General features: G+C 32.3%; 2 protein-coding genes and 5 pseudogenes across 16 annotated transcripts in view; 3 read left to right on the forward strand and 4 right to left on the reverse strand.

Annotated features, from left to right (window-relative positions):
• Window positions 1-8,878, reverse strand: part of LOC111316678 (pentatricopeptide repeat-containing protein At3g28660 pseudogene) — a 10,702-nt pseudogene extending 1,824 nt beyond the window's left edge. For 2 of the 9 annotated variants that reach the window (XR_016333250.1, XR_016333248.1), the window contains exon 1: window positions 1-1,481. This exon is cut by the window's left edge and continues 354 nt beyond it. The product of XR_016333250.1 is annotated as a pentatricopeptide repeat-containing protein At3g28660 pseudogene, transcript variant X2 (transcript). Of the gene's footprint in view, window positions 1,482-6,849; window positions 6,984-7,921; window positions 8,254-8,316 lie in introns of those variants that run through there. The other 7 variants (XR_016333255.1, XR_016333256.1, XR_016333253.1 and 4 more) reach the window with 7 other exon arrangements.
• LOC111316278 (uncharacterized) lies at window positions 3,512-7,114 on the forward strand (annotated as a pseudogene). Its single transcript, XR_016333247.1, has 2 exons — window positions 3,512-6,552; window positions 6,635-7,114. The product of XR_016333247.1 is annotated as an uncharacterized LOC111316278 (transcript).
• A 3,839-nt stretch (window positions 8,879-12,717) lies between the features above and the next one.
• Window positions 12,718-20,259, reverse strand: LOC149511839 (putative pentatricopeptide repeat-containing protein At3g28640; annotated as a pseudogene).
• A 13,732-nt stretch (window positions 20,260-33,991) lies between these two features.
• Window positions 33,992-38,202, forward strand: LOC111315964 (uncharacterized). The gene is made up of 2 exons (XM_022917985.2): window positions 33,992-37,488; window positions 37,576-38,202. Exons 1-2 carry the CDS (start codon window positions 34,368-34,370, stop codon window positions 37,947-37,949), a joined length of 3,495 nt encoding a protein of 1,164 aa, XP_022773720.2. The 5' UTR covers window positions 33,992-34,367; the 3' UTR covers window positions 37,950-38,202.
• Window positions 38,203-42,311: 4,109 nt separating this feature from the next.
• LOC149511840 (pentatricopeptide repeat-containing protein At3g28660 pseudogene) lies at window positions 42,312-45,621 on the reverse strand (annotated as a pseudogene). Of its 3 annotated transcripts, none has more exons than XR_016333393.1 (3): window positions 43,762-45,621; window positions 43,448-43,576; window positions 42,312-42,908 (listed from the first exon to the last, which is right to left on the reverse strand). The product of XR_016333393.1 is annotated as a pentatricopeptide repeat-containing protein At3g28660 pseudogene, transcript variant X1 (transcript). The 3 variants fall into 3 exon arrangements; XR_016333394.1 differs by having other exon boundaries at window positions 43,448-43,585; XR_016333395.1 differs by lacking the exon at window positions 43,448-43,576.
• A 1,775-nt stretch (window positions 45,622-47,396) lies between these two features.
• On the forward strand, window positions 47,397-51,003 carry LOC111316680 (uncharacterized). Its single transcript, XM_022918743.2, has 2 exons — window positions 47,397-50,458; window positions 50,547-51,003. The coding sequence occupies exons 1-2, from the start codon at window positions 47,722-47,724 to the stop codon at window positions 50,918-50,920; spliced, it is 3,111 nt and encodes a 1,036-aa protein (XP_022774478.2). The 5' UTR covers window positions 47,397-47,721; the 3' UTR covers window positions 50,921-51,003.
• Window positions 51,004-55,218: 4,215 nt separating this feature from the next.
• Window positions 55,219-58,319, reverse strand: LOC111315963 (homeobox-leucine zipper protein ATHB-20-like; annotated as a pseudogene). Its single transcript, XR_016333183.1, has 3 exons — window positions 57,890-58,319; window positions 57,378-57,754; window positions 55,219-56,495 (listed from the first exon to the last, which is right to left on the reverse strand). The product of XR_016333183.1 is annotated as a homeobox-leucine zipper protein ATHB-20-like (transcript).
• Window positions 58,320-60,948: the final 2,629 nt, after the last annotated feature.

Here is a 60,948-nt window from a genome sequence, read left to right on the forward strand (position 1 = left end):
ATCAATCTCTATCATACTGCATCCTGGTGCTTTCTTGAGCCCTCTATCACCAATCATCCTACGGACCCTATGACCATCTTCACTTTTCTGAGCACCAAAGTAAATGTTGGATAACTGCACAAGAGCTGCGTCTTCTTCATCCACATCACAATCTTCCAGCTCTAGAAGCTCTTTAACAGCAAGCTCGGCAAGCTCAACATTGTTATGAATCCGAAAACTATTCAACAAAGCACCCCACACCGAAGCAAGTGGTTTCATAGGCATTCTTCTTATGAGCTTTAGAGCTTCATCAAATTTACCTACCCTGCAAAGCGAGTCCACCACACAACCATAATGTTCATGTTTAGGAACAATCCTATATTGACCTTCCATGTTATTCAACAAAAGTAAACCTTCCTCAACCAACCCTGCATGCGTGCACGCGGTTAAAACCCCTAGAAGAACAACCCCATCAGGCCTAATTCCATCAGTTTGCATCCTTCCCAAACAATGAATAGCTTTCCTTGCATGACCATGAACAGCAAAACCTCCAATCATAGCTGCCCATGAAAATACATTCCTCTTACTCATCCCTTCAAAAACTTCCACGGCCAAGTCTAAACATCCACACTTTGCATACATATCAACAAGTGCTGTTCCAATAAACACATCAAGTTCCAAATAATTTTCCCTTTTTTTCACATACTCGTGTATCCATTTCCCTTCCCAAAGACTCCCACTTTGTGCACAAGCTGTCAAAGCTGTAGTCAAACAAAACTCATCAGGCTCGACTCCAAAAACCAACATTTCCTTAAACACACTCAAAGCTTGAGCCCCTAAACGACACCGTATTAACCCACTCATAAGCACATTCCACTTAACAACATCAACATAAGCAATTTCATCAAACACTTTCCTAGCATCATCCCACAGCCTGGCTTCAACATAAAGCCTTATAACCCCAGTTTGAACGTAAGAATCTGATGAAAACATTCCATTTTTAAATACCCAGTTCTGGATTTGCATTCCTGAAAGCAAAGAACTAGTTTTTGCACAAGCAACAAGAACAAAGTTAAAGGTTTGGCAATTGGGTGTTATAGTTTCTTCCTTTAAGAGGAGGTTGAAGTAATGGAATGAAGTTTGAGGGTGGGGGCTTTTAGAGTGGGCTTTAATGAGAATGTTGTAGATAAATAAGTTGGAATTTTGGAGTTGGTTGAAGAGGAGGGAAGAGTAGTGGAGGTTAGTTGAAACAGAGGTAAGGGAGGTTATTAGTTTGGTGATGATATAGAGGTTTTCATGGAGGCCTTGGGTGACTAGAAGCGCGTGGATTGGTTTGAGTTGAGTTGTTTTGGTGCAGTGTCGTAAGAGGGTTAAGCACCGGCTCCGGGCTAGAGTGGTGGTGCCGTGGTGATGGCTCATTGTTGTGGCGGTGGCTCATGAGTCGTGAGAAAGAGGAAAGTGGAATCGAGGGGATTTTGAATTTTGAGGAGTTGGATGACCGCGTGACTCCCACTACATTTTTAAATGAAGTCTAAAATGGTACACTGAAAGTTTGAAACAATTTTAGTAAAAAATATTTTTTATATGTAATAGTGTAAATATTAAAATATTAAAAATGATTAATCTAAATATTATTATTAAAATTTAATTATCATTTTACACGAATTATCAATTACCAATCAATTATATATAATATTTATTGTAGGATACATACTTAACTCATAAAGTAAATTTACGTGTAGTAGGATACAATTTGTATCTATATTATTGAGATATAAGATATTTTTTAATTGTAATTATTTATTAAATAATTTTATTTTTTAAATTTTAAAAATATTGTAAATCTCAAAAAATTATATTTATCCAAATATTTTTTATATTAAATAATTATAATCTTTACCTCATTTAAATGAAATGCGGTTGTTGGGATCATTTCAATGAAAAAAAATAAAATCTCATTTAAAATTAATAATTTTTTATATAAAACATGTATATATTTTTTTCTTATATTTAAATTATGTAAGTACATTGTAAAACAATTTTGAAGTTTTAGATTTTATTTATTTATTTATTATTATTATTGTTATTGTTATTATTATGTAAAGCATAGATATATTTACATATTATGCTCTTCTTAATAGATTTGTAATATATGTTTTCAATATTTTTCATTTTAAATTAATCGATTTTGAATAATTATCAATAAAACTAAATGCATGTATGAAATATGTGTATTTTTATAATTTCATCATGTATCGTAAATATATAACCAACTTTCATTTTAAATTACTGTTTAGTATAATTAACACAAAAATATTATTTCTAAATTTAAAATCACATATATATCTCTTTTTTTTTTTTTTAATTTTTAGATACCTTATTGTTAGTTTCTTTTTAAATTCAAAAAACAAATGTCACTTTGATCCTATTAAAAATATAAATTACACCATTTTTTCCCAGTATTTAATTTTCCTTTAAGATTTATATTGCTTTTGTGATTTTGTTGTTTATTTTATTTAAATAATTTCTTTTTAGATAATTTCTTTTTTTACATTAATTTTTTTTCATCACACATTTCTTAATTAAAATTTTTTTTAGTATTTTGATCAAAATCATAATTTAGTAAAAATATATCAATACTTCTTTTATTAATTAATATTTATGTTCTCTTAAAAAATCAATATTATATTTATATTTAATTCTTTTTTATTTTTTGAATCATATCTAATATCTCCTTTTGTTTCACATTTGTTTTATGTACCATTTTGATCAAGATAATAATATTAAAGTTTAATTTTCTTATGACATGTTAATTAAATATATATTATATTTTATATATGGCATAAAATTTTAAAGATTTAGATATAATCCTCGGAAAATATAAATTTTACAGTGTAAATACATATTTAAATAAATAAAACAATCCATGCATATCACAAACTAGTTATTAATTAAATTATTTTCTCCTTTAATCAATCAATTAATTAAAGAACTCCATATTGATTAATTATTATCATATGGAATATTTAGGCTCCATACAAATTAATCAATTATTTTACTCTAATAAAAGCTTGGAAAAGAAACTCATATTGGAAAGAAAAAATCTCACATTGAAGATTTTTACATTGAATTTTCTCTACCAATTAATTAATCAATTATTTAGGCTTGTATTTCAACTTCATGTCGTTTAAATTGATCAAACTTTCTTGACCACGGCATCCAAGCATGTAATTCAGATCTTGAAGGTCTGGCATTGGTAATTTCAATTAATTACGGACTTTGGTTTTTATGAATTCTGATTTGGTTTTTTTTTCTTCAAAATAATGTGAAAATTGTACCATGTTATCCATGAATAATAATCAACGCAACATTCTAAATTACTTGTATTTCATCTTAAAGCTATAGAAGACAATTATCCGAGGTATGTATGTGTCCACAAATTCTTCGAAAACAAGGATGTTTCCTATTATCCATGAATAACAATCCAGTCATCAATGTGAATTATTTATATTTCGTCTTCATTTCCATGAAGAAGAACAAGTTCTACAGGCAAGGCTACATCATTATCATTTATTACTTTATCAGAAGCTTCAAGGAAGAAAAACAGAACACCGACTTCTCATTTTCTAACAGTGATTAAAAGATAATCAATTTTTTCACTTACTTTTTCTAACAACTAATGGTGAACACATTGTTCATGTACACGTTTTCTTCACTTCAAAAGACGAAGAAAAGTCAATGCATAGGCAATGACCAAGACTTAAAAGCATACTTTTGCAGGCTTCTTTAAATAACTTAAGTTTAGGGTTAATGGCTTCAATCCTGAGCTGAATAGCTATGGCATCCCATTTTATCACTTCTATAGCAATATTATTTTTACTCTCTATAAATGTGAAGAGCAACGAAATTTCGGATTCGGAGCCTCTGCAGGCGGCAGAGGCAAAAGCATTGATGGAGACTGGGTGGTGGAGTAACAATAGCAAAAAAGATGCTGACCATTGTAGATGGCCTGGTGTCAGATGCGACGCAGTTGGAAGTGTCACCCAGATTGATCTCAGTGACCATGGTCTCAATGGGAGTATACCACCTCAGATAGGTGCCCTTTCAAAACTCAAATATCTCGACCTGTCCTGGAATAGTCTTAGAGGTGAGTTACCCCCTTCATTTAGAAACCTTACTCAGCTATTGGTGCTTGACATTTCTTATAATGAGATTCATTCCGTGTCCCTGGCGATAGAGAACATGAAGAATCTTGTTTCTCTAAATTTGACTAGAAACCTCATCGAGGATATGCCTTCAGCTATAGGTTTTTTGACCAATCTCACCCACTTGAATATGGGCTCCAATACATTATACAGCTTCCCCCTCCAAGTACTGAATCTGGAAAAGTTGATGACTCTCCAACTCAGTCACTGCCTGCTCAGTGGTCCTATCCCATCAAATATTGCCAAGCTAGAGAGTTTGGTTACTCTTGATCTATCAAGCAACATGCTTGTTGGTCCACTCCCTTCTTCTGTTAGCAATTTAACCAATCTGACAGTGTTGAACCTTCAAAGAAACCAACTCAATGGATCCATTCCAAAAGAAATTGGAAGACTAACCAATTTGGTTACTCTAGATCTCTCCAACAATATGCTTTTGGGTCCCATCCCTTCCTCTTTGGGTCGATTAACAAAATTAGTATCTCTGGACTTGGGGCATAACCAAATTAATGGTTTCATCCCTCAGGAAATTGGAAATATGAAGAATCTCAGTTTCCTTGAGTTGAGTTGGAACACAATTCTTGGTCCATTACCTCCAAATTTGGGTGATTTATCCAATTTGGAAGATCTCCACCTTTGGAGAAATCAAATAAATGGTTCAATTCCATCAGAAATAAAAAATCTTAACAACTTGGGATACTTGGATCTTGGTGCCAATAATTTCAGTGGTCAAATCCCTCCATTTTTAGGTCTGTTACCCAGTTTGACTACTTTGTACCTAGATTCAAATCTTTTTGAGGGTTTCATCCCATCAGATATTGGAAAATTAAAGAATCTAACTTTGCTGTACCTGTCTTATAACAAACTCACTGGTCCAATCCCTTCATCCCTGTGTCATTTGACTAATTTGGTAGATTTATCCCTTTCTAGAAATATTTTACATGGTTCCATCCCTTCTGAAATTGGAAATATGAAGAATCTAGAGTATTTAGCTCTCGCTTCTAACAACATTTCCAATTCTATCCCTTCATCTCTACTTCATTTAACCAATTTGTTCTATCTATCCCTTGGTTCAAATCTTTTTGAAGGTCCCATACCCCATGAAATTGGGAGTTTGAAAGCTTTGAGTTACTTGGATCTCTCCCAAAACAGATTGAGTGGACCTATTCCAACTCAAATTGGTAATTGCTCAAATTTCAAAGATTAAATTTAGCAAACAATCATTTGACTGGAAGGATTCCCCTGCAAATTTGTAACCTATCACTACTAGACACCCTTGATCTAAGCCACAACAACATTTCTGGAGAGATACCTTCTCAACTCACTAACCTTTCTAGTCTCACAAAGATTAATCTTAGCCACAACTTTATTGGAGGAGCTATACCTTCTCACTTTGAGATGTTAACTCAATTAAGCTTCTTAGATCTCAGTCAAAACAATCTCACAGGCATGATTCCCAACTTTCCATTTTATTTGGAGAAACTCAATTTGTCATTTAACTCATTGATGGGTCCAATACCACGTGGGATGTTTCATCTTCCACCAGAGTCATTTGCAGGCAATAAGGATTTATGTGGTGCCATTACAGGCTTCCCACCTTGCCCTTCATCTTCATCTCCAACTGTGAAAGGGAAAAGAAACAGCAAAGTGATGCATAATCTAAAAATCATTATTATCGTTCCAACTTTATTTCTTGTCTCAACTTTGGCATTGGTGTTGTTGGTCATTTTCCGACATAGGGCTAAAAGTTTCAAACCTGATCCAAGTGCAACAAAAAATGGAGATATATTCTCAGTGTGGAACTATGATGGAAGAATTGCGTATGAAGACATCATTAAATCAACCGAGGATTTTGACATCAAATATTGCATTGGAACTGGAGACTATGGCAGTGTATACAAAGCATGTTTACCTAGTGGTAGAGTGGTTGCTTTGAAAAAGCTTCACCGTTTTGAAGCTGAGAAGCCAGCATTCAGCAAGAGTTTTGCAAATGAGGTGAAGTTGCTGACAGAAATACGACATAGAAATATTGTGAAGCTTCATGGGTTTTGCCTACACAAGCAATGCATGTTTTTGATTTATGAATACATGGAAAGAGGAAGCTTGTTTTGTGTTCTAAGCAATGATGATGAAGCTGTGGAGTTGGATTGGATTAAAAGAGTTAATGTCATCAAATGTGTAGCACATGCTCTAGCTTACTTGCATCATGATTGCTCACCACCAATAGTTCATCGAGACATATCAAGCAACAATGTTCTCTTGGACTCAAATTTGGAGGCTGTCGTTTCTGACTTTGGAAATGCTAGACTCTTGGATCCTGATTCATCAAATCAGAGCATACTTGCAGGCACTTATGGCTACATAGCTCCAGGTTCATATTTAATCCTTCTTTTCTTTCACTTAACTACATGTTGAAGTCAGAACCTCAATTTTTATGCATTTATTTTTTGCAGAGTTTGCATATGCAATTGTTGTAAGTGAAAAATCCGATGTTTATAGCTTTGGTGTACTGACATTGGAAATACTAATGGGAAAGCATCCTGGGGAGCTCTTGACATCACTATCATCGGCTTCTTCCCAAAACATGATGCTTAGGGATATATTAGATCCTCGCCTATCACCTCCAACAAATAAAAGGATCACCCTGGATATTATTCTTGCTTCTAGTCTTGCTTTTGCATGCTTAAGTCTCAACCCAAAGTCGCGGCCAACAATGAAAATTGTGTCTCAAGAGTTTCTTGCTTACCGAAGACAATTATTCTCGAAGCCCGTCCGAGAAGTCTTGTTGTCAGAACTTTTGAACTGTAAAATGTATATGGAAGATTAAAGAGAAAAACAGTTCAAACTATTTTTTTTCCTGCCAATCTATGCAAGTGTCCTATTGTTTCATAGAATTTAGATTTCATTTATAACATATGATCTTTTTGCTGTCATTAGCTTGCCCGCTATTTTTCATGTTAAAGGTTGATCCCAGTGGACATGAATTATCAATGTGATTGGTGTTGTATGCCAAATTTATCCACACTAGCATTGTGCCCAGGCTAAGCTGCTGGTACATTTTTCTTGTTTAAACAGTAAAAACAAATATGACAGCTCCGCCAAGAAGATAAAATATATTGTTATAGGAAAAACAAAAATAATAATAATATTTGTGCAAAGTTTTCGAGAAAAAAAAAAGATGTACTTGGATTTCCATAAACAAAAAGCTAGAGCTAGAAATATCTCTATGTTTCAGTACATAAAAAGTGCAAGCCAAATCCAGTACAGAAACTCACATGAACAAAAAGTTAGAAATATCCCTAATTGCGTTTCAATATAGAAAAGGTATAAATCAATTCTAGTATAAAAACTCCTTCCATTTATTTTTCACCAATCACCATTAATCCAACATGATTTTAAATTAAACATGTAAAACAATCATGAAAAAATTGATAACAAAATCTAATTAGTAGTTTCAAACTACAAACGTAGTTGTCTAATAATGGTTATATATTCGCTACTTCAGTAAATACAAAGCATGGAATAAAATTTTTCTAATAATGAGGGCTTATTTGGAAATTACACCTAAATTTTTCGGTTTCATTTTTCCTTTCCTCCGTTTTTGAAGAGCAGAACGGGCCTCAGTTGCATATTCAGTTAATAGAAAACCCACAACCATAGGTTATTTAAGAGCTCGGCAAGTTCACAGAAAAATGTCAATATATGTCAAATTATCTTCAAAGGAGTTCAATCATATTTACCTGTCATTAACATACTGGAGAGCTGCATAACCATCGGTTCCTGTCAGACGAGTAGATACATGAGTCCTATCTCCCTCTTGATCATCTTTGGCAAGTCCAAAGTCAGAAAGTTTAGCATTGTAATCCTGGAGAATATTTCAAAACATTTCATTAAAGGGAGGTTACAAGTTAAATAACACAATTATTTTTACTATACTAGTACCCTGCTCCATGTTTTCCAACAGAGCCAAGGGCATAAAACCAATAATCTCCGTTCTGAACTTAGCTCGATTTGATTCATGTAGCTATTTCTTAAAGTGTTATCCAGCACATCTGGGTTCAAATCTCAGTACCTACAACATTTCCTCTTAATATATGGTCTGCTATGTAACAAAAAAAAAAAAAAAAAAACCTACCAACCAGGTCTCCCCTTCTAGGGAAATACAGAATTCTACCAGTTTCCTCTCATTAATTTCATCAAAATCTTACAAGCAGTAAGCTCAATCTGTTTGACATTAGATACTTCTTTTTTTTCCCCCATGAGAATTGGCTGCACTATCATGTTACATACAAAAACAAGAACAAAATGAAACCAAACTAAGCATAACAACGAAGATAAGGCAAATCTGTAGAGTTTCATAACTAACCCGGTTAGCCTAAAACAGTTGATAAATATGACAGAACACATTTACTGATGATTTAGTAACCAAAATTTATTCTGATACTGATCAGAAGAAGCCTATTTCTGCTGAGAAGAACGTATGCTTCTCGCTTTCTGTCAATGTGCAGAACAAACTTGTAGGCTCCATTGATCAGGAATCGTATCTGTCTACTCGTATTGTTTTGAACTATGTTTTTGGTGCCAATTCTGAGTTGCAGAATGCAAATGTTTGCATCTTCAAAATTTTTTTTTGTCGAATCCAAACATAGATGAAAATTCGTAATAGTAGTAATCAAGTCCACGTATTGAAGATAAGATTTTAATTTCATTAAAATTAATTTCACTATTTATTAAATAAATCTTAAATGATATTTCCTTTTTGAAAAAAGCTTAAAGCAATTGATCTTGGGTGTTGAATGAAATTACATCCACGTTGCTTGTCTATTCCTTATTTTATTAAGTTGTACTGATAAGATTCGTATGGAAGTGCATAATTTAAAAAATTCTTAGGCTACAAAATCATTTTACATTCATATATTAAATTTAAATTTAATTAAATTATACAATTATTTTTAAAAAATTACATCTAATAAATTTAAATTTTAAATATTAAAATTTATAATTTTTTAAATTGATTAACATCGAAATTTGACATTCTCGTCAAATCTAATACAAAACAATAATATTCATCAAATCACATCAAATATTAAAAAATTTTTAAAAAAATCACACACAAATTACGAGATCATATTATATATTAAAATTTTAAAAATAACTCTTATCTTATAACATTTAATTCATATAAAATTTTAAAATTAACTTTAATAACGTAACACGTAATTTTTTTAAATTGATAATCACTTTAATATTAATTATAAAAATTTATATCTAATTTATAAATTATTATTTATTTTAATTAAAAAATTTTATTATTTATTTTATTAAAAATTTTTCATAAATTTAAGTTTAAAATTTTATTTATATATGGTAACAAATTTTTAAAATTTTTATCAGATGTCATACTTATTATCCTGATAAAATTCGATGGTAGTTCTCGATACGGACCAGCAACTGCACAAGCTCACTGGATAAGAATCCGTCGTACGATTCTAAGCAGGTTAGACGATAGAATAATGTGTGGATTTGCAATGTGCGTGAAAACACTGTGGCCAAAGTATATGGATCCATATTGTCTAAAAGGTGTCACAATCTAGATATTACTTAAATAATTTTTCTACTTTAATCAATCAATTAATTAAAAAAACTCCATATTGATTAATTATTATCATATGGAATATTTAGGCTTCATACAAAATAATAAATTATTTTCCTCTTTTACTCTAATAAAAGCTTGGCAGAAAAAAAAATTCATATCGAAGATTTTAACATTGAACTTTCTCCAATAATTAATTAATCAATTATTTAGGCTTGAAATTCAACTTCATGTCATGTGTAAATTAATGAAACTTTCTCTATCACCGCATCCAAGCATGTAATTCAGATCTTGAAGGTCTAACACTGGTAATTCCAGTTACCAACGGATTTTGGTTTTTACAAATTCTGATTTGGTATTTTTTTTTCCTTTAAATTTATGTGAAAATTGTATCATGTTATATCCATCAATAATAATCAACACATCATTGTTAAATTATTTGTATTTCGTCTTAATGCTATAAGGTCTTCGCTTGAGAAGACAATTATCTAGATATTGACAGGTATGCATGTGCCCACAAATTCTTCGAAAACATGGGTGTTTCATGTTATCCATGAATAACAATCCAGTAATCAATGTGAATTATTTGTATTTCGTCTTCATTTCCACGAAGAAGAACAAGATCTATAGGCAAGGCTACATCATTATCATTTATTACTTTATCAGAAGCTTCAAGGAAGAAAAACAGAACACCGACTTCTCATTTTCTAACAGTGATCAATCAATTTTTTCACTTCATTTTCAACCAATTAATGATGAACACATTGTTCATGTACACGTTTTCTTCACTTCAGAAGACGAAGAAAAGTGAACACATTTCCATGTAAACGTTTTCTTCACTTCAAAAGCCGAAGAAAATTCAATACATAGGCAACGACCAAAGACTTAGAATATACGTTTGGCAGACTCCTTTAAATACCTTATGTTTAGTAAAAAAAAAAAAAAAAGAAAAGAAAAGAGGATAAAAGCAAAAATTACTTTTTTATATATTTTTGATAAAAAAGAAAAAAAAAAGCCAATGAGTGAATTTACATATTTCTCTTTCCTCAAAATTTAATTTGTCTAAAGATGAAAGAAAAATGCTCATTCAACTAAGATTGACAATTTAATTTATTTACAACTTACTCCTTTCATTTTTTACCTCTAATTTTCATCTTTTATACCAAACACAATAAAAGAAATTAACTTTTCTTTTTTTCCTCATAATTTTCCCTTCCTTCCATTTTTCTCCCATCCTACTAAATATAGTGTATAAGAAAAACAAAAGAACCAAGTAAAAGGAATTCATCATAAGCTTAAAGAGAAAAAAAAAAAAGCAAAAGAATTATAATATTTTTTATCCAAAATTTTCTTTTCATTAAATATTTTTTGGTATCAAAACTTGTGAGTCTCTTCGATGCAAAGTTAAATAGCCTTTAGTATTGAACTGGAAAGTTTAACTGATTTGTACGACAATTTCAATGCCTTAACTTCTTTTACTATTCTCTAACTATAATTATCTTTGCAAAAAAAAATAAAATAAAAATAACTTCAACATTGTGCAGGAATCCATCCTATAAGAAAAGTGTCTTTTCAATTTTTAATTTTATCAAATTCATGGGGATGTCAGTGTTAAAATACAAATTGGCATCCATAACTTTCTTTTTTGATCGAATTGACATGAAATCAAAAAGCTAGATGAGGAATTACCAATTCTAAAAGATCTCACAGTAGACTATAATATTGGCCAAATTAGAATCCTCAATCATTCATGAAAAGGATAAAATCATTGACTCCCAAAATGAAGTTTCCCTTACTCTTTTTCTTTTGCCTCACTAAAAGCAAGTAAAGCATCTTGGGAAAGTCATGCAGACTACTTGGGAAAGGGCCATTTATGCACTTATTTTTGGTAAAAAGTAGGATTTTCACTCCAGCATTGTGAGAACTTATAAAAGCTCAAAGGATTTTCACTCAAGATCTGTTATATTAACCACAGGTAAACAAATAGAAAGATGCGTCTATGACACAACAGAAGAATGGTAAAAAGAAGGGAAATGGAGAACGAACTTGTTACTTTCCATTGGTATGAGCATTATTTTTATGGAAAGGCCAAAGGTTTACCAGACTCTCGAGCACTGATGCACTTTTGGAGGAGGGAAGTCATCTGCTGGCATTACAAATGGGTCAACCGTCTTTTCCATTTTCTCTAATGTCAGATAGGGTCCCACTTCTTGCAGCCTTTCGGGACCAAAACTCGCAGCGTATGCTCCTGGAACAGTGAAGCAGCCTTGATGTTGTCCATCTGTCAGAGGAAAACAGGATAAAAGAAATTGCTCAAACCAGTTGTTCAAGTCTTCAATAAACTTATACTAACTAAATCTTAAGATTCATTCATGATAATTGCATCAAGACATATTTGCAATTGCAACAAATTCAATTTGGAACAAATCAACGCTGATAACATGATATATATATCTGACCACGATGCATGAACCAATTTTTTGCCCAGGATCAAAAATACCTGAAGAATGGATCTAAATCACATATTCAAACAACAATCAGGTTCAATCTAAACCCATTATCAGCTCCCTATCAAGAGAATCATAAAAGAATTAATAAAGCTCATCGCATTGTTTTCGTTTCATCCACCCAACAAGAAGCACAAAAAATGGGTAACAACCAAAAAAGTTGACAAATATTTAATATTTCAGGTTTGCATTATGAAGTTTGATATTAACTTCAAATTTTAATATGAGGGCATTATTTATATCTATTTTGATTAGATCTTAGATCATGTGGTTAGTAACATATTCCTTGGAGAAGCACATGCTGGAAGATGACTTCATAGGATTCTGTTTCAGTTTGTTCTCCAAGTTTTGCTGTCATTTGTAACTCAGGTAATTACTGGCAATGCCAAAATTTTTTAATGAAGATATCAGAGCACACTACAGGTCCTTACCTGCAATTTCTGATAAGAATCAAGTATGGCCACAGCATCGCCCTATTTATGGGGTAAGAAAGAAAACATTGAACAAATAGCTTGGGAAAGTGGTACTCCAAAATAAATCAGTGCAAAAATGTTAGAAATCGAACAAGAAATTAATTGTTAAAAGAAAATGCTAGTGATGTTCCATTGTTCTATACATATGAGCAAGAAATGGTTACTTTCTCATTTGCAGAAATATAAATTTCCACAGCTGGCTCCCTTTGTAGTAAAGAATGACCGTTACCATCTTGGTAAAATTCAATGGTAGTTCATGATATGGATCAGCAACTACTCAAACTCACTGGATAAGAATCTGCAGTAGAATTCTTAGAAGGTTACACTGATAGAGAATATTGAGTGGATTAGCAATGTGAAAACACTGCTACCAAGGTATATGATCCATAATGTCTACAAGGTGTCAGGGTCCCCAGGGAAGAGTAGCTTCAGTAAAGCATGTATTTGAGAATGGAGTGGATGCGATATGTCACCAGAGACAAATTCGGTTGTCCTACCATCAACCTCTATCATACTGCATCCTGGTGCTTTCTTGAGCCCTCTATCACCAATCATCCTACGGACTCTATGACCATCTTCACTTTTCTGAGCACCAAAGTAAATGTTGGATAACTGCACAAGAGCTGCATCTTCTTCATTCCCATCACAATCTTCCAGCTCTAGAAGCTCTTTAACAGCAAGCTAGGCAAGCTCAACATTGTTATGAATCCGACAACTATTCAACAAAGCACCCCACACCGAAACAAGTGGTTTCATAGGCATTCTTCTTATGAGCCTTAGAGCTTCATCAAATTTACCTACCCTGCAATGCGAGTCCACCACACAACTATAATGTTCATGTTTAGGTACAATCCTATATTGACCTTCCATGTTATTCAACAAAAATAAACCTTCCTCAACCAACCCTGCATGCGTGCACGCGGTTAAAACCCCAAGAAGAACAACCCCATCAGGCCTAATTCCATCAGTTTGCATCCTTCCCAAACAATGAATAGCTTTCCTTGCATGACCATGAACAGCAAAACCTCCAATCATAACTGCCCATGAAAATACATTCCTCTTACTCATCCCTTCAAAAACTTCCACGGCCAAGTCTAAACATCCACACTTTGCATGCATATCAACAAGTGCTGTTCCAATAAACACATCAAGTTCCAAATAATTTTCCATTTTTTTCACATACTCGTGAATCCATTTCCCTTCCCAAAGACTCCCACTTTGTTCACAAGCTGTCAAAGCTGTAGTCAAACAAAACTCATCAGGCTCGACTCCAAAAACCAACATTTCCTTAAACAGACTCAAAGCTTGAGCCCCTAAACGACACCGTATTAGCCCACTCATTAGCACATTCCACTTGACAACATCAACATAAGCAATTTCATCAAACACTTTCCTAGCATCGTCCCACAGTGTCACGGACTAGGCTTTCTCTCAACAAGCAATAGATCGTGCGGTACTTGAATGGACGCTCCCACCCAAGTCAGCCATCAATAGTCGATATCTGAACAAATAACCATAAGCCACAGTTAGTCCCAAGCATACGCAATAAGACACATTCATATCAAGATCAATCTCAAGCACACACAAGAAGGCATATTCACATCGACAAAAAAAAAAACACATCAAGGCAACATTCGGGACATTCGAATCGGAGGTGAATTTTATTATAATCGAAGATAGTACATCAGGACTTCCTACCATCGTCAGGGCCAGGGGGGCAGCCCTTGGCGGATGGCCTAGGCCCATATCGCAATCGGTGAGACAACCCAACAGTATGCTGCCCGCTCACCCCCTAAAGAACCTTAGATATGTTAGAGCTATGCTACCATTAACCATTACAATGTTTGAAATGGGGATACTTTTCCTAGTACAAGAGATCTACCCAGTCATGGCCCTATACATGGGTGGCTCATGACAACCTAAGCCCGGTCATGGCCCTATACAAGGTTGGCTCATGACATCCTCCCCTACCTATTCTATCGACGTCCTCGTTGACTTGCTGGCTTGAAATTCTTCAATCTTCCTCTTGAATCTTCGAAAGTCGTGTTCCCTTTCCCAGTTGGTTTTTTCTAGTCCTAATCCCTCCCACTTCACTAAGTATTTTATGAACTAGTCTTCGAGATACCTTGGTTTCCCCATCGGTTAAGATCTCTTCGACTCGATGCTCTGAGGGTGGCTTCATGGTGATGATGGCTCTGGTTGGCTCCCTTCGGCTAGCATTTGTAGGATCTGTATGGAAAGGTTTCAGGTTACTCACATGAAATACTAGGTGCACCTTCATCCACTTTGGTGGGTCGATTTTGTACGAAGCATTCCCCACCTTGGAAAAAATCTTCACTGGACTCTCATATTTGTGCACTAATCTACGATATCTCTTTTTTAAGAACCTGGTTTGTTTAGAGACTAATCGAACAAGAACCAAATCGCCAATATAGGAATTGTTGCGCCCTACAACCTTTGTCCGCCCATTTTTTTATTCGCATCGATGCTTTCTATAGGTAGGCTTATGCAATCTCAGTGTTTTGTTTCCACTCCTTACCGAGGTTAAAAGCTCTCGAATTTTTCCTTCCATATTGCTCCAAGAAAGTATCGGGTAGCCTTGGTAATTATTCGATGACCACCTCAAATGGGCTCTTGTTAGTGGAAAAGCTTTTGTTAGAATTAAAGCAAAGCTGAGCAACGTCCAATAACGAAGGCCAGTTCTTTTGATTGGCTTGAACAAAGTGTCTTAAGTATTCCTCTAGTAATCCATTGAACCGTTCCGTTTGACCATCGATTTGAAGGTGGTAGCTTAATAAGATGTTAAGTTGAGATCCCAATATCTTGAAAAGTTCTCTCCAGAAGGACCTCGTGAATCTCAGATCTTTATCGCTTACAATGTTTTGAGAAAGGCCCCAGTATTTGACCACATGTTTAAATAGTAGTCAAGCTGTGTCTTCTGCAGTATAATACTTGTGAGTGGGAATGAATGAGGCGTACTTAGAGAAACGTTCAATCACTACCAAAATAGTTCCAAGATCACCAACCTTGGGAAGGCTTGAAATAAAATCAAGATAGATACTTTCCCACGGTCTAGCGGGCACCGGTAGTGGTTTAAGCATGCCTGTAGATTTCTTCTTTTCAACTTTATCTTGTTGGCAAATGAGGCAAGTCTTTGTATAGTCCATCACGTCTTATCGTATGTGAGGTCAATAGTATCCCTGTTTCAATAAAGCCAAAATATGTTGCTAGCCTGGATGTCCGACCCATGATGTGTCATGACATTCCCTCATCAGCATCTGTCTCAGACCTCCTACTCTTGGCACAAACAATCGAGGCCCTTTGGTCTACAAGACCCTATTTTCTTGCTAGAAGTACTTGGACTTTCCTTTTTCAACTAGCTTCAGGATGGCACTGGCCTGCGGGTCTTTCCCTAAATGATCTTCAATTAACTTGCAAATATTTGTCGTGACTCTGCTAGCCACTATTAGGATAATTCTTCTAAGGGCTGCTAATTCTATTCATCTGCTCAATGCATCGGCCACTTGATTGGTCTTTCTAACGGTGTGCTTAAAATAAAAGTTGAGCTCCGCTAAAAATTCTTACCATCTAGCTTGTTTCGCTGTAAGCTTTGGTTGGGTGAAAAAATGGCTAACGATCGCATTGTCGGTCTTCATGACAAAGTGTGAACCCAACAAATAATGTCGCCAAGCCTTTAGGCAGTGAACCATTGCCAAGATTCTTTTTTCTGGGTCGTATATTTTTTTTCAGCTTCGCTTAGCTTTCTACTTTCAAATGCTATTGGGTGACGTTGTTGTAAAAGCACTCTCCCAATAGCGAAATCAGATGCATCCGTCTGAACTTCGAAAGGCTTTTCAATATCAAGGAGAGCTAAGATAGGATCCGTCATAATAGTATCCTTCAATCCATCAAAGGCTTCTTGGCACTCACTTATCCAATACCATTTATGCTTTTTTTTTAATAGCTCCGTGAGGGTCGTGGTCTTGCGAGAGTACCTTTCTACAAACTTTTTATAATAGTTGGTTAGTCTAAAAAATGAGTGAAGTTCACTAACATTCTTCGGTGTTGTCCACTCCTTATGGCCCTAACCTTTTTCATGTCCATTCAAATGTGGCCATGTTCGATAATGTGACCGAAAAAATAGATTTGGGTATGAGCAAATGCACATTTCTCCCTTTTCACATATAACTGGCAGTCTTATAATCTTCAAAGCACTTGGCGCAAGTGTTCTTGATGTTCTTTCAGAGTAGAGCTATATACCACTATGTCATCTAAATAGATGACTACAAATTTGTCTAGATAGTCATGGAACACCTGATTCATCAATGTACAAAATGTGGCAGGAGTATTAGTCAGTCCAAAGGGCATAACAAGAAATTCAAATGCACCATACCGTGTTACATAAGTGATTTTTGGCTCATCTCTCTCGATGATTCTGACCTGATGGTAGCCAGATCTCAAGTCTAATTTGGAAAAATACTTGGCCCGGCTTAGTTGATCAAACAAATTTACTATAAGAGGGATGGGATATTTGTTTCTCATATGACTTTGTTCAGGGCCCTGTAGTCACATATAATCGTAAACTTCCATCATGCTTCTTCTGAAATAGCACTGACACTCCAAAAAGAGCCTTTGATGGTCTAATGAACCTGACCTATAGAAGCTCATCTAACTATTTCCTTAGTTCGGCCAACTCTAGTGGGGCCATACGGTAAGGGGCTCTAGCAGAGGGTTTAACTCCCGAGAGGAGCTCAATTTCATGGTCCATGACTTTTCGAGGAGGTAGAACCTTAGGCAACATCCCTGGCATCACCTCTTCGAATTCTTCTAACACCTTTTTCATGCCATCGGGTATCGGTTCCACTTCTAACCCTTTCTTGTAAATCGACATGACTACAAAAGAGGGTTCCCCTCTTTTTACCCCTTTTTTAAACTGTAAAGCTGAGATCATTTTTCCCATTCTTTGGCAAGATAGTGACCAGCACCACAAATAAGTGTTTCCTTAGAGCAATAGGTAACTAGTGGCGGGGATAGAGATCACTTGAGCCAACATCATGAAGTTCAATCGGAGGATGACATCAAAGTCATCCATGAGGGAAACTGTAAAGTCTATCTTCCTTTCTCATGGCTCCAATTTGATCATCACACTCTTGGAGCTTCCACTGATTGTAAAGGTTGGTGAATTGATCACCTTCATTTGCCCACAGTCCTTGTTAACCTGAAAACCACACCTTTTGCTTCTTCTAATATGATGAAGGTATCAGTTGTACTCGTGTCTACCATGACCTTAGCTTATTGGGTGTGAAGGGTATTGGGGAACCTTATTGAACCCATCATGGCTGGCTTCTCTTCAACTTCTTTAATGATCTCTGGTACTTTTATGAACTTTTGAGATGAGGCCCTTAAGGCATTAAGGGCTCCTCTGTGTGGGCATTTGGTCACCCGATGCGGCCCCTTACATAGAAAGTAAGCTAGTGGTTGCCTAGGCTTAAAAATCATTGCATTATTTATCATGGGTCGGGTGCTATGTCGACCAAAGGACCTCTTGTCTGATCCTCCATTGAAGGGTCGGTCCAATCTAGTCATATTTCCTCCACTCCCAAAATTGAAGTTACTACCAACTGATGGATGATTTTTTCATTTTGAGGAGCCATCATTATAATCATGGAGACGTTCAACTGCAGCCATGGTCGTGGTCACGTCTTGCACTTTTTGTCTTTGTAGTTCTGTCCTGGCCCAAGGCTTGAGGCCCTCAAGAAAATAAAACATCTTGTCCTTTTCAAACATATCTCGAATATCCAACATCAGGGTAGAAAAACTCCTCACAAACTCTCGCACTGCTCCTGTTTGCATCAATTCTTGAAGTTTCCTTCGAGCCATATACTCCATATTTTTAGGGAAGAACTGATTTTTCAGTTCTTGATTCAGGTCCGTCCAAGTCTTAATCGGATACTCATCATTGACAAACTTAGAGCGCCACCATAGCTTGGCATCCCCTGTGAGGTACATCGACGCCATTGCTACCTTGTCTTCTTCTAAATCTATGTGTACAGCTCGAAAGCACTGTTTCATGTCAAACATAAAGTTTTTAAGCTCCTTGGCATCTCTTACCCTCTCATAGCATTGAAGCTTCGGTACCTTGGCCCTTTTTCCCCTTTCCATCGAGCTTGAACTCAATTTGGCCACAGCCATTTGTATGATGCTCACTTGTGCTCTGAACTCCTTAAACTCATTTTGAAGAACATTCAAGGCATCTCTAGCCTCCTCGCTCACATTGTGAAGAGTATCAGATAACTCTCGTTAGGTTGTTTCGATCTCCCTCAATTGATCTTTAGTTACCATGTGAGTTTTCACTGCGGCCACCGCGGCCTCAAGTTCCTCAAGTCTCTGTTAATAATTGGGTCCACCACTTGTGGCCATCTCATCCATTTTTTAGCACTTCTCAACCATGCTCTGATGCCACGTGTCATGGACTAGACTTTCTCTCAACAAGTAATAGACCGTGCGGCACTTGAATGGATGCTCCCACCTAAGTCAGCCCTCAATAGTTCGATATTTGAACAAATAACCATAAGCCACAGTTAGTCCTAAGAGTACGCAATAAGACACATTTATATCGAGATCAATCTTAAGCACACACAAAAAGGCACATTCACATCGACAAAAAAAAAAACACATTAAGGCAACATTCGGGACATTCGAATTAGAGGTAAATTTTATTATAATTGAAGATAGTACATCGACACTTCCCACCATTGCCAGGGCCAGGGGGTAGCCTTTGGACGATGGCCTAGGCCCGTATCGTATCGGTGAGATAGCCTAGCAGTACGCTGCCTGCTTACCTCTTAAAGAGCCTTAGAGATTTTAGAGCTATCCTACTACTAACCATTATAATATTTAAAATAGGGACACTTTTCCTAGCACAAGAGATGTACCTGGTCATGGCCCTATACATGGGTGGCTCATGACAACCTAAGCCCCGGTTATGGCCCTATACAAGGTTGGCTCATGACACACAACCTGGCTTCAACATAAAGCCTTATAACCCCAGTTTGAACGTAAGAATCATATGAAAACATTCCATCTTTAAATACCCAGTTCTGGATTTGCATTCCTGAAAGCAAAGAACTAGTTTTTGCACAAGCAACAAGAACAAAGTTAAAGGTTTGGTAATTGGGTGTTATAATTTCTTCCTTTAAAAGAAGGTTGAAGTAATGGAATGAAGTTTGAGGGTGGGGGCTATTAGAGTGGGCTTTAATAAGAGTGTTGTAGATAAATAAGTTGGATTTTTGAAGTTGGTTGAAGAGAAGAGAAGAGTAGTGTAGATTAGTTAAAAGAGAGGTAAGGGAGGTTATTAGTTTGGTGTTGATATAGGGGTTTTCATGGAGGCCTTGGGTGACTAGAAGCGCGTGGATTGGTTTGAGTTGAGTTGTTTTGGTGCAGTGTCATATGAGGGTTAAGCACTGACTTCAGGCTAGAATGGTGGTGCCGTGGTGATAGCTCATTGTTGTGGGGGTAGCTCACGGGAAAGGGGAAAGTGGAATTGAAAGGATTTTGAATTTTAAGGACTTAGGATGACCGCGTGACTCCCACGACAATTTTAAATAAGTCTAAAAACGTACACTGAAATGTTTGAAACAATTATAGTAAAAAAAATTTTTATATATAAAAGTGTAAATTTTAAAATATTAAAAATGATTAATCTAAATATTATTATTAGAATTTAATTATCATTTTATATGAACTACCAATTACCAATCAATTATATATAATATTTATTGTAGGACTCATAAAGTTAATTTACGTGTAATAAGATACAATCTGTATTATTGACATATAAGATATTTTTTTTAATTATAATTACTTATTAAATAATTTTATTATTTAAATTTTAAAAATGTTGTAAATCTTAAATTTATTTATCCAAATATTTTTATATTAAATAATTTATAATCTTTACCTTATTTAAATGAAATGAGGAAATGAGGTTACTGGGATCATTTCAATGAATGCAAACACCATTTTGTATTATTATTATTATTATTATTATTATTGTTATTAATTTTTTCTTCTTTCTTCTTTTTTTCTTTCTTTTTCCTTCTTTTTCTTTCCTTATCCGGTTCAATTTGACAAAAAATATGAGTGCATTAAATGCACCTTCCCTGAAAGTCCAAAATCTCAGCCATCGCCACTATAGACACCATTGACAGCCACCTAACACCCTACCTAACTTGACAGTGTAAATTTTGGCAACCAAAAGTCTAAGTCAGTTGAAAATATGAGATTTAAATCCCAGAAAATCTGAGATTTGAATCCCAGAAAGCTTTATAAATAAAGTTAATTGTCTATACAAAAAAAAGCCATCAATTTAAAAAAAAAAAGCTAAAAGCCTTGAAAAAAAAAAAAAAAGATAAGGTTATGCAAGATTCAAAAAACTTTTTTGTCAAACATAAACCTAAGATCAAGCAAGCCAAACACAAACAAATATAGAAACAACAACCCATGGAAACAGGGACCAACAACGCAAAAAACAAAAAAAAAATTTTTTGATCGAAACTTTGGACCTCATTTATGTAGTTTGAGGCTGTTTCTTGTAAAACGGAGGTTGGATATGTGTTTAGGGGGTTGAGGGAAACATTTTAGGTGATTTTGATTTTTTTCGATCACTGGCTATAGCGATTGACAATCGATAGCGACGACGATGGCAACTGGTCACCCTTGTATTTCGCTTAAAAAAAAAAGAAAGAGAGATTTTTTTTTTCTTGGAAAGGGAAGAAATGACCAAAATTTTTTTTTTTTGGGCCTTTTATAGAAACTGTAATAGTCAAAATGATGTCGTTTCAATAAAGACCAAAACAACATTGTTTTAGCCTCTGAGGATCCGTGTGTCAACTCGTGATCCGACCCGTGACTCATTTCTTTATTTGACTTTTGATCGGTTCAGCTGAACCGACCCAAACCAAACCAGACTGATGTCAAGCCGATCGAACTCGCGTTGATCGGATCGTTGACTGGTCTGATTCAAGTAAATTTTTTTTTTGGAATTTTTTATTATATTATTTTTGTTGTTTTAAATTTTATTATAAATATTCATGAATATTAAAATGTTTATATCTGCTAGAATAAATTTTTATTGAAATAAAAAAAATAAATGATGAAATATATAATAAAATTTTTTTGATAATTTCGTTAAAATTTGGAATGAACCTTATAAAATAATTGGTAAAAAAATTATAATTAAATAAAAATAATAAAAATGTATGAAAAGAAAATTTTTATCCGACAATGAGATTCAAAAGTACTTCGAGTAGTGAAACTTACGAAATCTTTAGGTGACAAGATTTTTTTAAATACTACTAGTGTCTTTGAGTATTTATATAAAAATTTTCAATATCATAAAAATTTTTCTTTTTACTAATAAATTAAAAATAATAATAATATAAATAAGGAAAAAGAAAACTTTATCCAATGATGAGATTTTAAAAGTATTTCAAGTAGTGATATTTTAAAAATCCCTAAGTGAGAAGATTTTTTTAAAATATTACTGATATATTGGAATATTTATAGAAAAACTTTAATATAATAAAAAAATTTTTCTTCAAAAATTTAAATTCGAAAAAGAAATCAAATAAAACAATCAATAAAATTTCTAAAAAAAAAAAATACATGCATCAACATATCAGCATTTTGCATTGCATGCATAATAAAATTTTTGCGAAAAGTAAATCTAAGCTTCAGAGAATGAGATTCTAAAGTATTCTAAGAAACGATGCCTAAGAAATCTCTAGGTGAGAATAAGTTTTTATAATGTTACTAACGTACTGAAACATTTAAGAGTTATTTCAATGAAAAGGTTCTAATTTATTTTTCTTAAATAAAATTTGAAGAATAAATATGGAACAATATTAAAAGAAAAAATCAAAATTTCAATAAACAAAGGAACTCAATGAAATTATTTTTTAAATATCGAAAATAAGACTGTTTTTATAAAAATCAATGAATAACACGTAATTAATTGATGCCATTTTAAATGAGCGTTGTGGGGGTACTAATCCTTCTCACACGTAACCAACTCGTCAATACATATTGTTTCGCAGACTTTAAAAATATCTTTTTAATAGATTTTAATTAATTTTAAAATTTTATTAAAATAATATATTTTAATAGGTGATCAATCGTACTTAGCTAAAAAAAATTAACGGTAACTCTGTTATTTTTTTCATTTTTAATTTTATTTTCAAATTCATCGAGCGAACACAAAATCATTATGACAATAAAAAAGATAAAATCTCATTTAAAATTAATAATTTTTTATATAAACATGTATATATTTTTATCTTATATTTAAACTATGTAAGTACGTTGTAAAACAATTTTGAAGTTTTGGATTTTATTTATTTATTTATTATTATTATTATTTTGTAAAGTATAGATATATTTACATATTATGCTCTCATTATTAAATTTGTAATATATGTTTTCAATATTTTTTATTTTAAATTAATCAAGTTTTGAATAATTATCAATAAAATTAAATTCATGTATGAAATATGTGTGTTTTTATAATTTCATCATGTATAGTAAATATATAACCAACTTTCGTTTTAAATTACTGTTTAGTGTATAAATTTAAATTAAATTTTATAAAAATTTTTTATAAGTTAAATAAAATCATATGTCCATAACAATATATAATACATATAGTTACGTTTTATTTGCTTTGCAATAATATTTTTTAATGTTTTCATATATCCTATGATGTATATAGAATAATAGTAATTATCTATAAAATTTCTTAAGAAAATAATTAAGAATAAAATAAGTGAAAAATTATTTTTATATAGATGGTAAATTGAAACTTTAGTGATTGACATCAGGTAGATCAAAAGATAACAATATATGACAAAATATTCGTTAACTAAGTAATTAATTTTTAATTAAAATATTATTAAATTTAAAAAATAAATTAAATTATTAATTTTTTTACTATAAATATGCAAAAAAAAAAAAAAACACAAAAGTATTATTTCTAAATTTAAAATCACATATATCTCTTTTTTTTTAATTTTTAAATACCTTATTATTATTTTCTTTTTAAATTCAAAAAACAAATGTCACTTTGATCCTATTAATAATATAAGTTACACAATTTTTTCCTAGTATTTTATTTTCCTTTAAAATTTATATTGCTTTGGTGATTTTGTTGTTTATTTTATTTAAATAATTTCTTTTTAGATAATTTCTTTTTTAAATTAAGTTTCTTTTTTTCATCACACATTTCTTAATTAATAATTTTTTAATATTTTGATCAAAATCATAATTTAATAAAAATATACCAATACTTCTTTTTATTATTTAATTAATTATTTAATATTTATGTTCTGTAAAAAAATCAATATTATATTTATATTTAATTCTTTTTTACTTTTTGAATCATATCTAATATCTCCTTTTGTTTCACATTTGTTTTATGTACGATTTTGATCAAGTTTAATTTTCTTATGACATGTTAATTAAATATATATTATATTTTATATATGGCATAAAATTTTAAAGATTTAGATATAATCCTTGGAAAATATAAATTTTGGAGTGTAAATATATATTTAAATAAATAAAATAATCCATTCATGTCACAAACTAGTTATTAATTAAATTCTTTTCTCCTTTAATCAATCAATTAATTAAAGAACTCCATATTGATTAATTACCATCATATGGAATATTTAGGCTCCATACAAATTAATCAATTATTTTACTCTAGTAAAAGCTTGGAAAAGAAACTCATACTGGATAGAAAAAATCTCTTATTGAAGATTTTTACATTGAACTTTCTCTAACAATTAATTAATCAATTATTTACGCTTGAATTTCAACTTCATGTCGTGTAAATTGATCAAACTTTCTCGACCACAGCATCCAAGCATGTAATTCAGATCTTGAAGGTTTGGCATTGATAATTTCAATCAATCACGAACTTTGGTTTTTATAAATTCTGATTTGGTTTTTTTTTTCTTCAAATTTATGTGAAAATAGTATCATGTTATCCATGAATAATAATCAACACATCATTGTAAAATTATTTGTATTTTATCTTAAAGCTATAAGGTCTTTGCTTGAGTAGACAATTATCTAGATATTGAGAGGTATGTATGTGTTCACAAATTATTCGAAAACATGGGTGTTTCATGTCATCCATGAATAACAATCCAATCATCAATGTGAATTATTTGTATTTCATCTTCATTTCCACGAAGAAGAACAAGTTCTATAGAGCATATTTCCAGTCAAAAACTGGTTACTGGCAAGGCTACATCATTTCATTGTTACTTTATCAGAAGCTTCAAGGAAGAAAAACAGAACTGACTTCTCATTTTCTAAAAGTGATCAAAAGAGAATCAATTTTTTCACTTCATTTTCTAACAATTAACATTGAACACATTGTTCATGTACACGTTTTCTTCACTACAAAAGACAAAGAAAAGCTAATGCATAGGCAATGACCAAAGACTTAAAAAGCATACTTTTGCCAGGCTTTTTTAAATACCTTAAGTTTAAGGTTCAATCCTGAACTGAATAGCTATGGCATCTCATTTTTGCACTTCTATAGCAATTTATATTAGAGTTTATATTTGATACACTATCAGTATATAAATTTTATACACTGTCAATAAATCAGATGATATCAATTCATTAATAAGTAAATATCAGCTCTTAAAATAAATATAAAAAAATTAATATTTTTTAAAAAACTTACTCATTAATGAGATAACATTATCTTATTCATTTCATTAATAAGATAGCATCATCATATTCATTGACAGTGTATAAAATCTATAAATATAATTTTTTTTATATTATTGACATATAGGATAATTTTTTAATTGTAACTGTCTATTCAATAAATTTATTATTTAAAATTTAAAAATTTTGCAAATCTTAAAATATTATATTTCTCCAAACCCTTTTTATGTTAAATAATTTATAATTTTTCCCTCATTTAAATGAAATAAGGTTATTCGGATCATTCCAATGAAAAAAATAAAAATAAAATCTCATTTAAAATTAATAATTTTTTTTTATAGAACATGAACATATTTTTTCCTTACATTTAAAATAAGCAAGTACCGTGTAAAACAATTTTGATGTTTCAAACTTCATTTATTTATTTATTATTATATGTTATGTAAAGTGTAGATATATTTACATATTATGTTTTTATTATTAGATTTGTAATATATGTTTTCAATATTTTTTATTTTAAATTAATCAATTTTTGTGTAATTATCAATAAAATTAAATGTATGTATGAAATATGTGTATTGTTATAATTTCGTCATATATAGTAAATATATAACTAACTTTTGTTTTAAATTATTGTTTAATGTATAAATTTAGGTAAGGTATTATAAAAAAAAAAATTTAATAAGTTAAATAAGGCCATACGTGTTGGGGAGATACGTCATACTTAGGGCCCATGGGAGCACACCAAAGAGCTCATATATATATATTGGATATCACTTGAACCCAAAAGCTTAAGTTAATAGGCTTTCGGGTCTTCCCTTTATATATAAGACATCTCATTCAAATTTTTAGTGATGTGAGATTTTTTACTCACATGTGAACCTTATCTCAACAATTCTCCTGGTTTACTTGCGAGCTCTGATCAAGTTCCACTTTGGCTTCATGTGCGAGTAAGTCTTATCAACACCTCGTTTGGGCCAAGTAACCTCACATTTTTAGTATGTTTCTAAATTCAATCATAGCACTCAACCTTACTACCTAGGTTGTCTCAATGCATCCTCGGGTTTGCACTCCAGGTTGACTCAATATATTGCCAACTTAAGTGTTCTGATTCTATATATTATCATATATTCGCTGCATCAAAGTTGAACATTTCAACTCTGATATCAGTTGTTGGGGAGATACGTCACACTTAGAGCTCACGAAAGCACACTAGAAAATCATACATACATATTAGACACCAGTTGAGCCCCAAAACTCAAGTTATTAGGTTCTTAGGTCCTTCACACACACACACACACACATATATATATATGTAAGACATCTCATTTATATTTCTTAGTGATGTAGGATTAATCTTTACTCACATTTAAACCTTATCTCGACAATACGTCCATAATAATATATAATACTTATAGTTATTTTTTATTTACATTACATTAATATTTTTTCAATGTTTTCATGTGTCCTATGATGTATATAGAATAATAGTAATTATCAATAAAATTTCTTAAGAAAATAATTAAAAATAAAATAAGTCAAAAATATTTTTTGTATAGATAAAGAATTGAAACTTTGGTGTGAAGTTAGATTGACATCACTTAGATAAGAAGATAATATATGATAAAACATTCATTAACCAAGTTATTAATTTTTAATTAAAATATTGCTAAATTTAAAAACAAATTAAATTATTGATTTTTTTACTATAAATATGAAAAAAAAATTAAAATTAAAATATTCTTTCTAAATTTTAAATCACATATACCTCTTTTTTTTTCTTTTAATTTTCAAAATACCTTATTATTAGTTTCTTTTTAAATTCAAAAGACAAATATCACTTCAAACCTATTAATAATATATGTTTAGTCATTTTTTCTCATTATTTAATTTCCTTTTAAGATTTATAATGCTTTTGTGATTTTGTTGTTTATTTAACTTAGATGATTTCTTTTTTCATATTATTTTTATTTAATTTTTTGTTTGTCACACATTTCTTAATTAATTTTTTTAATACTTTGATCAAAATCATAATTTAGTAAAAATATGTCAGTGCTTTTTTTATTATTTAATTGATCATTCGATATTTATGTTCTCCTAAAAAACCAATATTAGATTTATATTTGATTTTTTTTTTACTTTTTGATCCATATCTAATAACTCCTCTTTTTCATATTTGTTTTCACCATTTTGATCAAGACATGTTAATGGAATATATATATATATATATATATATATTTATGTATGTATGTATTATATTTTATATATAACATAAAATTTTAAAGACTTAGATATAATTATAGGAAAATACAAATTTTGCAGGTAAATGTAATACCCAAGCCCAAGTTATTACAGCCTAATCAGTGACCAGCCTATAAGTATCATTGTTAAAAAAAAAAAAAAAAAAAAAACAAAAGAAAAACTTTGTCAGATTTTCTTCGATATTTTTTTAACTTCAAAAATATTTCGGTGACAATTTGGTGAAATTGTGGGTATCAATATAAAATTCTCTTCAAGGTCTTTCTAATGGTATATGTGACACTTCATTTAGTTGAGTAATTTAGAAGAATTTAGTATTTCAAATTTTTTATTTTTAGGTTTCTTGCAATTACAGACGCTCAAATTTGAGCTGCCACAATTCCATACTCTGGTGGTCGATTTGGTTGAACTTTAGGTGTTTTTAATAATACAAAATGTGAACTTTCTAGTGATACAATTGGTTTGTTCAAATGATTTATAAGCTAAGAAAATCGAAGCCCCAAAATAGGCTTCATGAATCTAAAATTCAAAAAATTTTGGTTGTTAATGATAATTTATCAAGTTTTGGCATTCAAAACTTAGATTTTTGAAAATCATTTTTGTGAAATAAAATTCTAAATCGTAGTGTTACATTCCTCCTTTAAATTCATGCTTTCTTTTGTCATTAAGAACTGAAGGATGTTTAAGATTTTATGGCTCAAATTAAGCTAAATGATCATAAAATGTAAAAATTTCAAAATTTAGAAATTCTTGTTTTTAATTAGTTTAAAAATTGTTTCAAGCTACTATTTGATTTACTTAGTTATAAATTACATGAGTTTTAGTTATATTATTTTTAATAAACTTTTACTTATATTAATATATTTTTATTGTGTTAATTCCTATTATTAATAATGTTAAATAGTTATTTACATTTAGATTTACAAAAAAAAATGATTACTATTAAATGTTAAAAAATTAAATATTTGTAAAAATCTATATTGCTACTAATTTTTATGTTTTAATTCTTAATTTTATATTTATACTTAATTTTAGGCATTTTGTTATATTAAAAGAAAATTTGTTTTATATGCTAAAAGAAAATATTTTCAAATAGTTTCAAATTATTGAAAGTGTTGCCACACAACCTAATTTGCTTAGGACAACCAGCGAAAGGTTTGCCTTAAATTTACGTTTTTGGGTTAAATTTTAGTTTTTGAATATTTCTTAAATTCTTAGGATATTAAAAGAATTGAGTGATTTGCTGCTTAAGTTTTGGTTTAGTGCATTAGGTAAGTGACGTGATATCCTTTCGATTTTTATGTTCCAAAAATCAGCCTCAATATATTTAGAGTTAAAATATATAATATATATTGTTTTGTCCATTTGTTTTGTAAATCAGTTTGAGCATACAAAATGTATATATGATTTCTTTATTATGAGTTTGGAATATGGTTTGATATTATTTTAATTTTCGAATATGATTTTCAGAATAATATATTTATATATCCATCATTTGTTGGAATAGGAAAATTTTCTTTGAAATGATTATGGAATTTTACTTTGTATGGATTATGTTTTGTGAAAATTTATAAATCTTGAATTTGTATATATTAGTAATTTGAAAATATATTTTGGTTTTTGTCTCATAGTGTGACTATGTTATGACCAATAGGGGTTAATTATTAGTCATGTTGACATGTACTCTTTTATATTGATATCGGTTTCAAATTGTGACACTAGTTGAGAGTAGTGATTTTATTCACCGTGCCATCGGTGATATAATTCTATCCCATTGCACTAAAGGGATTATTGTGATCTTTGTTCTATTTCATTGCACTAATAGGTTAATTATAATTGTCAGTGCAACTATCTAGTTACTTTTGATACATTTTTATCATATTGCACTAGAGAAGAAATTTTGATTCTAACCTATGCTATGCTATAGGGGTTAAGTGTGGTTGTAATATGTTATAGGAGACTAAATAAATTTATAATTTTATAATATTTTATTCCATTTATGATATAAGAATCTAGTTATGAAAATATATTTGTGAATATAAGATTACCCAAAATATTTTTTATCGTAACGATTTTGAGACCGCTAGACATAAAATATTTTAAAATTGAGAAAAATAAAAGGAAGGAGTCGCCACCAATCTTTGTTAGGGTGTGATTGGCCACTTAAAAGTTTATCTTTTTAATAGAACTATAAAAACGGGTTTAAAGTTTATAAAAAAAGATAAATTTTGGTCTACGAAAAATTAGGTTGGGTCCGGGAGTCGGTTACGTGTGAGAAAGGATTAGCACCCCCACAACGCCTATAAATTGGTACCATTTAATTATGCGCTATTTTCGGTGTTGGATAAAAATGATTTTGATTTGAAATTTAATAATAATTCCCTTCATTTGGAAAAATAAAATTTTGCTAAATTTTTTATTTAGAAATATTGAGAAAATCTTTAAGTTAAAGAATTATCTTAAAATTCTTCAACGTCTAGGCAGAATTTAAAATAACTCTTTTCGCATAAGATTTAACACAATAATCCTTAAAATGAAATAACAATCTTTATAGAAAATAATTATTAGAGACTCTCCAACATCTAGGCAGAGCACCAAGAATTATTTCTTTCTAAATGTTATTTTTTATTTTATTTTATAATATCAAAAAAAATTTTTTTAAAAAGTATTATTATTTTTTATTATAAAATATTTTATCACCAAGTAGTAAATAGAAATTAAAGATGGAATAGTGCAAATAATTAGTGATAATAACATGCTAACGTATGTATGCCAATGAATATTATGCAGGATGAGATGCAATTTAAAAGTTGGATTCTTAAGTATAATGAGGTCACTTCGACTCTCCAACATCTAGACAGAGCTTAGGTACGACTGTTTATATTTAAGATCTCAATTTACTGTTATACTTTTTATTTATTAATTTTATTATTAATGCGAATTAAGAATCGTGTGAAAAAACTTAACGAAGTAAAATTTTCTAAATACCCCATCATCTAGGCGGCATTTGGGAATAAATTGCTTCAAATGAAATTTTTAAACGTATCCTTAGGATTTTTAAGAGGTTTTAAGTAAGGGCTTGAGTAGAGGTTTTGAAGGTTTGGTTTTAAGGTTTAGAGGATTTTAAGGCTTGAATTTTAAGTTATGGAAGGTTTAGGGTTTTGATTTTAAAGTTTGGAGATTTTAGGGTCTCGGTTTTGTAGTTTGAGGTTTTGATTTAAGGGTTTGGATTTTAGGGATTTTGGATTTTGGGGTTTGGATTTAAGGGATTTTAGATTTTTAGGGGTTCTGAATTTTAGGGGTTTAGATTTAGGGGTTTCAAATTTTAGGGGTTTGGATTTAGGGGATTTTGGATTTTAGGGGGTTTGGATTTAAGGAATTTTAGATTTTTAGGGGTTTCGAATTTTAGAGGTTTGGATTTAGGGGATTTTAGATTTTAGGGGTTTTAGAAACCTAGGATTTTGAAAATTAAGAATTAGTGTTTAAGGTTTCGTTTTTAAGAAAATACGAACATCTCTAAAAATCTCCAACATCTAGACGGATTTTCGAAGTAAGTTCGATTTTAATGATTTTTGAAAATTAATTAAAAATTTCTTATATATTTTTTTTGAAAATTTATTAATAATAATTCTCCAACATCTAGGCGGAATTATTTTTTTAGAAAAATATTTTTATTCCCTCCAACATCTAGGCAAGAAAAATAATAAAAATTGTTATTATTATTATTATTATTATTATTATTATTATTATTATTATTATTATTATTATTATTATTATTATTATCTTAAGCATTTTAATATATATTTTTAATTATTATCCTATATTGTTTTCATTTTATTATTATTAAAAATAATTAGATATTTATCCTAATAAAATTAAACATTTATCATGTATAAATATAAAAAAAAAAAAACTTAAAATAACAAAAATAATAATATATAAAAAAAAAATTCAAAAATTCAAAAAAAAATTTTTTTTACTTGAACCGGACCGGTCAACGGAGGTTCGGTTGGACCGAAAAGGGGTCGGTTTGACGCGCGATTCAGTTGAGTAGGTTGAGGAACGATTCGGACCGGTCTAGAGAGTGGTTCGGTCCGGCTCCATTGGATCGGTCAACAACTGTGGAAAAGAACGGGTCAAAGGGTCGGGTTGCTCGGATCTGGGTCAACCTGCGGATCCTCCTTGGCCTAAAACGGCGTTGTTTTGGCCCTATGCTCAAAACGACGTCATTTTGCTCTTAATGTTTTCTATAAAAATCAAAAATTTTTTTTGCTCACTTTTCTATTTCCACACAAAATTTTTTTTTAGAGTTCTGGGTTCTCTCCTGCCCCCTCCTGAATCTGGTTGCTAGATTGCTACGCCGGTCGTCGCCTGGGCCACTACCGGTGGTGGTTGTTGGTAATCGAAAATTTTGAAATCCTCTCGGAAACTCCTTTCGACACAATCTTTCCAGATCCGATCTCCTCTTCGTCGGAAACGACCCCGATCGACGTAGATTGGGGTTCAAAGTTTTCTGTTCTTCTCTTTTTTTTTCCTTTTTTTTTTAAAAACTCAAACTAATAACCTTTCTTTTTTGTTGCAGGTATCTCCTTAGCTTTGGGTTCCTCATCGATTCGACGAGGACTGTGGTTTCTGTTTTATGATTTTTTTTATGTTGATTTGTGTGGTTCTATTTATTTTTCTGTTTGGGTATTTGGGGGGCTGTTTGGGTTTTTTTTTTTTTTTTCATTTGAGAGGTTGTTGGTAGGGGGTGTGTGTTTTTTTTGGTGTTCTGGTGAAGGGATATCCGAACATTTTCAGCTTTCGAAAAAGGTGGTCCGAGAGAGCGGTTGAAGGGGAAGAGGCTGTGGGTTTTAAAGAGCTTCAAATAAGGGGATAGATGGTGGTCATAGGCGTGGTAGGGTGGCTATCTGGTCTGGTGGCTGGACAGGGGCTGGTCAAGGAGCTGGTCGAGGGCTGTAAGGTGGTTGGTCGGGGGCGACAGCAGCGCCGTACACCAGCCATCCTACTTTCTATTTTTTTTCTTCTTTTTCCTGTTTTCTCTTTCTTTTCTTTTTTTTTAATAATTAATAATTTTTAAATATATATATTTATTATTATTATTATTAATTTTAATAGTAGACCCGGACAAAACCGATGTCTACATTTTTGAATCATTTAGTTAATGTTTTGACTTAGATGTTTTGTGGTATGCTTAATCCAACTGAGGGAATATCGATTACTTACTAAGTCATCATACTCATTCCTTTATTTTTCTTTACTTTTTTCATATTTCGGTGTTTGTGTCTTGGGAAACTTAATCTTGACAACTATTTGAATTAACAATATTAGCATCTATCTTTAGTTTGGTATTGCATTCGAAGTGAGTATTTTATTATCGATTTTAAAAGATTTGTTAGTAAGAACTTTAGTATATTTGACCAATTTGAAAAAAGTATAATTTTGTAAACTTGAGATTTTATAAGATATTATTTTGGAAATGATTGGCGATTTTGATTTAGTTTGATACCTGTTAACTTATATACTTGTGAGATTCGTCTCATGAGTATACAACATTGTTACGTTCTAAATCATTTGGTTTGGAGCATGATAGTAAACATATATTTAAATAAATAAAACAATCCATGCATGTCACAAACTAGTTATTAATTAAATTATTTTCTCCTTTAATCAATCAATTAATTAAAAAACTCCATATTGATTAGTTATTATCTTATGGAATATTTAGACTCAATACAAACTAATTAATTATTTTACTCTTTTACTCTAGTAAAGGCTTGGCAAAAAAAAAAAAAAAAAAAAACTCATATTGAAGATTTTAACTTAGAACTTTTTCTAATAATTAATTAATCAATTATTTAGGCTTGAATTTCAACTTCATGTCATGTGTAAATTGATGAAACTTTATATACCACCGCATCCAAGCATGTAATTCAGATATTGAAGGTCTAGCACCAGTAATTCCGGTTACCAACGAATTTTGGTTTTACAAATTCTGATTTGGTATTTTTTTTTTCTTTAAATTTATGTGAAAATTGTATCATGTTATCCATCAATAATAATCAACACATCATTGTTAAATTATTTGTATTTCATCTTAATGCTATAAGGTCTTTGCTCGAGAAGACAATTATCTAGATATTGAGAGGTATGCATGTGCCCACAAATTCTTCGAAAACATGGGTGTTTCATGTTATCCATAATAACAATCCAGTAATCAATGTGAATTATTTGTATTTCATCTTTATTTCCGCGAAGAAGAACAAGTTCTATAGGTAAGGCTACATCATTATCATTTATTAGTTTATCAAAAGCTTCAAGGAAGAAAAACAGAACACGATCGACTTCTCATTTTCTAACAGTGATCAATAAATTATTTCACTTCATTTTCTACCAATTAATGGTGAAGACATTGTTCATGTTCACGTTTTCTTCACTTCAGAAGACAAAGAAAAGTGAACACATTTTCATGTAAACGTTTTCTTCACTTCAAAACACGAAGAAAATTCAATACATAGGCAACGACCAAAGACTTAAAATATTCGTTTGCCTGGCTCCTTTAAATACCTTAAGTTTAGGGTTAATGGCTTCAATCCTGAACTGAATAGCTATGGCATCCCATTTTTTCACTTCTATAGCAATATTATTTTTACTGTCTATAAATGTTAAGAGCAACGAAATTTTGGATTTGAAGCCTCTTCAGGCAGCAGAGGCAAAAACCTTGATGGATACTGGGTGGTGGAGTAACGATCGCAAAATAGATGCTGACCATTGTAGATGGCCTGGCGTCAGATGCGACGCAGTTGGAAGTGTCACCCAGATCGATCTCAGCAGCCATGGTCTCAATGGGAGTATACCACCTCAGATAGGTGCCCTTTCAAAACTCAGTTATCTCAACCTGTCCATGAATGATCTTAGAGGTGAGTTACCTCCTTCATTTAGAAACCTCACCCAGTTATTGGTGCTTGACATTTCTTATAATGAGATTGATACCATTTCCCTGGCAATAGAAAACATCAAGAATCTTGTTTCACTAAATTTGACTAAGAACCTCGTCGTGCATGTGCCTTCAGCTATAGGTTTTTTGAGCAATCTCACCCACTTGAATATGGACTTCGATCCATTACAGAGCATCCCCCACGAAGTATGGAACCTGGAAAGGTCGATGACTCTCAACCTCAGTCACTGCGTGCTCAGTGGCCCTATCCCACTAAGTATTGCCAAGCTAAAGAGTTTGGTTACTCTTGATCTTTCAAGCAACATGTTTGTTGGTCCAATCCCTTCTTCTGTTAGCAATTTAACCAATCTGACAATGTTGTACCTTCAAAATAACCAACTCGATGGATCCATTCCAAAAGAAATAGGAAGACTAACCAAGTTGGTTACTCTAGATCTCTCCTCCAATATGCTTTTGGGTCTCATCCCTTCTTCTGTTAGCAATTTAACCAACCTGACAATGTTGTACCTTCAAAATAACCAACTCGATGGATCCATTCCAAAGGAAATAGGGAGACTAACCAATTTGGTTACTCTAGATCTCTCCTCCAATATGCTTCTAGATCTCTCCTCCAATATGCTTTTGGGTCTCATCCCGTCTTCTGTTAGCAATTTAACCAACCTGACAATGTTGTACCTTCAAAATAACCAACTCAATGGATCCATTCCAAAAGAAATAGGGAGACTAACCAATTTGGTTACTCTAGATCTCTCCTCCAATATGCTTTTGGGTCTCATCCCGTCTTCTGTTAGCAATTTAACCAACCTGACAATGTTGTACCTTCAAAATAACCAACTCAATGGATCCATTCCAAAAGAAATAGGGAGACTAACCAATTTGGTTACTCTAGATCTCTCCTCCAATATGCTTTTGGGTCTCATCCCGTCTTCTGTTAGCAATTTAACCAACCTGACAATGTTGTACCTTCAAAATAACCAACTCAATGGATTCATTCCAAAAGAAATAGGGAGACTAACCAATTTGGTTACTCTAGATCTCTCCTCCAATATGCTTTTGGATCTCATCCCGTCTTCTGTTAGCAATTTAACCAACCTGACAATGTTGTACCTTCAAAATAACCAACTCAATGGATTCATTCCAAAAGAAATAGGGAGACTAACCAATTTGGTTACTCTAGATCTCTCCTTCAATATGCTTTTGGGTCCCATCCCTTTCTATTTGTGTCAATTAACGAAATTGGTATCACTCAGCCTCTGGTCAAATCAAATTAATGGTTTTATCCCTCGTGAGATTGGAAATATGAAGAATCTCAGTTTTCTTTCGTTGGGTTTAAACAAAATTCATGGTCCACTCCCTCCTAATTTGGGCAATTTATCCAACTTGAAATATTTGGGCCTTTATGGAAATCAAATAAATGGTTCAATCCCTTCAGAAATAACAAATCTTAATAACTTGGCATACTTGGATCTCGGTGCCAATAATTTCAGGGGTCAAATCCCTCCATTTCTAGTTCTGTTATCCAGTTTGACTACTTTGTTCCTAGATTCCAATCTTTTTGAGGGTTTCATCCCAACACATATTGGAAAATTAAAGAATCTAACTGTATTATACCTCTCTCAGAACAAACTCACAGGTTCGATCCCTCCATCGCTGTGTCATTTAACCAATTTGATCCGTCTATTCCTTTCTTCAAATCTGTTGAACGGTTCCATACCCCATGGAATTGGAATTTTGGAAGCTTTGAAGTTCTTGGATCTCTCCCAAAACAGATTGAGTGGACCTATTCCAACTCAAATCGTTAAATGCTTAAATTTAAAAGACTTGAATTTAGCAAACAATAATTTGAGTGGAAGGGTTCCGAACTTCGCATTTGATACGGTGAAACTCAATTTATCATTTAACTCATTGATGGGTCCAATTCCAAGTGTGTTGTTGCATCTTCCACCAGAGTCATTTACAGGCAATAAGGATTTATGTGGTGCCATTACAGGCTTCCCACCTTGCCCTTCATCTTCATCTCCAACTGTAAAAAGGAAAAGAAACAGCAAAGTGGTGCACAATCTAAAAATCATTATTGTCGTTCCAACTTTATTTCTTGTCTCAACTTTGGCATTGGTGATGGTGGCCATTTTCCGACATAGAGCTAAAAGTTGCAAACCTGATCAAAGTGTGACAAAAAATGGAGATATATTCTCGGTGTGGAACTATGATGGAAGAATTGCGTATGAAGACATCATTAAATCAACCGAGGATTTTGACATCAAATATTGCATTGGAACTGGAGGCTATGGCAGTGTATACAAAGCATGTTTACCTAGTGGCAGAGTGGTTGCATTGAAAAAGCTTCACGGTTTTGAAGCCGAGAATCCAGCATTCAGCATGAGCTTTAGAAATGAGGTGAAGTTGCTGACAGAAATACGACATAGAAATATTGTGAAGCTTCATGGATTTTGCCTACACAAGCAATGCATGTTTTTGATTTATGAATACATGGAAAGAGGAAGCTTGTTTTGTGTTCTAAGCAATGATGCTGAAGCTGTGGAATTGGATTGGATTAAAAGAGTTAATGTCATCAAATGTGTAGCACATGCTCTAGCTTATTTGCATCATGGTTGCTCACCACCAATTGTTCATCGAGATATATCAAGCAACAATGTTCTCTTGGACTCAAATTTGGAGGCTGTCGTTTCTGACTTTGGAAATGCTAGACTCTTGGATCCTGATTCATCAAATCAGAGCATACTTGCAGGCACTTATGGCTACATAGCTCCAGGTTCATATTAAATCCTTCTTTCCTTTCACTTCATCAAATGTTGAAGTCAGAACCTAAAAAATTTTATGCTTTTTTTTTTTTTTGCAGAGTTTGCATATACAATTGTTGTAAGTGAAAAATGTGATGTTTATAGCTTTGGTGTACTGGCATTGGAAACACTAATGGGAAAGCATCCTGGGGAGCTCTTAACATCACTTTCATCAGCTTCTTTCCAAAACATGATGCTTAGTGATATATCGGATCCTCGTCTATCACCTCCAACAAATAAAAGAATCAACCTCGATATTATTCTTGCTTCTAGTCTTGCTTTTGCATGCTTAAGTCTCAACCCAAAGTCCCGGCCAACAATGAAAATTGTGTCTCAAGAGTTTCTTGTTCACCGAAGACCGTTACCCTCGAAGCTCATCCGAGTAGTCTCGTTGTCAGAACTTCTGAACTATAAAATGTACGTGGAAAATTAAAGAGAAAATCAGTTCAAACTATTTTTTTATGCCAATCCAGCCAAGTGTCTTATTGTTTCATTAGAATTTAGATTTCATTTACAATTTCTGATCTTTTATCTGTCCTTTGCTTCCTCCCTGGTTTTCACGTTAAAGGTTGGTCCCAGTGGACATGAATTATCAATGTGATTGGTGTTGTATGCCAAATTTATCCACATTTTTACTCCAAAGGACGAAGAAAAGTCATAAGAAACAATGAATTAGATGTTATGGAGTAATCATTGAATATTCTAAAGTTCTGGTATTTGCAGTAAGCTCAACTTAGTATAGCAGGCAACCAACATACTCCCTAAAGTTATGGAGGGAATTTCTTGTCGCCATGGTTGGGCATGAGCATTGGAACGAGGACCAACAAGTTTTAGCTCTAATCACAATTGCTAGAGGGAATGTTAGGTGATGAACAATCAGTAGGAATACTGATCTAAAAAAGAATGAAGACAATTAAAAGGTCAAAAGAACAGGAAACCATTTTCACTGATTCCAAAAAGCTCTTCATTATTTCTCTCAGGAATTTCTTCTAAGTAATCACCTAAATATTGGACAACGATGCCCATAAATGCCCACTATTAAGAACAGGTCAGCATGAACTTCAAAACTATGACAGATGTCTATTTTCTTAATGATAACTTAAATCCCCAGAACAAAAACATGAAATGAAATGGAAAACAACATACCATTCGGAGAGGAGAACATTAGGTTACTATGATATGGATGGGCATATACTAAACGTAAAGGATGGCCAACATTAGGTTTGGGTGATTAATGAAGAAGGTTACTATAATATGGAGAGACATGCATACCATTCGGAGAGGAGGGGCCTCCGTTAGGTTGTCCATTACTTAATTACAACCCCGCTTCCACCCTTCCTTCAGTTCAGGTTTTGAAGTGGACCTCATGCGCTCTACTTGTATGGCCTGGAAGTGGGAAGAAGTACAAGCCATATCCTTGAGATTTGGCAGAGGCTTTAAGGCTTCAACAACTTCACTCATCAGAGGTCTGGATTTAGATATCGGCCAAGGCAGTGGGCAGCCAATTGAATTACTTTATGAGCACCTTTTATTTAGAAGCGTCATTCATCTATAAGTCGGTAAAATCTTCATCTCTCACCAGGATAGGGTCGAGCCCATTCCACCTGGTTATGCTCCCCATTTGGTCGGTTTTTGTCCATGGATCTTTTGCCAGTCACATCTCAAGTAGAACCACACCAAGCTATAGACATCACTATTTGGTGTAAGATGCCCTGGAAAAGTATGGGTCTCATTAGCTATAAATTTTTGGCTTAAATACCCAAATGAACTCCTGAATTTTATTATTATTTCAAAATGCAAACTAGGTTTCGATCTTTTATTTTATGAAATTAAGACTATAAATTCACTGAAAGTTCACGGCCATATTATATAGGTTACTTTAAGAGTTCAGCAAGTTCACAGAAAAATGTCAATATATGTCAAATTATATACAAAAAATTCAATCATATTTACCTGTTATAACATACCCGGGAGCTGCATGACCTTAGGTTCCCATCACACGAGTAGATACATGAGTTTTATCTCCCTCTGGACCATCTTTCTCAAGTCCAAAGTCAGAAAGTTTAGCATTGTAATCCTGGCAAAGATTTCACAATATTCATTAAAGGGATGATACAAGTTAAATAACAAAATTATTTTTACTAAACTAATATCCTGCCCCATATTTTCCAACAGAGCCAAGAGCATAAAAACCAATAATATTTGTTCTCCGAAACTTAATTCTATTTGATTCATGTAACTATTCCATTCAGTAGATTTGATTCAAATCTTAGTACCTACAATACTTTCACTTATTCTCATGCTGTGGCCTCCTAAGTAATAAAAAGAAAAAAAAGCTACCAACTCGCTATCTCCTACTAGGGAAATACAGAATTCTACCAGTTTCCTCTTACTAATTTCATCAAAATCTTACAAGCAGTAAGTTCAATCTGTTCGAGATTAGAGTACTTTATTTTTTTCCCCATGAGAATTGGCTGCACCATCATGTTACATACAAAAACAAGAACAAAAATAAAATCAAACTAAGCATAACAATGAAGATAAGGCAAATCTATAAAGTTTCATAACTAACCTGGTTAGCCTAAAAGAGTTGATAAATATGACAGAACTCATTTACTGATGAATTAGTAACCAAAATTTATTCTGATACCGATCAGAAGATGCCTATTGCTGCTGAACAGAACACATGCTTCTCGCTTTCTGTCAATGTACAGAATTAACTTGTAGGCTCCATTGATCAGGAATCTGGTACCGGTCTACTTGTGTTGGTTTGAACTATGTTTTTGGTGTCAATTCTGAGTCGCAGAATGCAAATGTTTGCACATTCAATTTTTTTTTTTTTTTTTGAATCCAAAATTAGATGCAAATTCGTAATAGTAGTAAAATTTAAATATAAAAAGCTGCAATTTTTTTTTTCTATTATCAAATTATAATTTTTTTTATATAAAAAAACTATTTCTAATCGATATAAATCTAAAATAAATGTGCATTTATAGTAATTTTACATGCAAATCCCATCACCTACATAGGCTAAGGAACATTAAACTGAAGTGGTTTTAGGTAGAGAATAGATTAGGTTGAATTAAGAGAGAAAATGCAATTTTTTTTTCCCACATTTAAATCGTGGAAACCACTTTCTGTTATTTATTATTGATTAGTACATTGTAGAGGGAAAATATTATGGAACATTTACATTGCCCCTTTTGAGATTTGTATAATCTTAGATTATGTTTGATGATTTCTTCTACTTTTTTTCTTTTTCTTTTTCCTTTTTTTTTTTTTAGCTTTTAGAAGAAAAAATAAGAAAAATAAAAGCCAAATACGAAAGGAAACAATATTTTCAGGTACATAAAATTTTCAACGCTTTACCAAAAAGTAAAAAATAATGAGCAATTATTTTTAAGAAAAATTATCTCATATAAAGTTTAAAATTTTTACTCATGAAATTAGAGGGTTGACGTATATTATTTTAAAATATATTTAAAAAATATGAAAATTAATATGATAAAAAAACATAGTAATCTTTTAATTTCATTTTTAGGATCTAAAAACTCTATAAATAATAAAAAATAATAAATTTATTTTTAATTATGGGCATATATATGTGCTTTAGTGAAGTGTCCAAACATTTTAAAATAAGAAAATTTTAAAGTTCATTTTCTTTTGGACATCTTAAAATTTTCATATCGACACTAATAAATCCTAAAAAAAATTTCAAGATATGATATGAGAAGGATGTATGTTGAAAAGATATATTTGACAGCATTGGAAATGACACAATTATATATTGTTTTTTAAAATATGGGAATTCATCTTGAACAATTGTAATAATATATTAATTATTATTTTAAATTTTTGTTTACAATTTTTTATATTATAGTGAACACTCTTGAAAAAAATTTTGGATCTGTGACTATTTTTAATTAACTATATTATAATAAATATTAAATTTTAATTAATTTCAATTATACTTTTGACCTTTTATATTTATTTTACAATAATTTTTTAAAAAACAAAAGGCACACTTTTTTATTCATAAACCAAACACTGTATTTAGTTTAAAAAAAAAAAAAGAATAGAAAAGAGGATAAAAGAAAAGATTACTTTTTTTATATATTTTTGATAAAAAAGAAAAAAAAAAGCAAATGAGTGAATTTACATATTTCTCTTTCCTCAAAATTTAATTTGTCTAAAGATGAAAAAAAAAAAGCTAATTCAACTAAGATTGACAATTTAATTTATTAACAACTTACTCTCATTTTTTACCTCTAATTTTCATCTTTTATACCTAACACAATAAAAGAAAATAACTTTTCTTTTTTCCCTCAAAATTTTCCCTTCCTTCCATTTTTCTCCCATCCTACTAAATATAGTGTAAAAGAAAAACAAAAGAACCTAGGAAAAGTAATTCATCATAAGCTTAAAGAAAAAAAACGCAAAAGAATTATAATATTTTTTATCCAAAATTTTATTTTCATTAAATATTTTTTGGTATCAAAACTTGTGAGTCTCTTTGATGTAAAGTTAAATAGCCTTTAGTATTGAACAGGAAAGTTTAACTGATTTATACAACAATTTCAATGCCTTAACTTCTTTTACCATTCTCTAACTATAATTATCTTTGTAAAAAAAAAAAAAAATTCAACATTGTGCAGGAATCCATCCTATAAGAAAGTGTCTTTTGAATTTTTAACTTTATCAAATTCATGGGGATGTTAGTGTTAAAATACAAATTGACATCCATAACTTTATTTTTTCATCAAATTGACATGAAATCAAAAAGCTAGATAAGGAAATACCAATTCTAAAAGATCTGACAGTAGACTATAATATTGGCCAAATTATAATCCTCAATCATTCATGAAAAGGATAAAAGCAATGACTCCCAAAATGAAGTTTCCCTTTCTCTTTTTCTTTTGCACCATTAAAAGCAAGTAAAGCATCATGGGAAAGTCATGCAGACTACTTGGGAAGGGGCCATTTATACAAATATTTTTGGTAAAAAGTAGGATTTTCACTCCAAGATTGTGAGAACTCATAAAAGCTCAAAGGATTTTCACTCAATATCTGTTATATTAATCACAGGTAAACAAATAGAAAGATGCAACTATGACACAACGGAAGAATGGTAAAAAGAAGGGAAATGGAGAAAGAACTTGTTACTTTCCATTGGTATGAGCATCATTCTTATGGAAAGGTCAAAGGTTTACTAGATTCTTGAGCACTGATGCACTTTTGGAGGAGGGAAGTCATCTGCTGGCATTACAAATGAGTGAACCATCTTTTCCATTTTCTCTAATGTGAGATAGGTTCCCACTTCTTGCAGCCTTTCTGGACCCATTACTAGCAGCGTATGCTCCTGGAACAGTGAAGCAGCCTTGATGTTGTTCATCTATCAGAGGAAAACAGGATAAAAGAAATTGCTCACACCAGTTGTTCAAGTCTTCAATAAACTTATACTAATTAAATCTTAAGATTCATTAACGATAATTGTATCAAGACATATTTGCAATTGCAACAAATTCAATTTGGAACAAATCAACATTGATAACATGATATATATATATATATATATATATCTGACCATGATGCATGAACCAAAATTTGCCTAGGATAAAAAATAACCGAAGAATGGATCCAAATCACATATTCAAACAACAATCAGATTCAATCTAAACCCATTATCAGCTCCCTATCAAGAGAATCTTAAAAGAATTAATAAAGCACGTTGCATTGTTTTAGTTTCATCCACCCAACAAGAAGCACTAAATGGGTAACAACCAAAAAAGTTGACAAATATTTAATATTTCAGTTTTGCATTATGAAATTTGATATTAACTTCAAATTTTAATATGAGGGCATTATTTATATCTCTTTTGATTTGATCTTAGATCATGTGCTTAGTAACATATTCCTTGGAGAAGCACATACCGGAAGATGAATTCAGAGGATTCCGTTTCAGTTTGTTCTCCAAGTTTTGCTGTCATTTGTAACTAAGGTAATTACTGGCAATGCCAAAATTTTCTAATGAAGATATCAGAGCACACTACAGGACCTGACCTGCAATTTCTGATAAGAATCAAGTATGGCCATAGCATCGCCCAATTTATAGGGTAAGAAAGAAAACATTGAACAAATAGCTTGGGGAAGTGGTACTTCAAAATAAATCAGTGCAAAAATGTTAGAAATCAAACAAGAAATTAATTGTTAAAAGAAAATGCTAGTGATGTTTCATTGTTCCATACATATGAGCAAGAAATGGTTGCTTTCTCAATTGGAGAAATATAAATTTCCGCAGCTGGCTCCCTTTGTAGTAAAGAATGACTGTTACCATCTTGATAAAATTCGATGGTAGATCATGATATAGATCAGCAACTGCTCAAACTCACTAGATAAGAATCTGCAGTAGGATTCTTAGAAGGTTACACTGACAGAGAATATTGTGTGGATTTGCAATGTGAAAACACTGCTGCCAAGGTATATGATCCATAATGTCTACAAGGTGTCAGGGTCCCCAGGGAAGAGTAGCTTCAGTAAAGCATGTATTTGAAAATGGATTGGATGCGATACGTCACCAGAAACAAATTCGGTTGTCCTACCATCAACCTCTATCATACTGCATCCTGGTGCTTTCTTGAGCCCTCTATCACCAATCATCCTACGGACCCTATGACCATCTTCACTTTTCTGAGCACCAAAGTAAATGTTGGATAACTGCACAAGAGCTGCGTCTTCTTCATCCACATCACAATCTTCCAGCTCTAGAAGCTCTTTAACAGCAAGCTCGGCAAGCTCAACATTGTTATGAATCCGACAACTATTCAACAAAGCACCCCACACCGAAGCAAGTGGTTTCATAGGCATTCTTCTTATGAGCTTTAGAGCTTCATCAAATTTACCTACCCTGCAAAGCGAGTCCACCACACAACCATAATGTTCATGTTTAGGAACAATCCTATATTGACCTTCCATGTTATTCAACAAAAGTAAACCTTCCTCAACCAACCCTGCATGCGTGCACGCGGTTAAAACCCCAAGAAGAACAACCCCATCAGGCCTAATTCCATCAGTTTGCATCCTTCCCAAACAATGAATAGCTTTCCTTGCATGACCATGAACAGCAAAACCTCCAATCATGGCTGCCCATGAAAATACATTCCTCTTACTCATCCCTTCAAAAACTTCCACGGCCAAGTCTAAACATCCACACTTTGCATACATATCAACAAGTGCTGTTCCAATAAACACATCAAGTTCCAAATAATTTTCCCTTTTTTTCACATACTCGTGAATCCATTTCCCTTCCCAAAGACTCCCGCTTTGTGCACAAGCTGTCAAAGCTGTAGTCAAACAAAACTCATCAGGCTCGACTCCAAAAACCAACATTTCCTTAAACACACTCAAAGCTTGAGCCCCTAAACGACACCGTATTAACCCACTCATAAGCACATTCCACTTAACAACATCAACATAAGCAATTTCATCAAACACTTTCCTAGCATCATCCCACAGCCTGGCTTCAACATAAAGCCTTATAACCCCAGTTTGAACGTAAGAATCTGATGAAAACATTCCATTTTTAAATATCCAGTTCTGGATTTGCATTCCTGAAAGCAAAGAACTAGTTTTTGCACAAGCAACAAGAACAAAGTTAAAGGTTTGGCAATTGGGTGTTATAGTTTCTTCCTTTAAGAGGAGGTTGAAGTAATGGAATGAAGTTTGAGGGTGGGGGCTTTTAGAGTGGGCTTTAATGAGAGTGTTGTAGATAAATAAGTTGGAATTTTGGAGTTGGTTGAAGAGGAGGGAAGAGTAGTGGAGGTTAGTTGAAACAGAGGTAAGGGAGGTTATTAGTTTGGTGATGATATAGAGGTTTTCATGGAGGCCTTGGGTGACTAGAAGCGCGTGGATTGGTTTGAGTTGAGTTGTTTTGGTGCAGTGTCGCAAGAGGGTTAAGCACCGGCTCCGGGCTAGAGTGGTGGTGCCGTGGTGATGGCTCATTGTTGTGGCGGTGGCTCATGAGTCATGAGAAAGGGGAAAGTGGAATTGAGGGGATTTTGAATTTTGAGGAGTTGGATGACCGCGTGCCTCCCACTACATTTCTAAATGAAGTCTAAAATGGTACACTGAAAGTTTGAAACAATTTTAGTAAAAAATATTTTTTATATATAATAGTGTAAATATTAAAATATTAAAAATGATTAATCTAAATATTATTATTAAAATTTAATTATCATTTTATACGAATTATCAATTACCAATCAATTATATATAATATTTATTGTAGGATACATATTTAACTCATAAACTTAATTTACGTGTAATAGGATACAATTTGTATTATTTACATATAAGATATTTTTTTAATTGTAATTACTTATTAAATAATTTTATTATTTAAATTTTTAAAATGTTGTAAATCCCAAAAATTTATATTTAACCAAATATTTTTTATATTAAATAATTTATAATATTTACCTCATTTAAATGAAATGAGGTTATTGGGATCATTTCAATGAAAAAAAAATCTCATTTAAAATTTATAATTTTTTATATAGAACATGTATATATTTTTATCTTTTATTTAAACTATGTAAGTATGTTGTCAAACAATTTTGAAATTTTAGATTTTATTTATTATTATTGTTATTGTTGTTGTTGTTGTTATTATTATGTAAAGTATAGATATATCTACATATTATGCTCTCTTTATTAGAATTGTAATATATGTTTTCAATTATTGTTCATTTTAAATTAATAATATAAGTTACACCATTTTTTCCCAGTATTTAATTTTCCTTTAAGATTTATATTGCTTTTGTGATTTTGTTGTTTATTTTATTTAGATAATTTCTTTTTTGACATTAATGTTATTTTTTTTATCACACATTTCTTAATTAATATTTTTTTCAGTATTTTGATCAAAATCATAATTAGTAAAATTATGTCAATACTTCTTTTATTATTTAATATTTATGTTCTCTTAAAAAATCAATATTATATTTATATTTAATTCTTTTTTATTTTTTGAATCATATCTAATATCTCCTTTTGTTTCACATTTGTTTTATGTACCATTTTGATCAAGATAATAATATTGAAGTTTAATTTTCTTATGACATGTTAATTAAATATATATTATATTTTATATATGGCATAAAATTTTAAAGATTTAGATATAATCCTCGGAAAATATAAAATTTACAGTGTAAATATATATTTAAATAAATAAGCTAATCCATGCATATCATAAACTAGTTATTACTTAAATTATTTTCTCATTTAATCAATCAATTAATTAAAGAACCCCATATTGATTAATTGTTATCATTTGGAATATTTAGGTTCCATACAAATTAATCAATTATTTTACTCTAATAAAAGCTTGGAAAAGAAACTCACATTGGAAAGAAAAAATCTCACATTGAAGATTTTTACATTGAATTTTCTCTAACAATTAATTAATCAATTATTTTGGCTTGAATTTCAACTTCATGTCGTTTAAATTGATCAAACTTTCTTGAGCATGGAATCCAAGCATGTAATTCAGATCTTGAAGGTCTGACATTGGTAATTTCAATTAATCACGAACTTTGGTTTTTATAAATTCTAATTTGGTTTTTTTTTTTTTTCCTTCAAATTTATGTGAAAATTGTATCATGTTATCCATGAATAATAATCAACACATCATTGTAAAATTATTTGTAATTCATCTTAAAGCTATAAGGCCTTTGCTTGAGTAGACAATTATCTAGACATTGAGAGGTATGTATGTGTTCACAAATTCTTCGAAAACATGAGTGTTTCATGTTATCCATGAATAACAATCCAGTCATCAATGTGAATTATTCGTATTTCATCTTCATTTCCACGAAGAAGAACAAGTTTTATAGAACATATTTCCAGTCAAAAACTGGTTACTGGCAAGGCTACATCATTTCGTTATTACTTTATCAGAAGCTTCAAGGAAGAAAAACAGAACTGACTTCTCATTTTCTAAAAGTGATCAAAAAAGAATCATTTTTTTCACTTCATTTTCTAACAATTAACGTTGAGCACATTGTTCATGTACACGTTTTCTTCACTTCAAAAGACGATGAAAAGCTAATGCATAGGCAATAACCAAGGCTTAACAATTATACTTTTGCCACGCTTCTTTAAATACCTTAAGTTTAGGGTTAATGGCTTCAAGCCTGAACTGAATAGCTATGGCATCCCATTTTTTCACTTCTATAGCAATATTATTTTTACTCTCTATATATGTCAAGAGCAATGAAATTTCGGATTCAGAGCCTCTGCAGGCAGCAGATGCAAAAGCTTTGATGGAGACTGGGTGGTGGACTAACCATAGCAAAAAAGATGCTGACCATTGTAGATGGCCTGGTGTCAGATGCAACGTAGTTGGAAGTGTCACCCAAATTGATCTCAGTGGCCGTGGACTCAATGGGAATATACCACCTCAGATAGGTGCCCTTTCAAAACTCAAATATCTCAACCTGTCCGGGAATAGTCTTAGAGGTGAGTTACCTCCTTCATTTAGAAACCTCACTCAATTATTGGTGCTTGACATTTCTTATAACGAGATTGATTCCATTTCCCTGGCAATAGAGAACATGAAGAATCTTGTTTCTCTATATTTGACTAAGAACCTCATCGTGCATATGCCTTCAGCTATAGGTTTTTTGAGCAATCTCACCCACTTGAATATGGACTTCAATCGATTACAGAGCATCCCCCACGAACTATGGAACCTGGAAGGGTTGATGACTCTCAACCTCAGTCACTGCGTGCTCAGTGGCCCTATCCCACTAAATATTGCCAATCTAAAGAGTTTGGTTACTCTTGATCTTTCAAGCAACATGCTTGTTGGTCCTATCCCACAAAATATTGCAAAGCTAAAGAGTTTGGTTACTCTTGATCTTTCAAGCAACATGTTTGTTGGTCCAATCCCTTCTTCTGTTAACAATTTAACCAATCTGACAACGTTGTACCTTCAAGATAACCAACTCAATGGATCCATTCCGAAGGAAATTGGGAGACTAACCAATTTGGTTGCTCTAGATCTCTCCTTCAATATGCTTTTGGGTCCTATCCCTTCTTCTGTTAGCAATTTAACCAATCTGACAACGTTGGACCTTCAAAATAACCAACTCAATGGATCCATTCCAAAAGAAATTGGGAGACTAACCAATTTGGTTGCTCTAGATCTCTCCTCCAATATGTTTTTGGATCCCATCCCTTCCTCTTTGGGTCGATTAACGAAATTAGTATGTCTCAACCTTGGGTCTAATCAAATTAATAGTTTCATCCCTCGTGAAATTGGAAATATGAAGAATCTCAATTTTCTTTGGTTGGATTCAAACAAAATTCTTGGTCCACTCCCTCCAAATTTGGGTAATTTATCCAATTTGGAAAGTTTGAGCCTTTATAGAAATCAAATAAATGGTTCAATCCCTTCAGAAATAACAAATCTTAAGAACTTGGCATTCTTGGATCTTGGTGCCAATAATTTCAGTGGTCAAATCCCTCCATCTCTAGGTCTGTTACCCAGTTTGACTAGTTTGTACCTAGATTCAAATCTTTTTGAGGGTTTTGTCCCATCAGATATTGGAAAATTAAAGAATCTAACTGCATTGCTCCTCTCTTATAACAAACTCACTGGTTCAGTCCCTTCATCCTTGTGTCATTTGACTAATTTGGAAGTTTTATCCCTTTCTGGGAATATTTTACATGGTTCCATCCCTTCCGAAATTGGAAATATGAAGAATTTAAAATATTTATATCTAGATTCTAACAACATTTCCAATTCTATCCCTTCATCTCTTCTTCATTTAACCAATTTGCGCTATCTATCCCTTGCTTCAAATCTTTTGAAAGGTCCCATACCCCATGGAATTGGAATTTTGGAAGCTTTGATTTCCTTGGATCTCTCCCAAAACAGATTGAGTGGACCTATTCCAACTCAAATTGATAAATGCTTAAATTTACTAGAATTGAATTTAGCAAACAATCATTTGAGTGGAAGGGTTCCCAGCTTTCCATTGCATTTGGAGAAACTCAATTTGTCATTTAACTCATTAATGGGTCCAATTCCAAGTGTGTTGTTTCATCTTCCACCAGAGTCATTTACAGGCAATAAGGATTTATGTGGTGCCATTACAAGCTTCTCACCGTGCCCTTCATCTTCATCTCCAACTGTAAAAGGGAAAAGAAACAGCAAAGTGATGCACAATCTAAAAATCATTATTATCGTTCCAACATTATATTTTGTCTCAACTTTGGCATTGGTGATGTTGGGCATTTTCCGATATAATGCTAAAAGTTTCAAACCTGATCCCGGTGCAACCAAAAATGGAGATATATTCTCAGTGTTGAACTATGATGGAAGAATTGCGTATGAAGACATCATTAAATCAACCGAGGATTTTGACATCAAATATTGCATTGGAACTGGAGGCTATGGCAGTGTATACAAAGCATGTTTACCTAGTGGTAGAGTGGTTGCTTTGAAAAAGCTTCACCGTTTTGAAGCCGAGAAGCCAGCATTCAGCAAGAGCTTTGGAAATGAGGTGAAGTTGCTGACAGAAATACGACATAGAAATATTGTGAAGCTTCATGGATTTTGCCTACACAAGCAATGCATGTTTTTGATTTATGAATACATGGAAGGAGGAAGCTTGTTTTGTGTTCTAAGCAATGATGCTGAAGCTGTGGAATTGGATTGGATTAAAAGAGTTAATGTCATCAAATGTGTAGCACATGCTCTAGCTTACTTGCATCATGATTGCTCACCACCAATTGTTCATCGAGACATATCAAGCAACAATGTTCTCTTGAATTCAAATTTGGAGGCTGTCGTTTCTGACTTTGGAAATGCTGGACTCTTGGATCCTGATTCATCAAATCAGAGCATACTTGCAGGCACTTATGGCTACATAGCTCCAGGTTCATATTAAATCCTTCTTTCCTTTGACTTAACCAAATGTTGAAGTCAGAACCTAAAAAATTTTATGCTTTTTTTTTTTTTTTGCAGAGTTTGCATATACAATAGTTGTAAGTGAAAAATGCGATGTTTATAGCTTTGGAGTACTGGCATTGGAAACACTAATGGGAAAGCATCCTGGGGAGCTCTTAACATCACTTTCATCAGCTTCTTCCCAAAACATGATGCTTAGTGATATATTAGACCCTCGTCTATCACCTCCAACAAATAAAAGGATCACCCTGGATATTATTCTTGTTTCTAGTCTTGCTTTTGCATGCTTAAGTCTCAACCCAAAGTCCCGGCCAACAATGAAAATTGTGTCTCAAGAGTTTCTTGTTCACCGAAGACCATTACTCTCAAAGCCCATCCGAGAAGTCTCGTTCTTAGAACTTCTGAACAGTAAAATGTATGTGGAAAATTAAAGACAAAATCAGTTCAAACTATTTTTTAATCCTATCCAGGCGAGTGTCCTATTGTTTCATCAGAATTTAGATTTCATTTACAATTTCTGATCTTTTATCTGTCCTTTGATTCCTCCTTGATTTTCTTGTTAAAGGTTGGTCCCAGTGGACATGAATTATCAAAGTGATTGGTGTTGTATGCCAAATTTATCCACATTTTTACTCCAACGGACGAAGAAGAAAAGTCATTAAGAAAAAATCAATTGAATGTTATGGAGTAAACATTTAACATTCTAAAGTTCTGGTATTTGCAGTAAGCTCAACTTAGTATCTCTGGCAACCAGCATACTCCCCAAATTTATGGAGTATTAATTTCTTGTCGCAATGGTTGGACATGAGCATTAGAATGAGGAACAACAAGTTCTAGCTCTAATCTCAATTGCTAGAGGGAATGTTAGGCGCTAAACAAGCAGTACAAATATTGATCTTAAAAAGCATGAAAAGGTCAAATGAACAGGAAACCATTTTTCGTTGATTCCCACAAGTTCTTCATTGTTTCTCTCAGGAGTTTCTTCTACGTGATCACTGTCATATTGGACAACAATGCCCATAAATGCTCACTGTTAAGAGAGCAGGCCAGCATGAACTTTCAAACTAATGGCTGATGTTTATTTTCCCAATGATAATTTAAATCCCCGGAACAAGGACATGTAATGAAATGGAAAAGAACAGGGGGTGGGCATATGCTCAATGTAAAATTATCTTCAAAGGAGTTCACTCATATTTACCTTTCATAACATACTGGGGAGCTGCATAACCATAGGTTCCCATCACACGAGTAGATACATGAGTGTCATCTCCCTCTGGGCCATCTTTGGCAAGCCCAAAGTCCGAAAGTTTAGCATTGTAATCCTGGAGAAGATTTCAGAATATTTCATTAAAGGGGTGATAACAGTTAAATAACACAATTATTTTTACCATACTTTTACCATGCCTCATGTTTTCCAACATAGCCAAGGGCATAAAACCAATAATGTTCGTTCCCCCAAACATAGTTCAATTTGGTTCATGTAATTACCCCTTAAGGTGGCATTAAGCAGATCGGGCTCAAATTTCAGTACTCACAGTCCTTCACTTATTCCCATACTGTGGTCTCCTAGGTAACCAAAAAAAAGGCTACCAACCAGCTCTCTCCTACTAGGGAAATACAGAATTCTACCAGTTTCCTCATTAATTTCATCAAAATCTTACAAGCAGTAAGTTCAATCTGTTAGAAATTAGATACTTCATTTTTTTCCCCATGAGAATTGGCTGCACCATCATGTTACATACAAAAACAAGGACAAAAATAAACCAAACTAAGCAAAACAATGAAGATAAGGCAAATCCTTATAGTTTCATAACTAACATGGTTAACCTAAATGAGTTGATAAATATGACAGAACACATTTATTTATTCTGAATCTGATATTGATCAGAAGATGCCTATTGTTGCTGAACAGAACACATGCTTCTCGCTCTGTCAATGTACAGCACAAACTTGTAGGCTTCATTGATCAGGAATCCGGGACTGGGCTACTTGTGTTGGCTTGAACTATGTTTTTGGTGTCAATTCTGTGTTGCAGAATGCAAATGTTTGCATCTTTAAAAGTGTGGTATGTCACATATTCTCGAACATTGTTTTTGAGTCAACATTGTAATGGACCTCCCTTGACAGATAGATAAACATGGATTTGTTCGGATTTTATTGCCCCACTGAGTAGCCTGATGCCAGAACTTACAAATATAAATGGTAATGGATGCCTTTGTAACTGCAGGTCTGGGTATAATTAACAAGCTTTTTGAAATCCAGAACTTATAATCGTCACCTTCTTGGTTTGTAATTGTACATTTTATAATCATCAAATCCTTGACAAGTTGAACAAGAATTAAACTATGCCTCTTCCAGGGTTTTCTTTAACTAGTTTAGTTTGAGATGATGCTACTAGCTAGGCTGACAGAACCAATTAGTCAAACTAAAAAAAAAAAAAAAGAAAAAACCACAAAGTCAATCAAGGTGTAATGAACGCTATCTCAGGGATGAATCAACTTTAATTGAACAATTATCCTTTAAGGATCTTAAATTCAATATTTTTTTGGTACAAAGATGCCACAATTTGGGAATAAGGAAAGAGATTGCAGGTGCTGAGATTTGAACTTCAAACCTAGTAGATATCAGCTCTTAAAGGTGGCTGTATAAGCCATCAGAACTAAACTATGTGTTCTTAAATTCAATATTTGCTTCTAGATAAAATAAAGAATCTTTTATCCTAAACAGTGCCAAGTTGGACTAGGACAAGCTGTTGATTTCAATATCTGGATCTAAGACAACTTCTACTGACCATTAAGCTAAGCTAAACAATGCACCATTGTTTAAATTATCAGATTAGTTAGCAGAAGATTTTGCATAGATTTTACAGCTACCCCAGGAAGATAATGAGATACACTTGGAGTTATTGCACCAAACTAAAATCAATCTGAGAATTACAAGTCTATAACTTTTTCATATTATCCAATCTGAACTGACCACTTCTAATCAAGACTTTCATGATATTTACACCATAAGCTGCCCTTTTGCCTTAGAAGTATCCTGTAAATTTGCTAAATTTGCACCAACACTTCCATTTTAAAGTTTCTTAATTTATCCTAGGAAATTTCTTTTGGAACCTTAAGATGCATTTTTGTCTGATCTTGCCAAAGATAGCATCTAAATTCTTGTGTGACAGTTTTGAACAGATTTTATCCCCCATGATCCAGCCTGAAACTCCTTCAGTAAGAGAACAAAATTGAGGAGATAGAGTAAAGTCCCATTACATTGTGAACCCACCTTTGAGACCTCATTACACATAAGAGTATAAATTTCCAAAATCTAATAGGTTTGGAGGGTGGTAGAGGAAGCAAGGGACAGCTTCTTTAAGTTTTCTTGCCTTTCTGCTACTTAATCTTCTATTCCTTTGATACTGTTAAAAACCAGACAAACCTGCAAGGAAGTTTTCTTGTTCTTTTTTTAATACTTTAGATTGTTAGAATTTGAACCTAATCACTGAAACTAAAAATTTAGCACTCTACCAATAAACCACACAACAGTTTGCTTCCTGGTTTTTGATAAAAAGCGATATAACAGTATTAGCAGCTCAAGTTATTTACTCTATACAGTTTTATAAGCTATGAGAGTTGACCTATCACATAATCATGTGCCCTACACTGAATTCCTTTAAACAAAATATAAAAACCATATTCATAATGCCACCACATCCCTTCCCTTGATATTTGTAATCATAATCTGAAACGTGGCAAGAATTTTGGTTATCTGGATCTCAGGGGATTGATTATTCTAATAACTACGACACGATAAACTATGTCATATCAGTGTGATCACAAATTAGGTCAATGTCACATTGTTTGGGAGTTTTTTTGGTAAAAAAAGTAAAAAAGACTAAAGTAAAAAAAGTTGGCTCCAGGCTTCTGATCCGTGATCATAATTTCAGTTAGTCCATAGGAAAATTTGGATGTTCCTGTAAGAACATATATTATAGGAGATTGGCCTGTAATGCTGTGATCAAGCAATTGCCAAAAACAATTCCAAGTTGATCAAACAACGAAGTGTTGCTGCCATTTTATACTGAACTAGTTAAACAGTTGCCTGATGACAAACCATTGTGATGTGCAAATTTTATTGGAAGTCATATACTTTTCATGTAACCATCAGTTTGTTCGTACATATCAAACTTTCTTCAGAAAGGCATAGAGGAATCAAAATCTATTACCTAAATTTAGTGAAGCAAGCCGACATTTCCACATTAGGAGGTACACTCCATAGTTCATATATTTTATTTTTTATGTTTGAAGCTGTTGGAATCTGAATATTGATCCCTATAGCTAAGAGTACAGTACTCTACCAATAGATCAAGTGATTCCTCCATGGTCCATATTAAATGGCCTAAGAATCATCCTCTTACGTATTTCAATTGTCTTGTAAATAGAAATTTTCGATATTGCCCAAGTGGTTATGCCTCAAGTACTGTTATTACTATGCAGTTGACCCTTATTTTACCTTACCAATAAGGGTATAAACAAACTCAGTATGAATGAACTTTATTATATTTATGATTTGTTTATTTAATTAATGAATCTTAAAATATTGTTCATGATTATTTGTTGATATTAATAAATGAAAAAAATGAATAGAAACAGAACTATTCATGATTGTTCGTAAAAATTCTGTTCGTTTTAACCCTATCCACCGGCATTTTAATATTCTTATTAATTATGTGTGTTACCTCTAAGTGCTATAAGCAATGCTAATTAGATAGTGATATCAGTTAATGGGAGTCATGAAGGTTTTGTAAAACAAGTTATCCACAATAAAACACGGATGATGAACAATTTTCTGGTCTGATGAGAAGTTAGAACCATGAAAGAGACAGAAGAAGAGGCTCTATTGCTTTGTTGAATGACAGGGAGGTGGTGACAGTAGGTCACATGGATATCCTACAGAAGAGGGTGCACAGTTAGATACTTTCCCTTGTCAGATGAAAATAGACAAAAGTTCCCTTCAAAAACCAAAGCAATGTCCATTTCCTAACCCTGTATTTGTTTTCTTTCTTCCCATCTCCTTGGCTTCTTTCCCCTTGGAATGTGTGCTCAGAATCTTCCTCTCTTTTTTCTTGCCTGTCTTGATTTTCTCATTAACTCCCAACTAGATTTTGGTCACACACTTTAATCTCATCACTGATTTTATGAAGTCAGCCAATTTGCTTCTCATTACTGGAACCTTCTCCAAAGCAATTCCATGCAATTTTTTAAATGTTGATTGTGAAGCAAACCCATATGGTTCCCAAGCACCAACAGCAATTAAAAAAAATGAAAAAACAAATGCAACGAGAGAATCCCTTTTCTATTTCATGGCCCATGCTACATGCCAGAGATGGAAAACCACTCAGTGGCATAGTACTATGATCCAACCTGGCAACTATATCACAATTCACTGAAGAATGGGAAGAAAAATGTATTATTCAGAGCCAACCACCTCCATATTGGTTTTCTGCCCAAATGATGGTGAAGCAAATATATCCAATTCTATACACCAGTCTATAGCCAAAACAAGAATCTGAAGTTGACAGGAAAAATCCTAAATTTTCTTCTTAACTTGCCAAGCCAAAGCTGAAGTGCATAACAACATTGTGGTACTTGTTGGATAATTAGTCTCAATTCAATGGAAATTTTGCTGCTCAGTCCATGGCCAGAAACCTTGCTGCTCATCTACTCCATTGAACATATGGCAAAAGCTCTCTTCTTGAACCACTTGGTCAAGTTTTAGGCATTGAAGGTCTGGTCTTGATGAGCCTTGGAGAGGTTGAGTCATGCTTGTTGGCCTGATGGATGAAGGGAAGAGGTGTTTACTGCTCAACAGTGAAGACGGTGGACTGGTTATAATTGTTGTTCTTGAGAAATCTAAGTTCACATCGCAACTGTTATCGCTTCCATTGCTCCAAGAACCCTCATTTTCTTTCTTGATGCTGATTTCGTTTGACTCTTTGGTTTTCAAAGACAATAACTACAGCAATATATTGCAACCAAAAGAAATCATTGTGAAGAATTGAGCATAATGCCAAAGAATTCCACCCAATTTCATGTTCCTTCAACGGAGATGATAAATCTTGTATCAAATTTATTAAGGGAAAAAGTAAAAACAATTGCAACTATTCGTGTACTCGACCGCCTACCAGGGATTAAAATAACTTGTATTCCTAAATGATGCTGCTTCTGACACTGAAACTTCATTTTTGTCATCAACTAATTTGCAGAATCATTAAAATAAGGAATACAATGACTTTGATGAACATTGTTCATCATATTTTTGGATCAAGAACTTAACCAAATAGAAACTAAAGTCTCAATCTCATGTCACTATATTGTGAGGATGGGCTACGGTAGATACGTAGAGACTTGAATCTATGCTTGTAAAGTGCTTTTTGTGAGATAAAAAACCGTGAGACGGATTCTCAAAATATCCTAATGAGATTGGAGCCTTTCAAAGGTGCTGTCAGGATTAATATGATACAGAAAATCTTAGCTAGTAAAATCCTACTACTATAAATCTAACGTAACTGCAGGTTAAATGTTCATAAATTAGAATTGCTCTTATGAGAGGAAGCCTCATTTTCACCCTTCTTAATTTCAATTGAAAAAAGCTCATGAAATTGAGAAGATTTCTTTTTCTTTTAACCAACTTATGTTCTATAGACTTAATGCAAAATCAGCAGTTCTAGAATATTGAATGGAAAAAGACTCGGTCACTAGTGTTAAAAACTGGAGATGCACAGATCAAATGCTGTTTCAAATTTCTTCCTCATCCAAAACCTAAAATGAATAACTTTGTTAAAATCCAGGGGATATAACTGAAAATTGTGTCATTGATGAAGATAAGAACCATTACCTCCGCACTAAGTTTCTTGTTTTGAGCTTGAAGGGCATCATTGTCAGCTTTGAGTGCTTCTAACTGTTTCTTCAAGGCCTCATAATCTTTCTCCAATTGCTTGGTTTTCCACCTAGCCCTTCTGTTTTGAAACCATATCGCTATCTGCCTTGGTTGTAACCCCAAAGCCTTAGCCAGCTGCATTTTTCTTCCAGGTTCAAGCTTGTTACCCAACTCAAAACTCTTCTCCAGTGCCTTCACTTGTTCCAAGTTCAGCCTCTTCTTCTTCTCCCCAAGATGTGATCCATCATCAGACAATTCATCATCTCCATGCACTCCCTCAGACTTTTCAACACCTGAGAAAGATACTGATCTCTTCATCATAAAAGGTGCACCACCTAGAACCAAACAAAAAACACACAATAAAACGAACACCCATCAACTTCCATATACAAACATATACACGCATCAATATAAACAAAAAAAAAAAGATATATAGACAAAGAAAGAAGAGAAAGAAGAGAGAGAGATACAACGGAAGAGTTGTGGAGGAAAAGAAGGGAGGGAATTGAGGGAAGTAGGGGAAAGGAGATGGTCATGATCATCATAGGGTTGGAACATGAAAGCATGAGGAGGGAAGGCCATGTAAATGTTAAAAATCATTCATGCACTTGGATTCTTGGGAATGGTTAAGGGGCCTGATAAGTCATCAGAGGGAGAGGGGAGGTATGGATTATATGGACTGACTCGTATATGACAATATCATGGTTGACAGGTTATAGGAAGAAGACATGGGGTGAGGTGTGGTCATGGCCTCATGGGGTTCAGAGGTTGAAAGACAACGATTTTAAGGTTGAGAGAGAGAGAGAGAGAGAGAGAGAGAGAGAGTAAACGAGAGCTGTGAATTGTGTAATATATCACAGATTGGAGCCTTCCTGGACCCACCCTCTGTTATGGGTTCTCTCTCTCTCTGTCCCTCTAAAAACACTTACACCCATGGTTTTATTACCTGGAAATTCAACATTTTAAACCTAGCTAGCTAGCTAGCTAGCTACCCATGATTCAAAACATTTGCCTCAATACCAATTCAGGGGGAATTTTGGTGAAATGATCAACCATTCAAAGTTTCGTGTACTTCACAGTAAGTAATCACTATCAAATTTTGAAAAATAAAAATAAAAACTTTGAGAGTGGGAAATTTTCAGGCTAAAGAAAAAAAAAAGATAAAGTATTAAAAAAATTTGGACTCCTTATAACAAATTCCTAGTTGCCTTATAAGTTGTTTCACTGGCCATGTGTGATGAGGAAACTTGGCAACATGAAAATACAGAATCCAAGGAGGAGAAATAATAGAATATTTATCATTAGATGTCTTATAGTCATTCCATAAATATTCATCTCTGGTGGAAAACTTTTTTTAATTTTACTTTATGAAATGTTGAGAATTTTGGTTACTTAAGACTATAAAATATTAATCTACTATGTATATATTACTTAAGAGTATAAAACATTAATCTATTATGTATATATATTAAGCCTATTAAGTAAAAATTATAATCACTTTGGGATTAATGTCAAAACAAATTAAAAATTAATATAACCATAATTTAGAGCTTAATTCAATTGATTTACACTGTTACTTTTACAAAATAACATTTAATAAATTTAAAATTCAAAATCCAAACACTTAGAACCTTTTCCCTTCAATCATCCTAATGTGACTTTTTAAATTTTCATACAACTTCTTTTAAAAAATATTATGCAATTAATGTGCAAGTTTAGTTTAACTTGGAAGAAGGGTCAAAAAGTTTACTTATGGCAAAACTTAGAATAATTAATTATATCACTATTTTTTTAAATGAAATAATTATTTGAGAAAATTTATCAATAGAGATTATATTTGATGCACTGTTAATATATAAATTTTATATAATATCAATAACTCGGATAATAATATCACATTAATAAGATAAATCAAATGATGTCACTTCATTAATTAGTAAGTTTTTTTAAAAAAATAATAATTTTTTGTATATTTATTTTAAAAATTAATATTTATTCATTAAAATAAGGTGACATTATTTTATTTACTGATAATATATAAAATTTATACATTGACAGTCATACATAAACTTATATAAATAAATGAGGTGATAACGGTTTGAATCTTATTATATTTGATTCAATTTTTTTTAATATTGCATAATATTATGAATTTTTAAAATCTAAACCGACTCTTTATGCGATTTGATATGATCCAAATCGAACTTTACCGATTTGATTTTATTTAATGACTTTTTTAATTTTATTTATTTATTTTTTATATATTATTTTAATGTAAAATTTTAATATATTTAAATACATTTTGATTTAAAATGATTGTTTTTATTTTATAAAAATTTAAAATATATATAAACTAATAAAAATATATAATAAATCCGATTCTTTTGTTTTTGTTTTCATCTCCCAATTCAAAATACGATTCAAATTTAATATATATTTAATATTCAAATTTAATTTAAACCAAATAAAAAAAATCAATCCAAACTTATCCAAACACTGATTTCGAATCGATTTTTTATTTTTCTTAATTTTTTTTCACCCTTATCTCAATCATTGGTATTTCGTAGGCATGTTATACTCTTTACTTATATTTGAACTTCCAATAAATTTAGTTTAATTTATGCTAACCTAACATATAGTTTATTTATTTGTCTATATCGAAAACGAATTAAAGAATGCCTACATAGTTATGATTAATGTTTAATTTTGAGATTTTATTTGTTATTATTTAAACTAACTATGACCATAGAGCAAATTGCATTATTAAATCTTTGATCTTTTCGTAATGTTTCATTTTTATTTGTAATCTAATAAGAATTTAGTCCGAATAGGATAAAATTATTCACATAATTCTTTGATTGACATATATATATGACAATTTTTATTCAAAATTTATCCATATATTAATGGATGGATGAATTTAAAAATATATTCAAAAGATCACAAAAGAAAAAATAAAAATTTTAAGTTACAAAAGAAAATGAATTTTAAAAAAATTACAAACTAATTATGAAATTTGATCGTCACTAAAAAGAGTCTATGATGACAATTTTTTTTTTTAAATGTGAGACAGATTGCCCCAACACAAGGTTCCTCTTGCTTTATTCCTAGCACATTAACCTCAAGGTCATTTGAATTTTGTCCCACGACATCATTGTCCCAAAACATCATGTTTTTGTAAAGCCTAACTGAGTTGAAAATTGGGAAAAATGAGATTCCCCATTAATCAAAAACAAAAGCATCTGCACATTTTGGCTCCCACCCTTTGTTTAATCCTGCCTCTTTAGCTTTTCTTCAAGAAGTACCCAGATTGGACCTGAAAAAGGGGAAAAAAATTATAGGACAATAATAAGTTCCATTTATCCTTTGATGGACAAATCATTTGTTGCCTTTCACTTTTCCAATGTTAAATGTTAAAGTGTATCTAATTCTAAAGCTATTTCGAGAACCTACCAAAGACATATAAGCCCTAGTTGCTCATTTTTTGTGTGGTGAGGGGGATATTGGAGGAGTTTTTTATTTATTCTCT

The sequence above is a fragment of the Durio zibethinus genome, chromosome 24 (assembly GCF_047325235.1).
Source record: "Durio zibethinus cultivar Kanyao isolate XHJ-2024 chromosome 24, ASM4732523v1, whole genome shotgun sequence".
Taxonomy (NCBI): Eukaryota; Viridiplantae; Streptophyta; class Magnoliopsida; order Malvales; family Malvaceae; genus Durio; species Durio zibethinus.

Excerpts from the sequence above, each read along its gene's own strand:
- LOC111315964 (XM_022917985.2), top strand. The coding sequence starts at position 34,368 with ATGGCATCCCATTTTTTCACTTCTATAGCAATATTATTTTTACTGTCT. Across the intron at positions 37,489-37,575 it reads TTATGGCTACATAGCTCCAG|AGTTTGCATATACAATTGTT; the intron begins GTTCATATTAAA and ends TTTTTTTTGCAG.
- LOC111316680 (XM_022918743.2), top strand. The coding sequence starts at position 47,722 with ATGGCATCCCATTTTTTCACTTCTATAGCAATATTATTTTTACTCTCT. Across the intron at positions 50,459-50,546 it reads TTATGGCTACATAGCTCCAG|AGTTTGCATATACAATAGTT; the intron begins GTTCATATTAAA and ends TTTTTTTTGCAG.